Source organism: Cupressus sempervirens, chromosome 2 (genome assembly GCF_028749045.1).
Source record: "Cupressus sempervirens isolate cs-2001-9-10 chromosome 2, ASM2874904v1, whole genome shotgun sequence".
NCBI classification, from domain to species: Eukaryota; Viridiplantae; Streptophyta; class Pinopsida; order Cupressales; family Cupressaceae; genus Cupressus; species Cupressus sempervirens.
In genome coordinates this window covers 337788389-337860477 of record NC_143119.1, presented here as the reverse complement: position 1 = coordinate 337860477, position 72089 = coordinate 337788389, and the positions used below count along the sequence as shown (strand labels likewise).

Here is a 72089-nt window from a genome sequence, read left to right as displayed (position 1 = left end):
TTGAATACATTATTCCTAAGCATGGCCTAGAGCATTATTATTCTATGTCTATTGTGAAGCAGACCAAGAACAGTGCAGGTCAAGGTCAAATTTTTGAGGTATAATTGTGCCTCAGCATAAGATTGTGCCCCGCTATTAGGGTTAAGGTTGACCTCCCTTAAAAAGGAATATTTTTTTTTGGGTTTCTCCATCTTGACATTTCAAGTGTGGAATAGGTTACAGAGATCACCAAAACTATACATAGACACTAGAAATCAGTATTTTCTAGATTTAGCCTACTTTAAGGTTAGTATTTGTCTTTTATTTATTTCAAGATTTAAGCACATACTTTTAAAATAGGAAGACCATAGGACCTCCTTTCTCTCTATTCTTCACTGTATGATACATTTGTGCAATGATCACTTTCTTCTAGTTAATCAACTTGGATCATTCTTTTGAGAATTTGTGTTGAGGAGAGCCCCTATTTTCATCATATTCACTTTGATAGCATAAATAGGGAGAAGAGCCTTGAGAACTTCACTTAAAATTTTAGAGTCATCAATAGTTCTATACGGGTCCATAATAGATGAAGATAATCTCACTATTATTCCTCTAAAGGATACTATGTCTATTTTTAAAATTATCCATTCCATCATGAAAACACTTGAACTTTCAACCTAGGGATATAGGACTTGAAATGGATCAGCACAGTATGTGCACTAAGTTTCTTTTAGAGTCTTAACACCTATGCTGCAAGAACATAAAATGCATGAAAGGAATCTATACTACTAATATAGAATAGTAAACATGCTTCAACTAATAATGTATAATTGCAAAAAACTTTGAAAAAAGAATTCTAAACTAGTTAATAATTCAGATATCCACCATGATCATTTTATACAAGTTCTACAAGAACTTTCACAGTAACAATGTTGTGGGACTAATACAGTAAATCTACCTTAAAATAGGAAATTGAACAGAATGAATCTACTCTACCTAAATCTATTCCACCTCCCAAGTGGGCCCCCTTGGTTGGCTTCAACTAACTAAGAATAGTATAGGTATTCCAAAATCACTCTCTCATTAAAATTCTTCTTTGATTAAATGACTAAATAATTCATGAAGAACATAAAAGAGTAACTACCAAACTAGTAATGTTTTATTTTTATTTTCTCTCTCCCCAAGAACATCCCTTCTTCATTATATATAGAGGATTGGATACTTATTACAAACATAACATAAAAAAAATTATGGACAAACATTGCCTTAAAAGAAGGTGAAACGTCAACCCTGACATAGAACATTGATTAAGCAACAGAATAACAATTTGCAGGAAATATAGCAAGTTAGGTCTTCCTAATTTTTCTAGAACAATAACTCCTCTATAGGAATGGCTTATTTAGGGGAACTAATCTGTGTTTCCTTTACCACAATTGGCCTTCATTTATTGTTCCTTTAATACAGTCATCACCACTCTTTGCCCCACTCCTCTATTTCCTAAAAATTAGAAACATCCAGAACACATATGCACAATAACATTCCTACTCTTATTTAAATATTAGAACATAGCCTAAAATATTTATATGAAATACTACATTCTATGTATAATATCAAGCTTAGTATGTCATAGCCACTATCCATTGCTTCAGTAAGTTCTAGCCATAGCCAGCATAAGCTCACAAGATATTTAAAACAAATGTGTTGGAAATGTTTTTCACAAGGCTCAAAGAGTGAGTTCAAACTATATAAAAACTACATCAAACTTGATACATTAATATGCCTCATCAAGCTCCTCCTACAACTTTGATTGCACTCACAACCTCTTTGATTTCATTTACATAATGTGAAGCATTCTCACCTTATTATATTCTCATGTCATCATATTTTCCTCTAAGACTTATATCTTTAACTCTCCTTACATTGTCATCTCCTCCATGCAAAAGTGTCAATTCATCTCACATCTATTTTTTTCTAGTGCAATCCTTAATATCATAAAACTCAACATCATTGAGTGCAGGAGCTATCTCAATCATCAGGCTATTGTGATTTCATTTCTCATTCACTTGCTCCATGGTCAAAGGACCAAGAGGGGTAGGGTATTCATGTTCCAATCAATGTGTTACATTATCTCCATTTCTAGATAGATGAAACTTCAATCTGTCTTTCCATGATGTTTAGTTCTCTTTGTTTAGTCTTGGTACCTCTCTCTTATACATCTTTTAATCTTTAACTGAAGTTCCCTTAAACTTACTCCTCTAAACACTATTCTTTGATACCAATTGTTAGATAACTCGAGGGGGTGAATAAGCTATGTTCAATTATCCTACAGTCCCTTCAAATAATTTTAATACCAAACAATATTCTTAAACATCATAAAAAATCTCTCAGTGTACCCATTTAACTTCACATTCAACTATTAGCATGAATGTTGATGCTATGGGGGAGCAACGCAGAATAGTGTTATGACTATGTTTGTCATTGATGACAACATAGTAAAACTAATAGAGCAGCAAACTAAGATTTGTGAATTAAGGACACCACACTACATATCTACCTATGTGTAGTTAATAGAAAGTACTACATCATGTATCTGACATGTGGTCAAGTACAAAAACCTAAATTGACATCGTATAGAAGATATCAATGATTTATAGAGAACTGCAGGAAATAGAGTATTAGGGAAATAGTTTCTATTGTATGATCAATATAATACTATATGTTTGGAATGAAGATTTGTGTAGTTAATTGGAGGAAAAATACTAAAAACTAATGATGTCAGCAAGTGCATAGGTACAAAAGCTGCACATGTGAAATTTTGTGAACAACTAAGAGCTGATAGTGTTAATTAAATGTGTATTTCATTTAATTAAATATGGAGCTGACTCAAAATAATGTTAAGCATGTGGAGCTGACTCAAATAATGTTAAATATGTGGAGCAAACTGAAAGGTTTAATAATTTAGTATGGTATAAAGGAAAAGAGTTTTCCAAGTTCTAAAAAAATATATAGAATGATCAAGAAGCAGAGTAGACTTGTGAATTGGTAAGGAGGAAAGTAGAATAATCTGTTATGTGTGTAATTTCCCTTAAGGGTTATAGATGAGTTCCAAATCTATTTGAATGGTCTAAAGGAGAAGAGGTCCAACATACTAGATAATGAAAAAGGAAAGAGATTATTTATTCTGATTGAATAGCACCAAGATCAATTGGACAGTGGATTCGTTGGTTTGATCCTGAAGTTGTTTGGACAGTGGGTTCAACTACCTTCCTCAACTCCTAATAGGGTTGGAATCTCCTAATAAGGATTCAAATTCCCCTAATAGGGACTCTTTGTACTAAGCATTGTAATAGACTCCTAACATGGTCTTTCCTCTAACAAGGAATATTCATATTAGTACATTATTCTATGGGCATCATTCCCACTAGGGTTTTATCTCTGATCAAGGGTTTCCCTAGTCAACATATCTGGTGTATTTGTGTGTGCACATTTATGTTTTCTATTTACTTTGGTTGATAAAGTAAGAATTGAATTGATATTTTTATATAACTGATTCAACCCCTCCCCCCCACTCTCTTAGTTATATTGGTGAACTATTACTTCTAACAATTGGTATCAAAGCCACAAGTCCTTGAAAGAAAGTTTAACAACTTTAGGAGATCCATGGTGAATATGTTTAGAAAAGAAAGCCCTAGATTTGATGATACTAACTATGATAGTTGAAAGGATAAAATGAAGACTCATCTCTTGTGCATGGGACCAAGGTATTGGCTTGTGACTAAGACATCCAAAACCATTGCAGAAGAAGATTAACTTGAAACCTACATTAAAGAATAAAGAGAAGTATTTATGTGCAATATAAGGGAAAGAGAAGAAATATTGTCAGCATTACCTAAAAGTAAGTATAGTCAAATAAAACTATTTAAAACATCTCATGAAATTTGGAAAACTTAAGAAGCCAATTATGAAGGAGATAATCATGCAAAAAGAGTTAGATTGCAAAATTTATATTACGCATTTCAAGATGCTAGAATGATGGAAGATGAATCTATAAGAAGCTATGTTGTGAAAATATCTAAGATTGTTGTAGGAATCACATCTCATGATGGAAAGAAGTTTGATGATGAAGTAATATGGAAGATCTTGAAAGGTCTGACACCGCCCTTCAGTAGAGTAGCATAAATGATTCAGTTGATGATACCTTGCACTACTAATTTCACCAAAGAAACATTGCTCGGTAGATTGGAAGCTATAGAATTTGATCTGAAATAGTCTAGAGAATTAGTAAATGTTGAGATAGTATTCAATGCATTGAACATCAAGCTTGGTTTGGCAAGGAGCACTAAAACACAAGGATACATTACTAGTAGCAGTAGATCTATTGGAGAAAAGATCCAAGAAAGAGTGGCTCTTCTTGTGGAAAGAGAAAAAGATGGTAAGAATATCTTTAAATGTTGGACTTGTAATGAATATGGTCATTATGCATCTAAATGTCCTAAAAGAGAAAGGAAGTTTAAGGGTAGATTCAAATCTAGAAGACCTAGAAATTGTCTATATGCTAGTAAAGAAGAAGAAGAATTAGGATTTGTGGCCATAAAAGAGGCTCATCTTTATAGAGAAATCAAGGAAGAAAGTGCACTAATTTCACAAGTTGAAAAGAAAGATTGGATCATTGATAATGGTTCTTCATATCACATGACTGGTGATATGAAAAAATTTGTCAAATTTAGAAACCATGATGGAGGAATTGTCAGAGTAGGGAATAATGTAGCCTGTCATATTATAGGAATTAGATCTATAACACTTGATGGTAAAATATATACTGATGATGTTTATTTTGTTGATGGACTGAAGCATAACTTGTTGACTGTTGGATAGCTCATGGACAAAGGCTATCAATTGCAATTTGGTAATGATACATGCATTATCAAGAACAAGGAAGGGAAACTACTTAGTACTGGCACAAAAACTAGAGGTAATGTATTTCAGTTAAATTCCACTGAAATAACATGTTGAGTAGCAAAGATTGATATCAGTTGGTTATGGCATAGAAGATTTTATCACATTAATTTTAATAAAATTGTAAAGGTCAGTAACACACTTGTTGTAAGAGATTTTCCCAAGATCTCTAAACCCATTGACACTATTTGCAAGGAATGTATTTTGGCCAAGTAGAAAATGGTCTCATTCCCTAACAAGAAATTTTGTACTTCACAAAAACTAGAATTAGTACATATAGATCTAAGTGGTACTATAAGAACAAAAGAATTCTATGGAGAAAGGTACTTTATGATTTTTGTTGATGATTTCACTAGGATGATGTGGGTAGCTTTTCTTAAAGAGAAATTAGAAGCATTTGATAAATTCAAGATTTTTAGGAACAAATTTTAGAATGAATGTAGACTCAAGATCAAAAGTTTAAGATTAGACAGAGGAGGAGAATTCACATCTAGAGAATTCAATATCTATTGTGAAGAACATGGCATCGGGAGACAATTATCCTCACCCCACACACCTTCGCAGAATGGGATTGCTGAAAGGAGAAACAAATCAATTGTTGAAGTAGCAAGAGCCATGCTATTTGAGAATGATGTACCAATGACCTTTTGGAGAGAAGCAGTCAATATAGTAGTATACGCACTAAATATGGTAAAAATTAGAAAAGGTATGGACAAAACACCCTATTAATTATGGTTTGATCATTCACCATCAGTCAAATACTTCAGGATATTTTGAAGCAAATGTTACATCAAAAGAGATGATGTTATTGGTAAATTTGATCCAAGAAGCAATGAAGATATATTTCTTGGTTATTCATTGAAAAGTAAAGCTTACAAATGTTTTAACTATAGAACGAAAACCATAGTAGAGTGTGCAAATGTTAAAATTGACGAAAAGTTTAGTACCACAAAAAATATAATGGACTATAACTCTGATGGAGATGATTACATTGGAATGGCTAACTATAAGAATTTTCCTTAGGGTAGAATTCACCCAAGACCAAGGAACTCAAACACAAGCACAATAGTAGACCAAATAGAGAGTATGATTAGAATGATGATATATTCATTCAATATGCCATATGAAAGTACACTAGGAGTTCCTATATATGAAGGCCTCTAGAGAGCTTCTATAATGCATAGAAGTTAGCAACATGATAAGTCATACAACTAGGCACATGTCCACCAAATATGGGTTATCCTTCATTAAGAATAGAAATAAGTGTGATGATGAGAGGATAAGCCTACAATGGTGTAGCATGTAAATTTATATTGTAGACAACATGTCCTAAAAGGGAGTGTGAATAGTTGTGTTGTGTACATGACAACTCAATGAATGATGCAAACTCTAGTGTTGTAGAAACCATGTTTTGAATTAGAGTTGCATACTTCTGTGTTGTCAACATGACAACTCATGAGAGTACACAAACTCCTAAGTTTCTCAATTAAATAAATATAAAATAATGCATTAACCTAAGTAAACTTAAGTAAAGTATAAATAGTAAATACTTATTTACACCAATACCCCCCCTTAAGTGCAACTTAGGGGAATGCCCTTAAGCTTATGAAATCTAGGATGCAATGCATGATGGGTCTTAGCTACTAGGCCATGTTAGGTACCCATGTACATAATGAAATGTAATCTCTCATAAAGCAAAGAAAGAGGGAAAACCTCATGGGAAAAACCCTCCCCCAAAAAGAGAGATGAAAAACACATATGATATATGGATGGATGGAGTAATCAAGACCCAACCATTATGACATACATCCAATATATACATAAGATAAAAATGAGAAGGGGAAGAGAGATAGGATAGGCTCCCCTACTAAAGAAGAATGTCTACCAGTGACTACTTCGATGAAGAAGTTGATCCAAGACTATAGAATGGTATTCCTCCCCTAAGAAAGAAACAAGGCCAAGGGTACAAATGAGATACTTCCCATTTGTGAGGAAAGAATCCCATAGGTAAGTGATATCTATGAAACCTACTCAACTAGCTGAAGAACCTATGTCAAAGATCTATTTGTCTCATCAACTAATGAAGAAGCCCTCTATAACTGCTAATCATAAGTATCCACAATCACTTCAACTTATGATGATCGATCATTTAGAGAATGAATAAGAGGGTCAGATGGAGCCCTCATGACAACTAAAGAAGGTATTGCTACATCAAGAAGAAGAGGTAGATCATCAATATTGTCCACCAAATCTATCATTGATGTTAGACCTGGAAGACTGGATGTACCCTATTATGCTGGAACAATCACTATGGCAATATATGCATGTGGACTATATTGATGTGGTGACCTCTCACTGTAACTGTTGATAGAACCCCACATGTCTAAATCTATTGAAGCACTATTGTTGGTGTCACTATTAGGTTTCACATGGTATGATGTACGGAGAGGATTAGAGGACAAGCTTGGCAAACTTTCCTCAAAGTGTACATCCTTCTCCACAAAAATCTTATGTGTCTCTAGATCCAATAGTCTATATGCCTTTCAACTATTTTCATAACCAATGAAAGTACAAGGCCAAGGTGATTGTGCCTTGCATCCCCTAAAAGATATATTTGCCCATGTAGGACAACCAAAGACTCTGAAGTGTGTCACAATAGGTTTTTTTCCACACCATGCCTCAAAGGGAGTCTTGTAATCTAAGATTGGATGAGAAGACCTATCAAGAATGTGAGTGGCACTACTAATTGCTTCAACTTCAAGTGATGGATCTAGAGACTTAGCTTGTATCATGCAACTTGCCATATACTTAAGAGTTTAGATCCTCAATGATGTGACATCTATCTTATGCAAACTAAATGCTGGTAGATTTTGAAGAACAATTCCCTCAAATTTGCAAAAGTCTTTGTTCCCATATCTACTTTCATTATCCATTCTTAGAACTTTGATGGCTTTTCTCAATTTATTTTCAACATGAGTCTTGATGGCTAGAAACTTGTCCAACACTTCATTCTTATGATTAAGAAATTAGACCCAAGTGTACCTTGAAAAGTCAGCAATGAAGGCAAGTATGTAGCGACCTTGGCTGACTAATGTTATTACAAAAGGACCTGGTTATACCATGTGAACCATCTATAGAACAACTAGTGCTCTTGAAGACTTCCCTTTCTGTAACTTCACCTCTGAATACATATCTATTGAATCTATTGAACATTCACCAATGGAAAAGTTGATTTGTGGTCGACCTTTGACCATTCAATATGTGCAAAGTTGTTGAAGGTAGCAGAAGGCAAGATGACCAAACTGCTCATGCCATAATTGCATTTGAGAATTAGATTGTGTTAACAAGGCCTATGAATGAGACTTAGACACAAAGTGAGAGAAAGAATACAACCTTTTTTCATGATTCAGTTTTCCCACTACAACCAAGGAATCATCTTTTAGACTATGTACCTATATTGAGTCAAGAAGGAACTCAACTCTATTTCCATCTCCAAGGTTAGTGATTTGGTAAATCAAGAGGAGATTAGAACTTAGTTTTGGAACATAGAGAATATATTTGAACTCTTCATTTTCCATTTCCATGTTTCCTTTTCCTTTAACTTCCATTTTAGTATCATCTTCCACAAAGATGTATGGTAGCTTTGACCACTTCATTGAAGAGAAATCCTCATTTGAAGAACCCATATTATATGAGGCACCTAAGTTAAGGATCCATTCTATTGAAGAGTTTTTATTTGCCATATGTGCTTTCCCTTTTCCCTTTAAATCTGAAGAAGATCCTTTCCCCTCGTAAGCATTAGGTAGTGGAACATTATGTTTCTTCATGATATTGGTCAACTCATCAATCTTCTTATGATAACACTCATGTCCTTCATGACCCATTTTCTTGCAATAAGCACACTTTTTCTTCTCCTTATTGTTGTTGTCCCCTTTCTTGTTGGAATTTGAGGAAGACTTGCCTTGTTGATTTGATTTTGGTGTTGTCTTTTTTGCATCCTCTAATTTGTTCTTCCATTTCTTATTCTTACCCTTTCCTTTATTTGAAGTTGACCAGTTGAATTTTGAGAACCCTCATAATTGGCCACCAATTCTTTAGACTTAGGTGAATTGAGAATCCTCATTGATATCAACTTCTTTTCTTTTGTATGCAAAAGATCAGCATATTCATCAAAGAGACTTTCTTATAGGCAGACCTTAATGTAGTCTTTGAGGTGTTATGAGAAGAAACAAATGTGGAATACTCTGATGGTAGCTTATTATGAATAAGATAGATCAACCTATCATCTTTCATATGATTCCCACAATCAGTGAGCTTTTTCCTTAGTTCATTCACCTTAATGATGAAATCTTGTATAGAATCAAATGACTTGGGATCTAAGGAGACAAGCTCATCTTCAATTTTGAAAACATCCTCTTCAAACACTTTACCATATAGGTTTTTGAGGGTATCCCAAGCTTCCTTGGATGTAGAATACTTCCTAATTTGATACATGATCTTGTCATCAATCCCCAAACATATATCACCTAGGGCTTTCATATCCATTGCCACCCAAGCTAAAATATTACTTGTTGATACATTATTACCTACTGGTTTAGAAAGGGTACCATTTACGTATTGAGAAACACCATTATGGATTAAATGATACCACATTTTGATGGACCATGTAGCATAGTTATGTGGAGTCAATTTTAGAAACTAAAAATTTCCCATAATGCAGAAAATGAAAGAAAAATGTAGAAAAGAAGGAACACAACACCAAGAACACCCCCCCTTTTTCACTAAATCAAGAAACCCCCCAAAATAGATGCTTTTGGCACTTTATAAGTAGTGTGATTACAATGGCCACTTGTTAATTTTGGCCTTTGTGTACTTCTAATTTTACTTGTTACAACCTCTTGAAAGATTAGAAATATGGAACTTTACAAGTACAACAATTTGAAGTAATATAAAGCAAAGAAAGGCCCTATTGTTGAAAGTGACACTTTTCTCCACACAACCCTACAATCTGACTATAGATCTAGAAAGTAGAGGAAAAATAACACACTTTCAAAAAAATAGAACCTATTTTTATGTATAGATAAGCTCATACAGAGCATTTGAAGTTGCAAAATACAAGATTGGATAGATACAATGGCCAAAAGACAATTTTTGACAAATCCTTGCACCAAAACTAGAAAAGAGCTACACCACTAAAAAATTTAGGAAATTCTACCCAATTTCAAAAAAATCCACACTTGATTCGGAGTCTGGATGACTAAGATATGGCCTCCCAAAGTTAGACTCCATATAAAAAATCAATCTAGAGAGAGGTTGCATTAGTATAAGATACGGTTAAATTTGATGGTCATATAGCCATTGTAGTAGTTTAAATTTGCCCTAGAATGACAGTCACATGACTATCAAATTTAGGCTCATAGATTTGATGAATTCTCAACCTTGTGATGATGTCAGCATGATGGCATCTTATATAGATGGTATGGATGATTACATGTCCACTGAGGTGGTGTATAGTAGCTGATAGTTGGGAAAATGATGTGGATGTCCATGTAGGTGTTGACTGGATGCCAACTTGTCTAATGATGTGTACAGTTTGCTAGCGATCAATGTGTCAGTTATGCTAACTCTACAGGCTTAACTTTGATGCAAGCATGTACAGTCCTTGTGACAGTCAAGAATGTGTTGACATGGACCCTTGGTCGAGGCAACATGTCGAGCAATGTAATTCAACCCTATGTTGCAAGTTTTGACTACCATGTGTACTGATTTGCAGTTGTTGTTGGAACTATGCATTTTGCTGGGAATTTGATGTGAGAGTTGAAAAACTTAAACTATGGCTGAAGAACTTTTCAGGGTGGCTTGTTGCCACTAGGTGTCCTCCCTAGGATTCTTAAATAATATACCACATTCATGGGAGTAGCACTCAGTGAGGGCTTTAAAATGAAAGTCGTAGGTGATGAGTAAACAAAGTAGCTAGGGTATGGTAGATTGTCGTCTACTGATTGTTGAACTATGTCAGATTTAAAGCTAAAAATATTCAAGGCACTAGTTTCTCTATGCACTGGATTTGTAGTCGATGATTGAAGCCCACATGATAAAAATTAGAATATTCCTTGCAATACAAGACCAATATTCCTCCTTATAGGGCCAGGCTGTGACTACCTAGTTCTACAAAAAAAAATTCCCTGCTAGCCCAATTGGGTAGAAAAATCTAAAAATATCCAATTCAAAAATAAATTGCATAGAAAAAATTAAATGCAAATATGAAACAATTAAAATGTGTAGATCAAATAGATCATACCCATTTGCAAATCGGTGTCTTGACACTAGTACATTTGAGGTCATTTTTTGACCATTATTGGTCAAAATTATGACCCAATTTTTGACCAAATCTCGACCAAGTTTGACCAACCCATTGGTCGATAATTTTCTAGTCAAAATTTTGACCAATACATTAGTCGAAACCTATCAAACATTTTGGCACAAGTTCTGCCAAGCATTGGTCAAAAACTGCCAAGTATTGGTCAAAAATTTGACTGGTCAAAAATAGCCAAGCATTGGTCAAAATTTTGAGCAATTCTTGGTAGAAAATTACCAAGAATTGGTCAAAATTTTGACCAATGATTGGTCAAAAATAGCCAAGCATTGGTCAAAATTTTGACCAATGCTTGGTCAAAAAACATTTTTGGCCCACACTTGTTGAGTTCCACTTCAACAATGGCCCTTCTTGTGAAATTGTTGTCTAAAACCTTTCTAATGAGATAATGTGTTATGAGGTCTTCATTAGTGGGATGGAATGTGAATCCAGGAGGCAGTTGTGCATCACCCATATCATGACTGTAAATAAAGTTAAGAGCCTTTATTATTGAATTATCTTCCCTATTTCCCATAGCAAAGGAAAAGAATATGGGTAATAGGGAAGAGAATTCAATAATAGAGGCTCTTAACTTTAGTTATAGTCATGATATGGGTGATGCACAACTGCCTCCTAGATTCACATTCCATCCCACTGATGAAGAGCTCATAACACATTTTCTCATTAGAAAGGTTTTAGAAAAAAATTTCACAAGAAGGGCCCTTGTTAAAGTGGACCCCAACAAGTGTGAACCTCATGGAGGGTTCAATTCCCTCCGTTATTATTCACTATGCGTATAATCCCACACACCCATTTGATCTCAAATGATGATATGTACTAAACGTTGAGTGTCTATGTTGAATGCTCCAAAACCATCCATTTCATGCTTTCAATTGTACACAATGTCTTTCTAGCTTCTTTCTACTTGCACGCCCATTTCATTTCATATGATCATCTAAAAATTGTGTCACTCTAAGCTCTCAACAATTTTCTCTTGATTGATCATCTCATAATTGTTGAATGAGAGCTTTGAGAGATTTTTTCAGACGGTGTAGATGAAGTAGTAGCATTTGCCTTGGGAGACTTGCTTGCAAAATGAAAGCATAGATAAGTCAAATGAACTGCTTGACAGGATGCCTGAATGTAATGTGGCCATCAAAAGCCATGGTTGTTGGATATGCAAAAAATAGATATATTGAGAGAATTAATTTGTTTAAGTTACAACTGCCCTGGTAGACATGCATGCAAAATGTGGAATCATAGGTAAGGCATTTGAACTATTTTATTGATTGCCTCCATGAAATTTCGTCTAATGGAAAGCCAATATTGTAGGGTATGAATATTGATTTGTTGAATATATCTAGATGATGTAGTGACATTCTTGTTACTACAACCAATGCCACATATGTATAAAATTGGGATTCCAATTCTTGTTGAGGTTGTAAATTATGTTGAACATAGTCTCAAGCCATAATAGCTTTCTATCTACCAAAATTAGAAAGAGAATCATACAAACTTGTGCAAGCTCTTTGTATTTTCTTTGATATGATATTCAGGAAAAGGATGAGAAACAAAACTCTAAATAAGCAGGCAAGCTCTCCATGTGCTCTACACCCCACAGGTAAATCTACTCTAATAAAAGAGGCAATCAAAAACTAGTTTACTTTGCATTTGTAACCTTGGCTAGGCTCTTGGAAACATTCTCTCATTGAACCTTTGACAGAAAGGAGAAATAGACAAGCTCATATCCCTCAAGAAGGCTTTCTTAGATAAGAAGATTTTGAGCAGACAAAAATCCTCAATAATAATGTTGCTACAATTTTCTTGTTTAAATCCAAACAAATTTGTATTATCTTGGGCAGAGGAGACTACTATCATTTGTGGTTAAGGATCCTTTAGGTCAGTAGAATCACATGCAAACTAGATGTGACATTGCAGTAAGAAAACTATAATAAGAGCTAGGAGCTTGCCTAGTGACTAGGGCTCGAGACTAGACACTTCATGAAGCATTTGTAGGCATTTGAGTCTTGATGCAAGAGCATCCAAAGGTATAAGGGCAATCTTGTGTCAACCAAAAAACTATACTTAGACTTAGTTTCTATTTCATGTCTTTTGATTTTCAGATACCCATTTGGGTCAAATAAAGGTTCCAACTCTCATAGTTCCACTATTAGTGTTCTAGGATAGAGTATTTGAACACCTTGGGATACGTGTAAATGCCAAAAAAATTAGAAGTATGTAATTGAGCCATCATTTTGGTGAACTAGAAGGTGTAAATTGGTCAAAAGATTTTAATTGTAATTTAGAGCATTCCAGAAAAAGAATCAAGTCGAAAGGCCCCATGATTTGAAAGTTATTGCAATTTTTTTGTTTTTGGAGACCTCCTAAGAATGTTTCAAAGTTAGGTTAGGGGCATTAAATGAACTCAAATAGGGCCAAAAATGGGGGAGGATCAAAGCTCATCCATAAGGCTATAGAGCGCTTTGAGAGCTTTTCGAAAATGTAAACGGTTCATCAATTGGAGCTACAGTTCAAAAGTTATGCCTCCCAAAAGTTCGGTTACCATTTCTAGATTCTTCTAATTTTATTTTGACTTCTAATGCGACTTCTAGAGCCTTCTATTTGGTTGGTGGATGCCAACCAACACTTTCTATAATGTATTCCTAATCCTTAACCCTCTAGGGTCTATTTAAGAATATTCCTAGAATTGTAAAAGGCAGTTCGAAGTGGAGTTTGAGAGGAGGTACTAAAAGGAGAAATTATCTCTAGACTTATACTATTGTAAGCCCTTATGGCATGTTTTGAAGTCTATTTTCTCTATACTGAATGTACTAGCATATATTAATAGTTAATTAAATTTTCCCTTTCCTGTTGTGTCCATTTTGTATTTGGGTCGTGTACCCATCAAGTGGTATCACAGTTGGTTTTCCTGAGTGTGTAGACAGAGCACCGACTGTGAGGCAGTTTGCACCAGGATTTTGTGGTGGTGGCTTTTAATTAAGAAGAGGCCTCCACGAAGAGAGCATGGTGGAAGGGCTAGAGCTATTAATCTTGAGGAGGTTAGAGCCCTCCAAAGGCAGGTACAAGCATTGTAGGAGGAGCTCTGTAGAGGAAAAAATGTTGTTGCAGGCGACAAAAGTGAGGATGACAATGAAGAAGAATAATTGGACCAGAAAGGGAATTCGATGGAAAAGTGTTGAATCACGCAGAGAAAAGGCTTTTTAGGGCCATGACTAAGTTTGGTAAAAGACCTACAATTGATGTGGGTGTATTTTCAGGAAATCTAAAACTAGATGAGTTGATCGATTGGATCAATGAACTGGAAGAATACTTTGAGTATGAGGATATCAAGGATCCAGATAGGGTTAAGTTTGCAAAGGCCAAACTGAAAGGCCATGCCAAAATCTGGTAGCAAGAGGTTCAATTGGAAAGAAACAGAAGAGGAAAGGAGAAGATCACAAGGTGGGATCGTATAGTCGACAAATTAAAGAAGTAATTCATTCTTGTTGACTACGAGCTTGATTTGTTTAAGAAGATGCATGGGTTAAAGCAAGCAAAAAAATTAGTACAAGAATATACAGAGGAGTTTTATTGACTTTTTATTAGAGTAAGGCATGCAGAAGCAAATAAGGAGAAGGTTGCTCATTATATCAGTGGGTTGTGACCTAGCATCCAGAAGGAATTAAGTCTGGTAAGAATGACTAGCATTGAAGAGGCATACCAGTTTTCCCTACAAGTTGAAGAGAAGCTAAATAAGAGGTTTGAAGGGAGACAAAGAGGGCATGGTCAAGGAGGAAGGGGTAGTGGTAGGTCATCTGGTGGCTGAAATGAAACCCAAAAGAAAAGTGAAGATGTGGGTACTAGTAGGAACCAGAGGAATGAGGGTTTCAACCGCTCCCATGATCAAAACTCTGGAAATCAAAGAGGAAGAGGTAGAGGATGTGGACAAGGAAGAGGAGGCTTCTGCGGTACCTTTTTCCATTATAATGAAGAAGGTCATCATGCCTTTGAATGCCCGCAACAACAAGGAAGGATAGATAGGAGAGCTAAGGGTCAAGCTAGGTTTGCTCATGTGGATGAGGATGCACAATTATTACATTCAGAGGATGCAGAAAGAGGAGAGACTTTAGTAATTGAAAGGGCCCTACTAAGTGGTGAGATTGAACCTGAACAAAGGAGGAGTTTATTTAGTACCAGGTGCAACTGTGAGGATAAATGTTGTGATGTGATCATTGATGGTGGTAGCATTAATAACTTGGTATCGAAGGAGATGGTCTCTAAGTTGAAGCTCAAGAGGGAGAAACACCCCCAGCCCTATCGGATTGCTTGGGTGAAAGATGATCATAAGGTCCTGGTAAGTGAAAAATATTTAGTGAAATTCAATATTTGGAGTTATCATGATGAAGTTCTCTGTGATGTTATTCCAATGGATGTTTTCCATCTATTGTTGGGTAGACCGTGGTAGTTTGATAAACATGCAATACATGATGGTCATGCAAACACATACTCTGTAACAAAGGATGGCATTTGCCACAAACTGAAGCCCATGAAAAAGGAAGGTGAAAACGTATGTAGTAGTGCTAGGATTTGTCTTGTTTACGGAAGGAAGTTTTTAGATGGCATGAAATATCAACGTATGTGCTATGCTTTGATTCCTAGGAAAGATAAAGAAGGTAGTAGTGAAATACCACTTGAAGTTTTAGATTTACTAGGTGAGTTTGGAGATATCATCTCTGATAATGTTCCAAAAGGATTGCCACCAGTAAGGAAAATTAGTCATTAGATAGATTTAATTCTAGGAGCTAGTTTGCCTAACAAGGCTACTCATAGGATGACTGATACTAAAATTGAGGAGCTAAATAGACAGGTTCAAGAGCTATTGAGGAAGGGCTTGATTTAGGAGAGCCTAAGTCCATGTGTAGTACCTACAGTACTGACACCAAAGAAGGATGGAGAGTGGAGGATGTGTATAGACTCTCAAGCTATAAATAGGATAACCATGAAGTATCGATTTCCTTTGCCAAGAATAGATGATCTTGTGGACTGCTGGAGTGGAGCTCAGTACTTCACAAAGATAGATCTCAAGAGTGGCTATCATCATATGTGGATACAAGAAGGAGATGAGTGTAAAATAGCCTTCAAGACCAAGGAAGGTCTTTAATAGTGGTTAGTCATGCCCTTTGGATTGACAAATGCCCCAAGCACCTTCATGCAGCTTATGAATGAGGTACTTAAGAAGTTCTTGGGAAAATTTGTTATTGTCTATTTGGATGATATTTTAATTTTCAGCAAGACTTTTGAAGAAAATTTATTGCATATTCATAGTGTCCTTGAAAGGTTAAGGGAAGAGAAACTGTTAATTAATCTGAAGAAGTGTATCTTTGCAAAAAGGGAGTTAGTCTACTAGGGGTTTGTTATATCACCTAAAGGTCTCAAAATAGATCCAGAGAAGGTAAAAGCCATCTTTGAATGGCCTACTCCAAGGTCTGCTAATGAGGTAAGATTGTTCCATGGTCTAGTTAGTTTTTACAAAAAGTTTATTAAGAATTTCAGTGGCATATGTGCACCCTTGACTGACACAATAAGAGGGGATAGAAAATAGTTCAAATGGACTTCGACAGCTATGAGAAGTTTTGAATTGCTAAAGAAGAAGGTGATAGAACAACTTGTATTGGCACTTCTAGATTTTAGAAAGGTGTTCCAAGTGGATTTTGATGCTAGTGGTAGTGCTATTGGGGTTGTATTAAGCCAAGAAGGTAAGCCTATTGCATATTTTAGTGAAAAATTAAATGATGCGAAAAAGAAGTATTATGTTTATGATCAAGAGTTCTATGCAATAGTTAAGGCTTTAAAGAAATGGAGGCATTATTTATTTCCAAAGGAATTTGTTTTATATACTGATCACCAGGCATTACAGTACCTAAATAGCCAAGGTAAATTGAATCAGAGGCATATGAAGTGGGTAGAGTTCTTGCAGAGCTATACATTTGCGTTGAAGCATAGAAGTGGAAAATCTAACAAGGTTGCAGATGCACTAAAAAGGAGATAGTTGTTGCTTATAGTAATGCAGGTTGGAGTAGTTGGGTTTGATGAACTCAAGAATCTATGCCTTGAGGATCCTAATTTTTTTGAAGCATGGAAAGCTTGTAAAGAACCTATTGTTGTAGACAGAACTAAGTGGTTAGACTATCTAATTCAGGATGGTATGTTATTCAAGGGTAGTCAATTATGCATTCCAAGGAGTTCCATGAGGGAAAATCTAATTAAGAAGAAACATAGTGGAGGGATGGCAGGACATTTTGGTCAATATAAAACCATTTCCATTCTTAGAGAACATTATTTTTGGCCTCAAATTTCATAGGATGTGAAGAAGTTTGTACAAAGTTGTTAGATTTATCAAGTTCCCAAGGGATTTAGTCACAATACTGGACTATATCAGCCATTGCCTGTTCCATAAAAGCTATGGGAGGACATAAGTATGGATTTTTTTCTTGGATTGCCAAGGACACAAAGGGGTAATGACTCAATATTTGTGGTGGTTGATAGGTTCTCCAAAATGAAACATTTCATCCCATGCCACAAAACTCATGATGTTGTCCATATTGCAGACTTGTTTTTCAGAGAGGTGGTAAGACTACATGGTCTTCCAAGGAGTATAGTTTCTGATAGAGATACTAAATTTGTAGGGTATTTCTAGAGAAAATTGTGGAACAAGTTGAAAATAGACTTGAAATTTAGTTCCACACATCACCCGTAGATTGACGGCCAAATAGAAGTCTGGGCAATTTGCTAAGATGTTTAGTTGGGGATAAGCCCAAGGGGTGGGATTTGATTCTACCACAAGAAGAGTTTGCTTACAATAACTCTATAAACAGGAGTACTGGTAGATCACCATTCCAAATTGTATATGGAAATAGCCCAAGGACTACACCAGAATTGAGGAAGATAGAGCAAGAGAAGAGGGCAACTATTGAAGCTGAAGAATTTGCTGAACATATCAAGCGTCTACATGAGGAGGTTCAGGCACACATTACCAAGATTAATCAAGAGTATAAAGCTAGGGCTTATCAAAGGAGAAGACATAAGGAATTCCAAGTAGAGGATCTAGTCATGGTACACTTACGGAAAGAAAGATTTCCATCTGATACTTATAACAAGCTAAAAATGAAGAAATTTAGTCCTCGCAAAATTTTGAAGAAACATGACTCAAGAAATGCATATGAGGTGGATTTGCCAGATGGAATTCACATTTCTCCTATTTTCAACATTGCAGACTTAACAGAGTATCATGATGATGGTGCAAATGAGGAGCTGATGTTAGAGCCATGTCCAATTCTTGCTTCTAAGAAGGAGGAGATAGAAGACATTCTAGATCATCATGTGGGTAAGAGTACCACAAAAAGGTAGTATGAAGACTATTTGGTCGAGTGGAAAGGATGATCGATTGAGGACTCAACTTGGATATCAACAGCTAAGGTGTCCCATTTGGGATTTCCTCTACCATTCATAAAGTGACAGGGTCACTTTTCAATCTACCCTGGGTGTCTGATGCAGGAGCATCCAGAGGTATAAGGGCAATCCTATGTCAACCAAAAAAATATACTTAGACTAAGTTTTTATTTCATGTGTTTTCATTTCTAGATACCCATTTGGGTCAAATAAAGGTTCCAACTCTCACAGTTCCACTATCAGTGTTCTAGGATAGAGTATTTGAACACCTTGGGATACATGTAAATATCAAAAAAAATAGGAATATCTAATTGAACCATCATTTTGGTGAACTAGAAGTTATAAATTGGTTGAGAGATTGCAATTTGAATTTAGAGCATTCCAAAAAAAGAATCAAGTCGAAAGGCCCCACGGTTTGAAAGTTATTGCAATTTTTTTAATTTTTGAAGACATCCTAAGAATGCTTCAAAGTTAGGTTAGAGGCATTAAATGACCTTGAATAGGACTAAAAATGGGGGACAAGCTAAGCTTTTCCACAATGCTATAGAGCGATTCAAGAGCTTTTCAAAAATGTAAACGGTTTGTCAATTGGAGCTACAGTTCAAAAGTTACGCCTCTCAGAAGTTCGGTTATCATTTCTAGATTCTTCTAATTTTGTTCCGAATTCTAATGTGACTTCTAGAGCCTTCTATTTGGTTGGTGGATGCCAACTAGCACTTTCTAGAATGTATTCCTAATCCTTAACCCTCTAGGGTCTATTTAGGAACATTTTTGGCATTGTAAAAGGTAGTTCGGAGTGGAATTTGAGAGGAGGTACTAAAAAGAGAAATTATCTCCAGACTTATACTATTTTAAGCCCTTAGGGCATGTTTTGAAGCCTATTTTCTCTGTACTAAATGTACTAGCATATTTTCATAGTTAATAAAATTTTCCCTTTCCTATTGTGTACATTCTATACTTGGGTCGTGTACCCATCAAGTGGTATCAGAGCTGGTTTTCCTGAGTGTGTAGACAGAGCGCTGACTGTGAGGCAGTTTGCACCAGGACTATGTGGTTGTGGGTTTTAATTAAGAAGATTCCTCCATGAAGAGAGCGTGGTGGAAGGGCCAGAGCTATTAATCCTAAGGAGGTTAGAGCCCTCCAAAGGTAGGTACAAGCATTGTAGGAGGAGCTCCATAGAGGAACAAATGTTGTTGTAGGCGACGAAATTGAGGATGACAATGAAGAAGAAGAAATTAGACTAGAAGGGGAATTTGACGGGAAAGTTCTGAATAAGGTAGAAGAAAGGCTTTTTAGGGATATTAATAAGTTTGGGAAAAGACCTACAATTGATGTGGGTGTATTTTCAAAAAATCTGAAACCAGATGAGTTGATCGATTAGATCAATGAACTGGAAGAATACTTTGAGTATGAGGATATCAGGGATCCAGATAGGGTTGAGTTTGCAAAGGCCAAACTGAAAGGCCATGCCAAAATTTGGTAGCAAGAGGTTCAATTGGAAAGAAACAGAAGAGGAAAGGAGAAGATCACAATGTGGGATCGTATGCTGGACAAATTGAATAACCAATTCATTCCTATTGACAACAAGCTTGATTTGTTTAAGAAGATGCATGTGTTAAAGCAAGTAGGAAAATCAGTCCAAGAATATAGAGAGGATTTTTATTGACTTTTGATTAGAGCAAGGCATGCAGAAGCAAATAAGGAGAAGGTTTCTCGTTATATCAATGGTTTGCGACCTAGCATCCAGGAGGAATTAAGTTTGTTAAGAATGACCAGCATTCAAGTGGCATACCAGTTTTCCCTATGAGTTGAAGAGGAGCTAAATAAGAGGTTTGAAGGGAGACAAAGAGGGAATGGTCAAGGAGGAAGGGGTAGTGGTAGGTCATATGGAGGCCAAAATGAAACCCAAAAGAAAAATAAAGATGTGGGTACTAGTATGAACTAGAGGAATGAGGGTTTCAACTGCTCTCATGATCAATACTTTGGAAATTAGAGAGGAAGAGGTCATCATGCTTTTGAATGCCCTCAATGACAACGAAGGATAGATAGGAGAGCTAAGGGTCAAGCTAGGGTTGCTCATGTGGATGAGGATGCACAATTGTCACATTCAGAGGATGCAGAAAGAGGAGAGACTTTAGTAAATGAAAGGGTCCTGCTAAGTGGTGAGATTGAACTCGAAGAAAGGAGGAGTTTATTTCGTACCAGGTGCAAGTGTGAGGATAAATGTTGTGATGTGATCATTGATGGTGATAGCACTAATAACTTGGTATCAGAGGAGATGGTCTCTAAGTTTAAGCTCAAGAGGGAGAAACACCCCCATCCCTATCGGATTGCTTGGGTGAAAGATGATCATAAGGTCCTGGTAAGTGAACAATGTTTAGTGAAATTAAAAATTGGGAGTTACCATGATGAAGTTCTCTGTGATTTTATTCCAATGGATGTTTTCCATCTATTGTTGGGTAGACCGTGACAGTTTGATATGCATGCAGTACATGATGGTCATGCAAACACATACTCTCTAACAAAGGATGGAGTTTGCCACAAATTGAAGCCCATGAAAAAGGAAGGTGAAAAGGTATGTAGCAGTGCTAGGATTTGTCTTGTTGATGGAAGGAAGTTTTTAGATGGCATGAAACATCAATGTATGTGCTATGCTTTGATTCCTAGGAAAGATAAAGAAGCTAGTAGTGAAATGCCACCTGAAGTTTCAGATTTACTAGGTGAGTTTGGAGATATCATCTCTAATAATGTTCTAGAAGGATTGCCACCAGTAAGGCAAATTAGTCATCAGATAGATTTAATTCCAAGAGCTAGTTTGCCTAACAAGGCTGCTCACAGGATGACTCCTACTAAAACTAAGGAGCTAAATAGACAAGTTCAAGAGTTATTAAGGAAGTGCTTGATTCAAGTGAGCCTGAGTCCATGTACAGTACCTATAGTACTTGCACCAAAGAAGGATGGAGAGTGGAGGATGTGTACAGACTCTCGAGCTATAAATAGGATAACATCAAGTATCAGTTTCCTTTTCCAAGAATGGATGATCTTATGGACTGCTTGAGTGGAGCTCAGTACTTCACAAAGATAGATCTCAAGAGTGGGTATCATTAGATATGGATATGAGAAGTAGATGAGTGGAAAATAGCCTTCAAGACCAAGGAGGATCTTTATGAGTGGTTAGTCATGCCCTTTGGATTGAGAAATACCCCAAGCACTTTCATGTGGCTTATGAATGAGGTACTTAAGAAGTTCTTGGAAAAATTTGTTATTGTCTGTTTGGATAATATTTTAATTTTCAGCAAGACTTTGGAAGAACATTTATTGCATATTTTTAGTGTCCTTGAAAGGTTAAGGGAAGAGAAACTGTTAATTAATCTAAAGAAGTGTATCTTTGCAAAAAGGGAGTTAGTCTACTTGGGGTTTGTTATATCACCTAAAGGTCTCAAAATGGATCCATAGAAGGTAAAAGCCATCTTGGAATGGCCTACTCCAAGGTATGCTACTGAGGTAAGATCATTCCATGGTTTTGTTAGTTTTTACAAAAAGTTTATTAAGAATTTCAGTGGCATATGTGCACCCCTGACTGACACAATAAGAGGGGATAGAAAAGAGTTCAAATGGACTGCGGCAACTGTGAGAATTTTTGAATTGTTGAGGAAGAATGTGAGAGAACAACCTATGTTGGCACTTCCAAATTTTAGAAAGGTGTTCCAGGTGGATTGTGATGCTAGTAGCAGAACTATTGGGGCTGTATTAAGCCAAGAAGGTAAGCCTATTGCATATTTTAGTGAAAATTTGAATGATGCAAAAATGAAGTATTTTGTTTATGATCAAGAGTCCTATGCAATAGTTAAGGTCTTAAAGAAATGGAGGCATTATTTATTGGCAATAGAATTTGTTTTATATATTGATCACCAGGCATTACAGTACCTAAATAGCTAAAGTAAATTGAATTAGAGGCATATGAAGTGGGTAGAGTTCTTGCAGAGCTATACATTTGTGTTGAAGCATAGAAGTGGAAAATCTAATAGGGTTGCAGATGCACTAAGTAGGATATAGTTGTTGCTTACAGTAATGTAGGTTGGAGTAGTTGGGTTTGATGAACTCAAGAATTTGTACCCTGAGGATCCTGATTTTGCTAAAGCATGAAAAGCTTGTAAAGAACCTGTTGTTGTAGACAGAACTAAGTGGTTAGACTATATGATTCAGGATGGTATGTTATGCAAGGGCAATCAATTATGCATTCCAAGGAGTTCCATGAGGGAAAATCTGATTAAGGAGAAACACAGTGGAGGGATGGCAGGACATTTTTGTCAAGATAAGACCATTGCCATTCTTAGAGAACATTATTTTTGGCCTCAAATTTCACATGATGTGAAGAAGTTTGTACAGAGTTGTCAGATTTGTCAAGTTGCCAAGGTATTTAGTATGGATTTTGTTCTTGGATTGCCGAGGACACAAAGGGGTAATGACTCAGTATTTTTGGTGGGTTATAGGTTCTCCAAAATGGAACATTTCATCCCATGCCACAAAACTCATGATGTTGTCCATATTGCAGACCTTTTTTCAGAGAGGTGGTAAGACTACATGGCCTTCCAAGGAGTATAGTTTTCGATAGAGATACTAAATTTTTAGGGTATTTTTGGAGAACATTGTGGAAGAAGTTGAGAACAGACTTGAAATTCAGTTCCACACATCACCCGCAGACTGACGGCCAAACAAAAGTGGTAAACAAATGTCTATGCAATTTGTTGAGATGTTTAGTTGGGGATAAGCCCAAGGGGTGGGATTTGATTCTAACACAAGTAGAGTTTTCTTACAATAACTCTATAAACAAGTTTAGATCACCATTCCAAATTGTATATGGAAATAGCCCAAGGACTGCACCAGAATTGAGGAAGATAGAGCAAGGAGAGAGGACAAGTGCTGAAGGTGAAGAATTTTTTGAACATATCGAGTGTCTACATGAGGAGGTTCAGGCACACATTACCAAGATGGATTAAGAGTATAAAGCTAGGGCTGATCAAAGGAGAAGACATACAAAATTCCAAGTAGGGGATCTAGTCATGGTACACTTACGGAAAGAAAGATTTCCATCGGGTACTTACAACAAGCTAAAAATGAAGAAATTTGGTCCCTGCAAAATTTTGAAGAAAAATGACTCAGGAAATGCATATGAGGTGGAGTTGCTAGATGGAATTCACATTTATCCTATTTTCAACATTGTAGACTTAACAGAGTATCATGATGATGGTGCAGATGAGGAGCTGATGTTAGAGCCATGTCTAATTCCTACTTCTAAGAAGGAGGAGATAGAAGACATTCTAGATCATCGTGTCAGTAGGAGTACCAGAAATAGGCAGTATGAAGAGTATTTGGTCAATTGGAAAGGACGACCAATCGAGGACTCAATTTGGATATCAGTAGTTGAGATGTCCCATTTGGGATTTCCTCTAACATTCATAAACTGACAGGGTCACTTTTCAATCTACCTTGGGTGTCTGATGCAAGAGCATCTAGAGGTATAAGGGAAATCTTGTGTCAACAAAAATAATGTACTTAGACTTAGTTTCTATTTCATGTGTTTTCATTTTTGGATACCCATTTGGGTCAAATAAAAGTTCCAACTCTCACAGTTCCACTATCAGTGTTCTAGGATAGAGTATTTGAACACCTTAAATACGAGTAAATGTTGAAAAAATAGGAGTATTTAATTGAGCCATCATTTTGGTGAACTAAAAGGTTTAAATTGGTCAAAATATTTTAATTGTAATTTAGAGAATTCCAGAAAAAGAATCAGGTCGAAAGGCCTCGCAGTTTGAAAGTTATTGCAATTTTTTGGTTTTTGGAGACCTCCTAAGAATGCTTTGAAGATAGGTTAGGGTAATTAAATGACATTGAATAGGGCCAAAAAAGGGGGGACAAGAAAATCTTGTCCATAAGGCTATAGAGCACTTTGAGAGCTTTTCAAAAATGTAAACGGTTCGTCAATCGGAGCTACGGTTCAAAAGTTATGCCTCCCGAAAGTTCAGTTACCGTTTCTGGATTCTTCTAATTTTGTTCTGACTTCTAATGCAACTTCTAGATCCTTCTATTTGGTCATTGGATGCCAACTAGCACTTTCTAGAATTTATTCCTAATCCTTAACCCTCTAGGGTCTATTTAAGAACATTTTTGGCATTATAAAAAGTAGTTCGGAGTGGAGTTCGAGAGGAGGTACTAAAAGGAGAAATTATCTCTAGACTTATATTGTTGTAAGCCCTTAGGGCATGTTTTGTTGTCTATTTTCTCTGTACTAAATGTACTAGCATATTTTCACAGTTAATAAAATTTTCCCTTTCTTGTTGTGTTCATTTTGTACTTGGGTCGTGTTCCCATCAAGTCTGAAGTGTCACCGGCACAAAATCAAACTAAAAAGGAAACTTGGTGAATAAAACTAAATAAAAATAGTCTTCTTGAGTAAATATCAACATTGTATGAATAATACCATTATAGTGCACTATACTTGGTACAAAGATATTGTTGGTTGAGTCACATGACATAATGCCAGTTCCTAGGTACGTCAATATGCCTACCTATCCAATTATATCATTTTCTTACAGATAAAGGACAATCTATTGAAAAAAGAAAAGACCACTTTTTACAAATTCACATAGGTATAAACCCATTCATCTCTGAAGGAAATGCTCTTACTAACATTTCACCCCCAGTAAATTTGTTGTAAGTTCCCAAGTGATGATAGCTATAGCATTAGCGGGGAAATCTCTCACCAATGTAGGCCCCAAGCCAACATATAATCCTCTAAAACCAAGTTCTCTATAAATCTGCCAAACATAGAATTGGGAAATGGTTTCATGTTCATTAATATGAGCACTTGTTGCTTTTAAATTCATCTATTGGTTATCTAAGACTACTTAGTATAATAGATCCTAGACAAAAAGATAGAAGCTAAGTCCCGTGGTATTTGAATATTTAAATTTTAATCTTTTGATTAGAACATTCTATATACCCACTATAAAATAAGCATGCAAACAATTGGTGTTAATATTGTGAATGATAATGTTTTTTTATCCAGAACACAAGAAAACTTGCAAATAAATAAATTAACCCAATTCAATAATCCAACCATCAATCCTAGTAGATATCCTAATTGTTTTCATAAGAATCCAACAGCTTTGTAAAATCCTAGTCAAAATCTTTATTAAAAATTAATTTAAAAACATTTTTTCTAGAGTAGAGTCCATGTAAAAATGAAATTTTATGTCCTACCATCCTGATTGTGTGTATAGGATTTCTACTGGCATTAATATTTGACTTGCTTGAATATGGGTTTTTGCAACATCGAGAGGCAAAATAGTTGACCAAAACTGCAAAGAAAATTACAAGTTTTATTGCAAACATTTGATCTGCAAAAACATAGTTTAAATACTTAAATTGAAATTCCAACATTAAGGTTACATACCTCAATTCGTGCAAGCCCACTAGAGACAACTCCAACTCTTGCTTCTATAAAAACTTTAGAAGAATAGTTGACAAATTGAGAAGATTGGGAATTCATTTGGGGGTTCACCTTATCATGCGTACTAATAAGTGAAAGCATATGATAATGACTCAATTCATAAGTACTGAAGAAAACTATGCTTCTTATAGACTCCTTAAAAAATGAAGTTAGGCCACCACGAAACAAACCTTGTACCTAGAAAATTATGCACCAATGAAACAATCAAAGAGTATCTTGTATAATCAAGGATACCACATGAAGCATTTATATTTCATGTCTACAACTACACACCAAATAGTAACAACTATTTAACAACTTACCCTTTCATTTCTAAGAGTTTGCAATGCACAGTCCAAAGGCCCAACATATATCTGTTGATGCTTTTTCAGTTGCCTGTTGTCATTCTCCTGAACTTGCAATCTACATTTCAAAACAACAAATAGTCAATGGTATGGAGTCTAGAGTTCAATTTATATACATACAATAGATACAAAGTCTAGTTCTTGTTATCTTTATCAACTCTGCTGGGCACAACACAAAACTTATTAATACTCCACCAAAAGCCATAGAAGGAACAAAAATCTAAAGTTTGGGCTTGTCGCTTCTAGGATCTCCTCCCTTTCCAAAGAACCACCATGCCAAATATGATCGCATCAGGACCACAAACATAAACTACACACTACAAAGAGGAAAAAGTACATCAAATAGTCACCAGTATGCCTATGAATATGCCTATGAAGATAAATCAATATGCCTACTTATCCAGGTATATCATTTTCTTATGGATAAAGGACAATCTATTGAAAAAGGAAAAGACCACTTTTTACAAATTCACACAGGTATAAACCCATTCATTGTGGGGAAGTAGAAAGAGAATCTAAAGTACTAGTGATGCAAACATAAGTATCTAGCATCCAATCAGGCAATTCACCTTGAACATCCGTCCAAGTTTCTCAATGCACTCCATAACAAGTTGTTGGTGTGCTAAATCTTTTCTAATCTTCACAATTCTTACAATTGACGCATCAATTGCATAATGTCTATCTTTATCCACATCCTCAATCACCTTTTTTTCCTCATCCACTTAAGAATTGGCCCTGCATCAGAGATTTTGGTGCTTGATCACAAGATTGAGAAGCATGAAGACAAGAACAATGAGACCGCAAGGTTCTCAAGGTTAAACACTCACCACTTGTTGAATAAAGGAAGCATCTTGTAGTCTAGCAACCCACATGAAGTACCCAATTAAGAGGAGCCTACTAGAGAGTTGGTCAGCACATTCTTTTTCATTGTTGAGATATTTTAGAAACCCAGAACCCCAAATAGCAAAAGAAAACAAACAAATTCAAGACCGTTTAAGCTTTACCCAATAATAATATCCCAGGAGTCCAAGAACAACATTTAACTACAAGGGTGGTGACGAGAAGTGTGGGGCAACATCCCTTCAAACCATATAAATTCTTGTACAGTTCACATTTTGAATGCCATAAAAACCTAGAATTAACATTAGAATCCATGGTTTGAATAACATAAAGTCCTAGAATCAATACAAAATCCATGGTTTGATTGCTATGAAAACTTAGGACCAGTACTAAATTTCATGCTTTGAATGCAATAAAGACTCAGAGTAGTCATATAATTTTTTGCAACTCAATAGATTAAATGCATTGCATTAATTACCAGTTGTGATGTAGCAAGATGTGCATGAACCTAAAATGTTCATCATACCAATGGCAATCATCTTTTTATTGCCATCAGTATTGTAGTTCTTGAACAATACAAAAGTTTTGCCAACTGTTATTCCTTCCTACACGGGACTCATTTAAATCAGCTAGAGGTAATAAATTACCAGCCAATGAACATAATTCAATGGATTAGCTCTTATAGTGAGTGTGATGATGCCAATTATTAGTCCTACCTTCACAAGGGTCTTTAAATATTTGGCCTCGAAAACAAATAATTCAGTGGTCAATGGGTTCAAACCACTTTTTAAGTGACCAACCTGTTTCAAGCCACCCACAAAAACATTAGCAAAAGAAACATGCATTTTAGGACCAGAAAGTCATGTTTAGAATAGCAATTAGACATAATATCAAACAAATTGTTCCATACCCATCGTGTTTCAAACTCGCTAAATAACTAGTATCTTTTGGGTAGTGATGCTAAACATGTACAGATCATAATAATAAGTGATTTGATAAGTGATTCATTCTACCATACTTAGACGTGAGTGAATTGAACACATTGTGCAAAAATGAATACAAGACAATATAGAATAGTTGGTGATAGAAACTCATACAATCTTAACCTTATGTTTATCAGCATGTGTAGTGAACACCAGCACACTACTAAGAGTTACATATGTCAGAGAAGTAGCTGCTGATATCCAGAAGAGCTTAGGATTTTTCTTACTCTGTCAAATCAACCCACAAGAATGAAAAAATAGATCAACACCATATCAGACATCAGTCATTCCATGTTATTTCTTCTTGTCATTATGAAGGCTAGGTATTATATGGATAGAAAAATGAAAGAGAATCACAAAGTTATGTTATAATACTGACAATTTGATGAGTGATGAGTAGAAAAGAGAGAAAGCATATTCCAAGCACTATGGTCTCCCACCTCCACTGCACATCAATACAATTACAAGAAGACGATAACAATAAGTTGGCAATATACTTTATTCAAGAACGAATTCTTTACTTTAGATGTATTCAAATCACGAGGTTGCTGATTCATTGCATATAAACATACCTTGTGAGTTTGTCCCCATAATGATCTCATGGTAGATGCTATGTCTATCTCTATAGTAAAATGTTGAAGACCAAGAATGCCTATTAGCTATTGGAGAGAAACAACAATGGCTGCTCCAGCCATGAAACCCATGATAGTTGCATGCAATAGAAATTCTATAATGAATCCCAACCTATAGTAGAATCATAAATGATGTGACACATACTATTAGTGACCAAAACCAGCTGTTTGGCTCCACTGAAAAAGATTCTAGTGTTGTCCGTGAACTTTAAATAGTTATATAAGTTAGTATGACTTTCTCATGCCATCCCAAATAAGAAGAATTACATAACTAAAAATAGAAATATGGGACTTCTTAAAACCATTTAATTACATGAGTTTTTAGTGCATGCCTTCCACTCAATTATGTACAGTCACATGTATCTTCTCTATAAAAGAAGAATCCTATGAAGGAAAAACATTGAGAGGCTTGCATAGTGACATTATTGCATTATTAGACATGTAAATCATCAACCTAAAAATGCCCATGCTTGCTTGAAAAATCCCAGCAAAGAATGTTGCAGTCAGGGCCAAGTGCAAAGCCAGTTGAGGATTTTGTGTTGAGGAGACCTCCTTGGCAACTAATGATCCTATAAGAAGTGACACAATCGCCAATGATCTATAAGATGGTTAATAGCCTCTTCCAAATCACCTAAGAAACTCTAAGATTAGAACAAATGCAAAAGGCAATCTATGTGATACCCTTCCAGAAATGATATATGACAGCCACTCTATAGATTCTATTAGCAAAGAGTTATACCATTTGACATTGCCTCCATTGTTTTGCCCTTGGCTGCTTGGGTAGAATCTCATTGCTCTTCAATTACTTCAACAAAGGGATTTCCCATCTATCAATAACTACATATGTTAATTAAGGAGTTGATGTTAATAGCATCAATCATGTAGAAGCACCAAAAGAAATACTAACTCGGACTCAGAATGTACTATGAAATACATATTTTAGTTTTCAATAGAAAATATTATCAATCGAAACCTTACTTTTTGTGGGGAGTCATTGTTTGGTTCAACAACTCCTTCATTGTCAAGTTCAATGTTTGATTCAACAATCTCATCATCACTGACATTTTCTTCTAGCACTTTTGGTGTAGCACTTGAAGTACCAAATTGTTCATTCAAATCTATATCATCATCACTTTCATCCCCAAAAGTACTTTTTTGGAGCACATTTTATAGAAATTTAGTTTAAAAAACCACAAAGATTTTGGATTCTCATGAATGTTATAATTCAAATCATTATAAAACTCCATAGAAACTGATAAAATTGATTCAACACATGCTTTGTTACAATTCCTACCTGAAACTCCTTGGAATAACACTAGTGAGTTCTCAGGTGAGAATAAAGTTAAATATGGGAACCAATTTTTATTTATAAAACCAACTAATACAGCACAAAATGTACACAAAAGAAAACTTCAAAAACACAAATACTGACAAAGATGTTTGGGACTCAACTTTGGAGTACAAAGGTATGATATTAAGATATTTTATAAACTATAATTCTAATATAAACCTGCTTGCTAAATCATAATATGCTTGTTTGCCTCAAAAACACACAACTGAATCCTAATAGTAAGATCACAATTTGACTTTTTGTGTAAAATATCTCCTACTTATCAAGTTTCAAATATCTTAATCTTTTTCTACTTTACTTCTTCCAGTAATGCATGAGAATTCAATGGGACTTAAATGTTTCAATTTGAAACAAGTACAAATTTCCCGATATCTAAGTGTCCAAGTCATTTACTATAGTCTACACTAATGCAATGTCTTTGTTCCTCATATATTTTGCCTAAGAAATTAATTAAACTAAGTAATTAAATATCAAATTGTCTTGATATTACTGATATTCTTTCATTCCATCCATCCCATATGATGATTATCAGGAGAATTTTCCAATAGAATTTAAAGGTTTTCTTTCAATTTTCAATGTCTATCCTTCTATAAGGGACTTAGTAAATTTGGACAAGGTCCTTTCTAGGTTCAAGTATTTTCACAAAGAGGAACATGAGAAAAATTTGGTCATTGAGGGGGGGTTCCAGATACTGAGTTACTGAGTTTCTTTCATTCCATCCATCCCATATGATGATTATCAGGAGAATTTTCCAATAGAATTTAAAGGTTTTCTTTCAATTTTCAATGTCTATCCTTCTATAAGGGACTTAGTAAATTTGGACAAGGTCCTTTCTAGGTTCAAGTATTTTCACAAAGAGGAACATGAGAAAAATTTGGTCATTGAGGGGGGGTTCCAAATACTTCTACGCTATGAAAATAGTATTAACTATTTAAGTTATTACAAGCTCAACACAGTAACCACAAGTACACTTAGCTAGTTTGCTAAAGTCTTGATTCCCAATTAATGGGTTGCATTAAATGAAAGCATGCTGCAATTGATCTTAATATTAGTGTTGGCAATGATTTTTTGTATTGAAATCATAGATTGGTGAAGCCAATGGCAAGAGCTGTTTATTAATAAATTTTTAACTAAAATCATGTATCACTGAAACCCATGGTAAAAGCATTCAAGTTACTAGATAAAACTTATTCTGTGAGCATGTATATTTGAGTTGTAGAGTTTTTCCACACACTCTTTCTCCATCATCATATATTGACCATATCAACTTCATGCAAAATTTATACTATGGTACTCGGTAAATAACATTCATTCCTTTGCATTTTCTTCATCTTCTGCTTCATTCACATTAACTATGAAAGTTTACTCTTGATCACACCCAAGCTATCAATCACACATGAAATATAGTGTATATGTCTTCTCTCTAAGCTCTGAAGGTGCAGTAAACCCAAGCTTGACTTTAATCTTCCTTTGGAGCAATACCCTCTTAATGGTCAATAGTTGATTGCTTTTTAAATCCCCAATTACTAGCCACCATACTTCTTCCTTTGCTTTGGGATACCTTGGTGCATCAACTAGACCCAACTCATGTCTACCTTCAAGATCTCTTTCTAGAGTGACCTACACTATTACATTCTCTCCAGCCCTCACATCATCACTGTCAACTATGTCATATGCCAAATCAATGTTTGAGAAGTGATTACAAAAATGAGCAATGTCTAACAGCTGTGAATCTGTCATTTGTAACAATTCATGTCTTTCATCATCCTCCATCTCAACTAAATCAAAAATAGTTTCAATGTTTTTCCCTAGATTTTCATGGCACTTCTTAGCAAGTTCCTTGGTGAAATGTGGAAGCTGTAACGGGACAAAATCATGGTCCCAAAGACCTTGCGTAACCATTTGGCTCAATTCCATTGCTGCAAGAGCTAGATTGAACCAACCATTACTAGAAATAACATCCACCATAGCTTGAAGAATCTAGTTAGCAGAACGAAGCTCACTGATCTAGTGTTAGGTTTCCAGCTATGACATGCCTTGAAAAGTGAGCTTACAACAATGCATTTGCCTTTACATGTGGATCGATATATTTTGGTTTGTCAATAGCAAACTTTTGATGATTTATCAATTTTCTTATTGTTTCTTCTTCATTTGGCCGTATGGGAAGCTATGAATACTCTAAGGCAAAAGCAAGAATTTTAAGGTCTTTTAGCTTTGTCTTTGTAGACAATGATGATTTGAAGAGTTCAATGGTCAAAACATGTACAATCAGCTTGCTATGAAATTTTGCAATCTTGATGGTCAAAACATGTACAAAGAACATGAATTGTTTGACTGAAGGCATTCATGAAATTGGTGTCAATGGGTCTCTATAAAAGGAAAAGAAAGGATACCAATTCATTTAACAAAGTCCCAAATATCATACTTCCATCACAATTCAATTATGAAATATAACATGCAACACCATGTCTGATTAGATTGCTTTAAGGAAATATTTGATCAAGAATGAAATGAATGATCGCGCCTAGTGTGCACATTACAAAATACAGATAGTCTTGTGAAATATAAAACTAAAAATAAAATATGCAAATCCACTTGGCTTAAATTGGAACTATCAGCTTACAACTCCAAAATACATCTTCAAAACACTAAATGAAGATTAGAACTATAGGCTATGGTTGGGTAACTTTTACTACAGTGCCAAGTCGCAAATAACAAAAAAATATTGTTACTTTTGGGCTTTCTAAAAAAGGGGTGGGGTATGAAAGTAAGGGTGCTTAAATTGTCTCATAAAGCATGAACAGATAGATTTTAGTTATGGAGACATCCATGCCAAACTATTTTCTTTATTTTTGACTTACCTATCTAGATTGCTAAAACTCAAAGCTCCTAACCCATTATAAATAGTTACCCATTCCTAACTCAGAGCTTGTAACTTGAAGTTCATCCATAAGTTCTAATTCTACCAAATGATGTTAAGACACTAATAAGGCCAAATACATTATAGACAAATTAAGCACTGATTTTTTCTGTGTGAGAAAATACCTAGGATGGATCATGGAAGTAGTTGGACAACCATTGACCCAATACTCATCAAACATAAAGATCCAAAAAGTAAGCTGAATTTAAAAACTAGGATGATAGCAAAACCTATCGATCAAGAGAAAGGTAATTAGTTTTTTGCATCAATGATTTACATGTAAGTTTTAGGAAAAGCTTAAGTGAAGCAGATTAGACATTCATAAATTAGATTTTGAAGTATGTTTCTTGAATAATTACCATACGCGGAAAAGTTAAATTGTTATCAACATGCAAAATGGGCTATAAATGCTTGATGGATTTCAAACTGTAGGATTCAAATTATAGCTAAGGATAATCATCAGTGCATGTGCTATCACTATCATGAATACAGACCATTGACTATATTTTACATTCAAGCTTTTCCTTATGTGAGAAAGCCAATCTACATTATGGATCTACCGATAAAATGTAATAGTAAGAGTTCTAAAGTAACTGACACAATCCCAAATGAACATAAATTTTGCCTTATAGTTGCCATTAATGTTGTTCGGTAAATCAAAATAGTTTTGCTTCCTTCTAAAGATACATACAGCTATCTGAATTTAAAAATAGCCACAATTAAAAACCTACTGATTAAAACTAATTTGATAAATTTAATACTCAACTTATCTACAGTTCATATGAATATTAGGATTTAACTATGTAATTTTAAATGTAGTCAAAAAGTCCCTAGATCTAGAATCTTTAGAGCTAAGGAACAAATTCATTTCTGGAGCACCTCATTTGAATCAATACAATGTTAATTTTAAAAAGAAGTGTAGAATCTAATGCTATAATAAAAGGGTATGTGAATTTCACTATTAAATTGAGAAGTAAGTCTATTGTGCTTCAATTTCTAGGAGTTATGGGAACCCAGTTATTAAATCCATATTATATTGAGGCTGCCTATGATGATGAGGCTGAGACAGAAGAGCTAAAGCTCATAAAGAAGAATAGGAACCTGAAATAGTGAGAGGAGGGACTAACTACAGTATCTTGGCTATACTTTGAAGACCACCCAAGGGACAAGTTCCATACTCTCTCAAAGTTCACAGAGTCTTGTTGGGATAGGGCATCACTGTTCTTATAGACAATGGGGCTAAACATAGCTTTCTTTATTAAGGATTGGTGTCTAAGAGGGGCCTTGCATATTTTGTAAGCCCATAATAATTATGTTTCAATACTAAGCTTTTTTAAGAATATGGTGGTAGCTATCAGTTTTTACATATATGAAATGTGTAACTTTGATTTTACAAATATTACTATCTAAGGGCATCAGGTTGGGAATGTCCTAATCATTTTACAAGCTAGGCACAATGGGAAGGGGACTTTTCATTATCATCCCCATTAGTAAAATAATATTGAAATTTTAGTTATAAATTTATAATGGTCAACTAAGCTATTACAATAGACTTCAGGAATATTCTTTATTCTTTTAGTTGTCATCTTTTCTTAGTTTTCAATCTTATCCTTATTGGGAACACAAAGTTGATAGAAATGCTTTTATTACAATTTCCTTCCACAAGCATTTTCTAGTAATTTTTAAATTTTCAAATCCTCCATACAATATACTACTATAGTTATGCATCTCTTGCTTTTGTGTTTCTCTATGGAGAGAGATTTAATTCTGAGTGACCATGAATAGTAAAATGATAACACTTTTACAGAAAATAGAAATAATATCCAAGCCACTTACCTTGGGATTGTACTCAGTATTCCTAGCTTGAAGAGCTATAGCCTTGAGATCCAATTTGCAATCCAAATTTACAGTTGACACAATGTTTTTGTGTATTTGTTTGTTGAAGGCACGTGCATCTAGCAAGAAAGATACAATTAAATTTTGAAAGAAACACAAGGAAGGGTATCTTTGAAATTAGAGCATTCCACTGATTAATGAAGAAAACAATATGGCCTTATTAAATTAAAAAATATTATCCTCTACATATGTACATAACATTTTACAATGTAAATTGACATAACATTATTCTCTAGGTGATAGTTTGCAACTTATTAGTTAAGGCATTCACAGTGCTATCAGAGTTGTGATCCCGTCAACCAATGAATAATGCAAAAAAGTTTAAGATGTCTGAAAAAACAAAATAGGGTGGATCTTTTTTAGAAGCTGATTGAAATACCAAAGAGCCAACATAAAATGATCAAACTATTTAAAATAATATTGCAGCTTCAAAGTAATGCAAAATTCAAATCTAGTCAGAACATCACAAAAAGAGGGAAGCTCATCTTCAAACAAAAAACAAATTGTTAATCCCATGCCAAAACCTAGCAAACCCAGGTTCTCAAAAAAGGATGAAGAAAAAGCCTAAGACAACCATTAGCATGTGAGTTTGTGTATGCAGCTTGCAAATTAGAACAAGGGTAGGTAAATTTCTAGCATTGCTACAAATTAAATATGCTTCCTGCTTCTCAATAACCCTTCTAATATTCTTTTGTATTTCTACCTACAACAACTAGGTATACACTTCTGATATTCTTTTGTATTGCTGCCTACAACAACTAGGCATATAGTAGTAGAGGTAGACAGTAGTGGTTTTGAGAAATCTTAGAATCTACGAAAATGGTTGTGCTCAAACATTTTGGTTTTTATTTTCCCATTTAGAGAATGTTTATTTCTTTGCTTGAAATGGTTTATATATGAATGTGAATCATTCAAATTTCCTCGGTTAAAAAGATGTTGAGTGAGTGTGTAAATTGGCTTTACACTACCATTCTACCACCATTTTTTATATACAATCGAATATGCAACTTCTTTGCAATCGCATCCATGATTCTTGACCTAACCCTAACATTTCTTAAGGAAAAAATTATAGTACTTTCTAATGTTTTATTTATGAAACCATCTTTTTCATATCTACCTGCTGACCATGGTAATCTAGATGAAACTAAACATTGACAATTTGTGTTACTCCTCTATGTTACCGTATTACTTAATAAACCCATTTCTAGCAAAGATGTCAAATGTATACTTGAAACCAACATATGCAAAATGAAATTTAACCCAAGTGAAATTGATTTTCATGGCATTAAGCTGCATTCATCTAAAAGAATTGGACTCATTGCATTGCCAATTATGAATATATCATGAAAATATCCATTTGTGTCAATAGGCAAGTGTGTTGCAATGGCTTCAAACTTCAATCTGTTTGTCTCTATTGAGGTCTTTTTGGGGAATTTTGTGACAAGAACATTTTTGTATCCATTTTGACTGATTTCTTAGGAAAAGAACAAGACATCAATTTCTGAAATGAATGCCTAAGAATTAAGGTATGAGCATTACAGTATGAGACAAATGTGCTAATTTTTGTGACATGTGCAGACTATTGCAGAACAATGAAATATCAAGTCCACTTCTTGAAGAATTTGTGTAAGGCTCTACTCTTTATCCATATTTTATTTTCCATTTGGGTTCATCTTATGCTAGGTTTTTTTTTAGTATTTAACCCATATGCCCCATTTTTAGAGATTTGTTCGACAACAATCTGACTAGGTCAGTACCCATGACTTATGCTTGAACCATCATGTACGAACAATCTTCCCTCTTATGCTATGTGGGAATTATGTTTCACATTTGAATGCATTTTTGCATTAAAATATAACTAATATTTAGATTGAAGTGTTGATTCTGGGGTTTGGGTGTTTAGAGTTTTCTAGTATCAAAGGAAATCCTCTGCTATTTGGAAGTACTATGCAGAATTGTCTTAGGGAGTCTCCAACACCCATGGATTTTACAGTGAATTCATGAGAAGGTGAGGTTATTTCTACTTCTTCAATCTTTTCAATCTTAATTTGATTTCCTTAGCTAAATAGCTCTTTTATAGGTATGGTACCAGATGGAGACTCTAGAAAACATAAAGTGGCAGTCTCATTCAATTTAAGTCTGGGCCTCTTATATTTAATGGGTTTTGGAGTTTGGATTTTCTTGTGGTGGAGACAAAGACATAATCAACAGGTTTTCTTACTTGGGAAAGATCTTACAAGAGACAAATGCTCACGCCTTAACTTTGGTCCCAATGAATTTTCCTTCAACACTTTGAGGTTATCCATTCCATAACAATCCACCACGTTGGACTAATCCTTCCCACAACCACAAAATTTTTGTTTAGGTTGCCCTTTACCTCTCTTGATAGTCTCAAAGCTTGACTGTGGCACTTGAGAATTTCTTGGGGTAGACTTTAGTTGTGAAATCCTCTGAATTAGTACTAATGAATCTATACAGAGGAAATTCCCATATTTTCTCTTATTAATAAATATAGTGTAAAAAAACTTTTACAAAATCAAACACTTTCTCTCCTAATGCAATAATGTTTGGATTTTCTCTTGTTAAACATGCTAAACAAAACGTTGTGATAGAATCAAAATATTGAGCACTAATTTTAGAGTTTCTTCATCATGAACCCTCAAATATGATTTGATTTAAAAAAATATAGACACTCAATCAGGTAATTTCATGGGAGCCTAGGAGTTCAAGAGAGGAACAAGAATAGAAGCTTCATGAGGCTATGTTGAAAAGGACTAGAGAATGGGACAAATCAAAATGTAAGCTTGATTCTAGAATAGTAGAACTGGAGCAGCTGTTAAATGAGGTAGAAGCAAGAAGTAATGCAGCATCCACATCTCTTCAAGAAAATTCAAAAGCATTATCTAATTTGCAAGAAGCTAGAAACTAAGTTGAGTCTGAGGCTAAAGTTCTTCAAACTAAACTTGAGATGTTACAAAGTGAGAATTTTGGCCTCAAATATAAACTTCATGCACTTAACAAAGAATTGGATATAATAATTGATGAAAGGGATATTAGTAAGAAATCTGCCTAGGCTGCTAGCAAGTAGCAAATAGAAACAGTTAAGAAAGTTACCAAGTTAGAGGCCAAGTGTTAGAGGCTAAGAGGTCTGCTTAAAAAATGATTACCAGGGCCTACTACACTGGCTCAAATGAAACTTGAAGTAGATATTTCTGGAAGGGAGTCTGGGGATATCAAATTGAGGAAGTCACTTAGTAAAGGTGTTGGTTCACCATGTTCTTTAGTAGAGACATTAAATGATAGACACAAAGAACATTCTCAGAAAGCAACTAAATACCATATAGGAAAAGAATCGACAATAGAAGAAGAGAACAAGATGCTAAAAGATGCTCTCTCAAAGAAAAATGATGAGATTAAGGCTTCTAGAGTCATGTGTTCTAGAACAACTGCCAAGCTCTCCACTGTTAAACAATAGTTGGAATCTTTGAGGTGAAGGCAAGGAAAACCTGCACTTGAGTTGCATTTGGAAGGATCAAGAAATGAAAGCACAAGCAATCCACCAAGCTTGTCTTCCATTTCTGAGGACAGGAATGATGGTGACCCTAGTGCAGAGTCATAGGCTTCAACACTGATTGTAGAGTTGGATCATATCAAAATAGAAAAGGTCATTGGCACAGCTAAGAAGCTTAGTGATGTGTCCAAGGTAGATTTGATTGATGATTTCCTTGAGATGGAGAGATTGGCTTCCATGGATTCAACTAGATTGGATCAGGCAAAAGTAGGAAATTTAGATGAAATAACCAACAAGAATGTTTCAGGAAGTTTTGATATTTCATCTAATCAAGAAGATAGAGCTTTCTTAGAAGAAGCTCTTGCACAAAAAGAATCAAAGCTTCAAACTATCAATCAGGAATGCTCTAAGTTGTTTAAAAAAATGAACCTTTTACAAGAAAATCTAATTGTTTTGCAAGCTAGAAACACTTGAAATGAATCTACCCTAGTTAGTCTCAAAGAAAAGCATGATATGATCCTTAATGTTGATGTTGAGGGTGCAAACCTACACAAAATACTAGATGAGGTCAAATATGCCATGTCAATAGATGCTGAAAGTACTAGAGATTCTTACTCACATATCTGGTCTTCTGTGAAAGCTAACTTCACTTCTCATTCTAATATTGGGATTAGAATTAGTTCTATTGATGTAGAGTTTGCAACTACTATTGTCAGTGTCGTTAATTTCTTACAATCTATAGACCAAGACCCTGAAAAGACTCAAAAATTTAAATCATCAGATACTAATAAACTAGTTTTTAGAATTTAGGAGTTTTCTCAGTTAGTGGATTACTTTTTTTAGTGGAAAGAAAACATTACAGAGTTAATTGTTGAACTGATATCTTTGTTATCTCAATTTAGGAAAATGTTTGCTCTTAATTTCAGTGAAATCTTCCAAAATTAAGCCATAGATTTTGGCAACCAATTGCCCAACCTAATGCAGTCTAGTTTTCTTCGTAATTTGATTAGTACTAATAATTTCAAAAGACAAGAAAGTGCTCAGGATCTTTCAGGAGAAGAAAAGGCTAATAGCCTACACTTTCAACTAGTTGGTGGCAATTTATACATAATTAGGAAGCTTAACAGCATTCAAATAGAAAAAACATCTTTGGAATCTGAGTTGAAGGCCCAGGTAATTAGAATTGGAGAGTTAGAAGAGGAGCTTATGTGCTTCAAGAGTGAGAATGAAAATCTAGAAACAGTCTTGGCTATAACCAAGGAGGATCTTGGACACACACAATATCAGATTATTGAGTTAAAAGAGGAGCTCATACGTCTCAAGAGTGAGGATGCTAATCTGGAAGGAGTCATCACTATAACAAAAGAGAAGCTTGATCACATGCAGCATCAAGTTACAGAGTTGGAGGAACAACTTACGCATTTGAAGAGTGACAATGCTAATCTAAAAGGTAGTCCTAGCTACAACTAAAGAGAAACTTGAACACACGAAAAGTCAACTTATTAAATTAGAACAAATGTTGGCAAACTTGCAAATGCAACTTGAATCTACTAAGGAATCAAAGTAGTTATTAGAGAATGAACTAGATGCCATGATTTCACATAAATTAGATATTAAATCTCAATTCAATGCAATAGAAATTGAGATGAAAGGGTTGTCTAAAAAAGTGGATGCTTTGGAGCTAGAGCTTCAGGAGGAGCGCATGCAATGCAAAGATGCCATTACCAAGTGCGAGGTTTTAGAGGAGCAGTTACAAAATTTTGTGAAATGCTTCAATCCTATTTCAAATATACTAGATTGATGTATATTTTAGTTTCCTAAGATATGTTGAGTTCTATCTGGTTTTTTTTATAACTTCTTCAGCATGCATCTATTCAGTTTTAGACCTAGGGTTTTTGAACTAATGTGAAGATGTTTAATTGGATACCAGGAAGGAACATTTTTTTGAGTATTCCTAAAGTTTTGTATCAAAGGAATAAATTAGAAAGAGACTGGTATTAACCAGCCTGCTTGGAACCCCTCATATTTAATCTATTTCTTTTCTTTTTTGCTAAATATACAAATCAAAAGTGTGCATATATTGCTAATTTGTACTTGCTTTCTATTTATTCTCCATGCTAACCAATGTAAAGTTCATGGTTGAATTACACTAATTTTTTCTATTTTATCATCACAGTGAGATTTAAACTATAAGATTTAGCATTAAGATTTGCTTGGCATGAAGCCATGTTTTCCTATCTTGTTTATGTAGAAGCAGATTCCATGATAATAAATGTCCAAGAATGTATCATGAATAATTGACATGACTTAAATATAGGTAAGTCTACCAGATCTTCACAATCCATGTTAAATGTTGATTTGTTTCTAGGATAAATTGTGTGATAGTTTTTAGCATCAACATTTCGGATCATACTACATGATCCATCATCAGGATACGAGAGAGTAACATTGATAGATCATGTAGGATGATCCAAAATATTGATGTTAAAAACTATCACAAAATTGATCCAAGAAAAAAATTAACATTTGAGTATAGTTGCCTCAAAATGAGGCAAAACTATCCAAAAGGGACTATATACACTGAGAAAAATATGGTAGTTTTTGGATATGGATATCTAATACAAATAGCTTTCTCTCCTTTTAATATAGAGAGATAGATCTATAAGGGAAACCACATGCTTCAATTAAGCATGAAGGACTCCACACACTTAAATTAACTTGAAGGATTTGGATGTTGGTGATTTCATTTAGTTCATGGTTATCTTGGAGATTAAAAATTAAAAATCATTTATAGACTACTGAAGAAATGAGCACGACTATGCATACTGATTTGAATAGAGACCCTTTTGGCTCAGAAAGAGGTTCCTGATCCTTCATCCTTTTTTTCTTCTTAAGAATGTTTTTGGTTAGAGTAAATTAGATGTGCAAATGCATTTTTAATCATAGCTTTTTCCTATCGCTTATTCTACCAAAATGTTTCCTTGGAACAGTATTTTCTGATGAGCCGCAAGAAAATTCCAGGTGCCATATAGCCATTACTAATCAAATTATTAGGATACAATAAATTCATCCCATATTAGTGGCTTAAACAAGCATTTTTGAAATGATTTGTATTAGAATATATGGTAATTCCTGAAACAACTACATTTGGAGAGTGTCTGAAAATGCAGGCAACTGCACATAAGTTGAAATCCTAGTAAAAGGAGAATGGAGAAATACCAATTTGGCCCTAGCCGAGCAATGTCACAAATTTAGACCTCTTCTCCAATCTGTCATTGTCTACTTCTTGTGCGATTTTTAGCCAACAATGAAACCATTATAAAAAAGGGCATTGCGGTGCATGACTCGGCCAAACAAAATAGAAAGCAATGACTCGTGGCTTGTTGCCTAGCTACAAACCAACTTACACTTCACCTAGGTGCTCACTCATGTGGTAAGCAGGTCTGTGGCAAGCCCTTGCTGGTAGAAAAGCTCAAGAAATCCCAGTAGTTGGCATAAATCGGTGCATGAGGAAATAGATTACCTATGAATGAATGAAATTTTTTCTTTTTAACCTATGAATGAATGAAACCTTCTTCTTTTTTGTTATAACATTGAGTTGGTCGAAATTCAACTTAAGAATACATAGGTTGGTCAAAATTTCAACCAAATCAACCACAAAATTTTTATTTTTGACCAACATGGGAATGAAAAGAAAAAAAAAAAGGAATTACAACTTTGGTCGAAAATTTTGGTAGAAAAACAAGTGCAAATGTACTAGTGTGAGGTGCTATTTTGTAAAAAAAAATTGCCTCACGATCAACTTTAGCCTAGCATAGGCAAATTTATAGTCAATCTTCATTGAATCAACATTCTAGACACAATGGAAAGGTCAAATCTAGCTCTAGATGCTCCCAATTTTTGTAGATACTCTAGATTTAGGTTGAGGTGCTAAAGCATGAATAGTCTCAAATGGCTATGTGTAGAGAATCTCCCCAAATTTTGATACCATGTAAGAATTTTCCTTAACACAGAATTCACCCAAGACAAAGGAACTCAAACACAAGCACAACAATAGACCAAAGAGAGAGTATGATCAGAATGATGATATATTCATTCAATATTCCATATGAAAGAACACTAGGAGTTCTTGTATACAAAGGCCTCTAGAGAGCCTCTAGAATGCATAGAAGTCAGCAACATGATAAGTCATACAACTAGGCACATGTCCAATAGATATGGGTTATCCTCTATTGAGCACAGAAGTAAGTGCAATGATGAGAGGATAAGTGTACAATGGTGTAGCATGCAAATTTATGTTGTAGACAACATGTACTAAAAGGGAGTGTGAATAACTATGTTGTCTACATGACAACTTAGTGAATGATGCAAACTCTAGTGTTGTAGACACCATGTGCTGAATTAGAGTTGCATACTTCTGGGTTGTCAATATGACAACTCATGAGAGTACACAAACTCCTAAGTGTCTCACCTAAATAAATAATAAAATAATGCATTAACCTAAGTAAACTTAAGTAAAGTGTAAATAGTAAATACTTATTTACACCAATACTAATAGAGGTAATGAGTTATTTTTCAAGACTAACAATGACATGCAGAATAATGTGCAAATTGAAGATGTGAGAGAAGAATAGAATATAGTGCCTAAGATAAGAGTTAAAGCAAAAACTCCTACCCCAAATAGAAACTTGATAGGAAATCATCGTGCTGATCAGATATTAGGAAGTAAAGAAAAGGGTGTGATGACAAGGAGCAGAATTAATGAAGAATTGGATCTAATATCTCATGTAGCACCAAGAAGTGTAGATGAAGCAATCAAAGATGATCATTGGATAAAAGAAATGGAGGAAAAACTCCAATAGATAATCAAGAATTCCAAATGGGAATTGGTTCCTAGACCAAAGGACAAAAATGTGATTGGCACTAAATGGGTATTCAGAAATAAAATGAATGAGTAGGGAGAAGTAATAAGAAACAAGGCAAGACTTGTATGCAAGGGATACTCTTAGCAAGAAGGAATTGATTATGAGGAGACATATGCACCTATAGCAAGGATGGAAGCAATCAAAATGTTCCTAGCATATGCAACAAACAAGAACTTTAAGGTATATTGGATGGAAATCAAAATTCCTAAATGGAGAACTTGAAGAAGAGGTTTACATTGAACAACCAAGGGGTTTTCCTTTAACAGAAGAAAAGTACATGGTTTGCAAATTATAGAAAGCATTGTATGAATTAAAGCAAGAACCAAGAACATGGTATGCAAGGTTAGACAAATATCTAGCAAAGCCTGGATTTGCTAAAGGAATAGCAGATAGTAACCTATACTTGAAGGAAATAGAAGATGGTTTACTAATAATCATTATATTTGTTGATGACATTATTTTTAGTAGAAATGATGAAGTCAGTAACAAATTCTTAGAAGACATGAAGAATGATTTTGAAATGAGCATGATAGGTGAAATGAAATTTTCCTTGGGACTACAAATTGTTTAAAACAAAGAAGCTATCTTTATTTCTCAAACCAAGTACTTAAATGATTTACTAAAAAGATCTGGCTTAGAAAATTGCAAGCTTGTTGGAACTCCTATGGTAAATGGTCATAAGTTATCAAGCAAAGACAAGATGCCTATTGTTGAACAAAAGAAGTATAAATCTATGGTTGGTGAATTACAGTATCTAACTTATAGTAGACTAGACATAGCTAATGCAGTTGGAATTGTGGCAAGATTTCAAGCTGATCCTAAGGAGTATCACAATGCAACAGTAAAAAGAATATTCAGATATTTGAAAGGAACATCAAATTATGGTATTTGGTATAACAAAAATAATGACTTTACCCTTTGCACTTATATAGATGTTGATTGGGCAGGAGATAAGGATGATAGCAAGAGCACTAGTGGAGGAGCATTTTTCCTTGGAGGAATATTAGTTTTTTGGCTCAGCACAAAGCAAGATTGTACCTCTCAAAGTACTACAAAAGTAGAGTATGTTGTAGCAGAAAATAACTGTAATCAAGTCATATGGATGAAGCAGATGTTGAAGGATATTGGGATAACATTCATAGAAACTATTATCATTTATTGCTATAACACAAGTATAGTCAACATGTCTAAGAATCCTATTTTTCACTCTAAAACTAAGCACATAGCAATAAAGTATCATGTACTAAAAGAGAAATTTGTAGAGAAAGAAATCAGATTGGAATACATTATCACCAAGGAATAGATTGCAGACATTTTCACAAAGGCCTTACCAAAGGATACATTTGAATACCTAAGAGGTATGCTTGGGGTTATGCACCTACCTAGCTCAGAGTAGGACATGCAGAAGTACATTTTTCCAAGGCACACAACACCGTTGTTAGAATAGACTAAATGTTGATGCTTCTCCAATGGGGGAGTATATGTGATGAACAGAGTCAATCAAGGACTCTTGGAATAGGTAACTGTTATACAACAATAACTTTAGATACTTGTAGTTTTTATAAAAGAATTGTAGAGAAATAGACCAACTTGTGGTCATGCTAATAGGTTGATTTTTGTACTACCTTTGACATTTATGTCAATGCAAGAGAGTGAGTGATATGAAAAACATTAAAATGGGAGAGATAACAAACATTAGAATAGAGTGGTTACATTAAAGAGAACTTGCATTATGGGAAAGCAATAAGCAAGATTTGATTTATTGGTATTCTTGGAACTAGATGTTTTTCATCTATGTTTCCATCAATGCCAAAGGGGGAGATTTCTAGCATGAATGTTGATGCTATGGGGTAGCAGTGCAAAATAGTGTTATGACTATGTTTTTCATTGATGACAACATAGTAAAACTAATAGAGCAGTAGACTAAGATTTGTGAATTAAGGACACCACATTGCATATCTACCTATTTGCAGTTAATAGAAGGTACTATAACTTGTATTTGACATGTGGTCAAGTGCATAGAACCTAAATCAACATCATACAAAAGATATCAGTGATTTATAGAGAACCACATGAAATATAGCATTAGGGAAACAGTTTTTGTTGTATGATCAATATAATACTATATGTTTGGAATGAAGAGTGGTGACATGAAGAAATAAAAGTTTTATTAACCCTTTTTGTGAACATTTGTCTATAACATACTGAACTTTATCATCCTTTAGTGTAAATTTTTTTAACTTTTGATCTTCATGAATGTTTGATATGGGTAGATCTTCCTGCAGCTGAAGAGATTGCAAAAATTGTTAGTTGAATAATTAATGCCTTTTCTTTATAAACTAATAAATGAAAATAAATGTTTGCAGAAATTCTTGTGTGTATTAAATGTTGATCGCAGGATACAAGCTGAGTAGGAGTTAAACAAACTACAAAGGAATAGCACTAAGGCATTAATGACATTAAGAAGAAACGTTATGACACCGTTGCAGCTAGAAGACTTGGCGGCAAAGTCAGAAGGGACCTTTTTTAATGAATAACAAAGAGGGACCTAATAAAATGGCTAAGAAAGGAAGCAAGCATCAAGGCAATTAGTTAAACATGCAATGCACGATACCTGGATTCTTGGAAATCTTCTATATTTGTGGGGAATTTAAGGGATAATTAATGTCTTTCAAATTGCATTTTTGTAGTCTTAACTTGTAACTGACTTTCCTTCATGAGGAAATTGTAGTTTAGGAGTTTGTTGTTCTTCCCTATAAATAAGACCTCATCTATATCTATGATATAGATAGTGAATAGACAGACAGAGTTGATAGACATCTTATCATTTTTCCAAGTTATTGTAATACTGCATATTGAATAAATACATGCATTTGCTAAGTTTCTACATTTTTATCTGAGTTTTTCTTTCCTTCATTCTTTCATGGGGGCCCATGTGAAAGGTGGAGTTTTATTTAGTAAGTAGAAGTTAGACTCAGTTTTCTAAGTTAGAGTTAGAATTGTTGTTCCTGCAGCCATTGGAAATAGAACCAGTCATTGTTCCTACAGCAATAGGTGCATAGATGTATGGCTAAATACTTAGAATTTCCCTCCAAGTATTTGATATTTGTCTTTCCCTTGGATAAAATAGATTTCCTCAATGGTTATTGCATCCAAAGTAGTAGTGACTTTTAGTGAAAACTAGAGCATATACTTTGTAGACATCATCTCAAGTTCATGCTCCCGGATTGACATTTAATAAAAATCAGTATAGTAATTTGGTGGTAAGGGATGTCCAATCCTACAACTAAAAGGGTGTTATATTGGTTAGACATATTTTTGGCACCATTTTCGAGGATGGTGTTAGTCTAATATTTACTATTGAGTCATTTAGTTTCATTTTCAGCATTCTTGCATGCATAGAAGAAGAGATCACCTTGGAAGATTTCTTCCCAACTTCAATTAGGAAGATCCTTTTTATCCTGACTTTGAAGAAACAGAAGAGAGAGAAGAAGAATTGTTTGAGAACGTATTTGCAGAAGTACCAAAACAAGTACAATCACCAACCACATCTGAAGAATCTTTTCATTTGAATAATCTTTTTGCTGAGCCAGAATATCAAGATAATCCATTAGCTCTAGTCATTTATCAGCCACCACTAGGACATCTACAAATGGCAATAGCTTAGCCTACCTTTCCTTTTCCAATTCCTCCTCAGCAGGGTAATCAAAATTTGAAAAATATACCCTCAGCTACCCTACCTAAATTCTATGGCCTTATTACTAAAGATCCAAAAACTTTTCTCTTTGAGTTCAACATCCTTTGTCGAAGTTATGACAACACAACTGATGTCCATAAGCTAAAATTATTTCCATCAACTCTAAAAGAAGCCACTTTGAGATGGTTCATGAGTTTAGGTGCCAATGTTGTGACAGATTGGCCAACTATGAGTAATTTTTTCCTTAATAAATATAAGGAATATTGCAGAGGCCATGATTTGAAAGGAGATGACATTTTTAAAATGTCACAAAAGCAGGATGAGACTTTGGAGGACTATGTTGCCCAGTTCATGTTTAACCTATAGCACAACACACAACATCAGCTGAATGAGGAGTCTCAAAAACATCTCTTTCTAAAAGGAGTACATGATAGGAGTATGGAAGCTTTAGAATTAATGGCTAGAGGTGACATTACATAGAAGAGGTGGGCTGAAATCTAGAATATTTGTTTGAACTATTCCAGAGCAACAACAAAAAAAGGATGAGGTTTGAGGGATTTACTCCAAAAGACTCCTGGGGTAGGAGTATCTAAGATAGAATTGTCAAACCTCTTGTCAAATTTCAAGCAAGACACCATTAATGATGTTGCTACACAATTGGATACCATGCAAGCATGTAGGAAGAAGGAAGATGTTGATAGTATGTTGGTAGAATATTGCCCCCATTGTAGAGAAAAGAAATGCAACTGGCGATGTAAGCCTATTGCTAGCTTGGAATCACAGCATGTTCCTACTGAGTTCAAGGCAATTGATGAAGATGGGGAAGTCTTTTATGTTGCTCAACGAAGGCCATGGGCTCCAAGATTAGGTATTCCTCAAGACCCACTCCATAATTACAGTAGTAATAGTCAATGGCAACAATAGTATGCTAATTATAATCATTGGCAGCAACCTTACCAAAGTTGGCAACAGCCTAACCAAGGTTGGCCATAGACCAACCAAGGGTGGCAGTAGCCCAACCAAGGATGGCAGCAGCCTAACCAAGGTTGGCACCAACCTCAGTAGGGTTGGCAGCAAACCCAAAATTGGTAGCAGCACCAGTAGAAGTCAGCTTTGACTCAACCTCCTCAACAACAAGCCTTAATGCCTCCTACAGCCAATATAGCCCCTCCAAAATAGCCAAAGTTACCTTTACAACTTGTACCTAACCCTAATAGTGCAAAACCTTCAGCCCAGCAACAAAGTTATTCGATCACCCTAAATGATATTTTTCTAAGATCTGGAACAATGCTTGCCTCACCTCAGCAACCCATTATAATAGAAATAGATGATAGAAATGCTGAGTCAGTTCAAGACCCTGCCACCACTATTTCTCCTGCAGCCAAAACACTACCATTTCCTAGTAGGTTAACAAAGAAAATACTACCAAGTGAAAATCAAGCTGCACTAGATTTGCTTGAGCAACTTAAGCAAATGACGGTAAAAATTCCCTTACTTGATGCAATCAAGGAAGTACCTATATATTCAAAAGCCATCAAAGAAGCCTATGTTAAAAAACTAGGAAGGAAAAAGAAAGACCCAAAGACTATCCATGTCCTTGGATAGCTTTCTGATCTTATGCTTGATAACTGCAAAATGCCTAAGTATGCAGACCCTAGTAGCCTAGTAGTAACCCTCACCATTCAAGGGGTACAAGTGCAAAATGTCTTAATAGACCTAGGAGTGTCCATCAATGTAATAACCAAGGAAGTAGTGTCCAAATTAAGCATCATTGGTCTTAGGCAGACCCCAACAATCTTGCAACTAGCAGATAGTTCTACCATCATTCTTGATGGTATGCTAGAAGATGTCACTATCATATTACATTCATGGGAGTATCCAGTTGATTTTGTTGTACTCTCTCCAAAAACAAGTACTAGGGGCTACCCTATCATTTTAGGATGACCATGGTTAGCAACAGAAGATGCTTATATTGCATGTCGATCAGGGTAAATAACTATTTCAGATGGAACAAACACTAAAAATTTGACCTTGTATTCTCCTACTTAGCCTTTGCTGCAGGATGATCAAGTTGTCTGGCCAAATATGGATGACTTTGATATGGACATAGATTCTATTCAACAATTGATGATGATCTCACAGGACTCATTTGTAAACATTAAAGAAGAAGATGATGTCAGTTCTTCTATCATAATGAATGCGTATGGAACACAACCTGTGACATCTTCTACACAAGAGTATGTCTTAGAAAGCATTCTGCCTTTATCTGATGAAATGCATTATTCCAAGTCTGCAAAGCTTATGCATTCACTCCTGCCACATGAGATAGATTCACAACCAATTGTGAAAATTTCAATGGCTGAAAAAGTAGTCAAAACAACAATCATTCCAGGAAGAGAATTAAATATAAGCAAGTCCTTATCTTAGGCACAACATCATGATACCCTATAGCTGTTACAAAAGCATTAGGATGCTTTTTCTTGGGAGTATATAGATATGAAAGGTTTGGATCCTGCACTCTGTACCCATAGAATTTATATCAGTCTAGATTATAAACCTGTGTGACAACCTCAGCGTAGGATAAACCTAGAATTAAGGGATATTGTCAAAAATGAATTGCAAAAGTTACTCAATGCTGGCTTCATATATCCTATTTCCTATAGCCAATGGGTGTCACCAGTGGTTATTGTTCCCAAAAAGGGGGGAAAATGGTCAGTCTACATAGATTATAGAGAACTTAACTCGACTACCAAAAAGGATCATTTTCCATTGCCCTTTGTTGATCAAGTCCTTGATAATCTTGTAGGAAAAAAATACTTTTCATTCTTAGACAGGTTCATTGGTTACAATCAAATCCAGATAGCACTAGAAGATCAGGATAAGACAACATTCACATGTCTATGGGGAACATTTGCTTATTCTGTCCTACCATTTGGTTTGTGCAATGCACCCGCAACTTTCCAAAGAGTTGTTATTAGCATTTTTTCTGACATATCTGTAGATTGTTTGGAAGTATATATGGATGACTTCACCACATATGCGCCAACATTTGAAGAAGCCAAGGAAAACTTGGACAAGGTTTTACAAAGATGCAAAGACTACAATTTGTCTTTAAACAGTAAAAAGTGTTTTATGATTATGAAAGAAGTGGTCTTGGGACACTTTATTTCTCCTAAAGGAATTGAAGTAGATCCAGCAAAAATAGAAGTCATACATACATTAGCTGTACCAACCAAATTGAAAGAAGTCAAGAGTTTTTTAGGACATGCAGGATATTATCTACATTTTATCAAAGATTTCAGTCAAATTGCAGCACCCTTATACAAATTCCTTCAAAAAGATGCAGAATTTGTATGGGATTTAGAGTCTACAAAAGCTTTCTTGCATCTTAAGGAAGTCCTCTCAATACCACCAATGCTTCAAGGACCAAATTGGGAGTTACCTTTTTATATACACACAAATGCTTCAAATCATGCCATTGGAGTAGTACTTGGCCAAAAGATAGATTCAATAGAACATGCAATTTACTATATCAACAAAAATCTTCAAGGAGCCGAGTATAATTATACAGTGACAAAGAAAGAACTGCTTGCTATAATTTATGCTATGAATAAGTTTAGACATTACATTATAGAATACCAAATATTTGTACATACAGATCACTCTGCTATCAAATATCTAATGAACAAACCAGCAATCTCTAGACGATTGGCTCGATGGTTGTTACTAATGTAGGAATTTGACATCACCATTATTGACAAACCAGGTAAAGCAAATGTTGTAGCTGATTTTTTGTCTCGTCTTCAAACACCTAATGATCCTACAACCATAGAAGATATTTTTCTTGATGAACATCTCTTCCTTATGTCAACACAAAACCCTTGGTATGCTGACATTGCCAACTATCTAACTACTGGCAAAACTCCTTTACACTTTTCTGCAAAAGAAAAATGATTGCTGGCATAAAAGAGTTTTAATTTCTCATGGATCTCAGGATTCGTGTTTTATACTAGACCAGATTAGGTAACATGATGATGTCTCAGAGAAGATGAAACATATGATGTTCTTCGTGCTTGTCATGGCGAGCCCTATTGTGGACACTTTTCTAACAAATGGACTGCATTAAAGATTTTGAATACAGGTTATTATTGGCCTACACTTCACAAAGATGCGGCTTAGTATACAAAAAAATGTGATAAATGTCCAAGAATGGATAGACCGACAAAAATAGGTGAAATGCCCCTGTAGCCATAGATAGTAGTAGAACCATTTGATAAATGGGGAATTGATTTTGTTGGCCCTATTGAACCACCATCAGAAGGGAAAAGTTACATATTGGTTTGCACTGATTATGTTACTAAGTGGGCTGAAGCAAAACCCATGAAGTGTCCCCATGACAATAATGTTGCAAAGTTTCTGTATGAATGTATCTTTACCAAATTTGGTGTTCCAAGAGAATTACAATCAGATCAAGGGACTCAGTTCACATCTAACCTAATAGAAACACTAATGGAGGAATATAAAATTCAGCATGGCAAATCATCTCCATATCATCCACAAGCCAATGGACAGGTAGAAGTAACAAATAGAGAGTTGGAACATATTCTCACTAAAATAGTGTCTTTGCATCATAGAGATTGGGCAGCTAAACTTCTTGAAGCCTTATGGGCATATAGAACAACATGGAAATCCACTACTGGGTTTATGCCTTTCCAACTCCTATATGGGAAGACAGTTGTTATGCCTATTGAATTTGAACATAAAACTCTGTGGATAGTTTTGGAACTTGATATTACCCTTCTTGCAACACAATAGGATGGCATTCTACATCTCAATGAGTTGGATCAATGGTGAAAATCAGCTCTTCATAACACAGAATTAATTCAAAGTCAAAGAAAGCAATGGCATGACAAATTCATTAAAGACAGAGAATTCTCTGTTAGTGATTGGGCACTCCTGTATGATTCGCGATATCAGCATCACCAAGGAAAATTTCAAACTTGATGGCTTGGTCCCTATGAAATCATTACAATTTTTAACAATGGAGTAGTTCAACTATCAACAATTGATCTGGTTAAATTCAAACACCTGGTTAATGGGCATCGCCTGCAGTTATATCATAAACCAGCAAACAGGGAAGAATTTCTTCAATAGTTCACCATAATAGAAACATCTCTTCCTATAGCCACTTCATCTGAGGCTCCCACTCAGATGCCTGTGGCCCCTTGAATTTATTTTCAAGGCCTTCATAATAAAAAAATTTTGCCCTCATGCAAAAATTCATTCATTTTCCACCTCATTCCATCCCATCTTCTTGTATTTCCATCATCATTCCATCTCACTTTCTTTCTCTAATAAGGCACTTCTCGGTTCATCCTTCCTATCGTACCTCAGGTCAGTCACAGTCGACCCCCTTTGCATTTATTTACTTTATTATTTATTTAGGAAAGCGTGATATTTCAATTTTTGGAATTTGCAATCTTTATGGTCTAGTGGGACCCAGTCTCTGCTAGGTTGGGGGGAGGGGAAATCGAAATCATGAATGCATACTCAAGAAAATCTTAAATTAGCATATAGGATGTATGGGGAAGGCTCATTTCAGTAATGAGCTGGCAACCCTTTGTACTTCTGAAATGTGTGAAATAATATTAAATCATGATTTCGCATAACTCCTAATTAATATGGCGTATGTTTTTGAGCACGATCTTCATTCCCATTATGGTTTGGTGATTAAAATATCGTCATGAAGTATTGAAGGATGTGATGTTTGGAAAGTATTGAAGTATTGCAATTTCCCTCTGTAGAAATCCCTGTAGCTATCACTGCCCATACTCTCAAAATCATTTTCAATGAATTTGCTTGTACTGGCATATTTTTTTTTCAAAAATATGGGTGGAGAACATCAGCGGCATGAAATAGCAAATCACAGAGTCTTACTGGAAAACCTAGCAACATGTAGTTTGTTTTAGCAACGAGGATGGTTGGCTTATTGTCTTAGTTTGAAGCAGTTTGATCAAGAAATTGCACTCCAATTTCATAATACATTAAGGGATGGATATGCAACTGTTAAGGGCATTTAGGTGGAATTCACCGAAGAAATGGTGGAAAAAGTTTCTAGGTTACCCACAACACCTACTCCGAAACATAAAAATAATCCTGAGGAAATTCTCACAAAACTGAACAGTCCTATTAATGTTGATAGTGACACAGAGTCCTCAAAGGAAATAGTGTCAGAATTTGAACAACCAGCAAGGGAAACTGATAATCTACCATCAAAAGAATATCCATCTGTTGCACAAGAAATGGTTCAGGAAATTTTTGAAACATTTCAAGATAAAATGACTATTGCACCCTATCCTGTAGCCATTGCCCCTTTAGAAAAAGTTGATAACACTTTTGCCTGTCAAAATAAAAGCTTTTTTAAATGTCAAAATTCTCAAGATGATAGCACTAATTACCACCATCATCCTAAGCACCGCCTTGAAGATTATAGACCTATTGTCCATCGTCATACACCACCAGATATTTTCACTCCATTAATAGTTAGCTTTAGTTTGTACCAACAGTTTCAATGGGAAAAATCAAATTGGGATTTAGAGAAGAAGCAAATGCTTAGAACTATTAGGGAACAAGCACAAAAAATTGAAGAAAAGGATAATGAAATTAAGATCCTACAGCAACGTGTCACAAAGATCACAGAGCTCATTCTAGAGCTTGTAAATTGCAGGTCCCCATCTCCAGTTTACACATTGTTCCTAAAAGAGAAAATGATTAATTTTTAGTTCTCTCAAATTACTCAGGGGTTGAACCCTTCCTTACATACTCCTCAAGAATTTTATGCAACATTCAATTTAGCTCCAATGACTCTACAGAATCTCCTCTATGAATTATATGTTCATAATATTGTTGTACTAGATGATAAAGATTGGAATTCATTGTTATATGTGGGAGATGTATAGTTTAAGGCCATTATGTCATGGATGCAGAATGAGATCAGTCAAGAGAACCAAGCTGCTCCCTATAGGGAAAAAGAAATGTTTGAACCATTGCACATTCGGCCAGAAATACAAAACACTTATAGAGTATTCTTTGATTGGCTTTTCGTTAACAATAATCAAAGTGTTGCTGCCAAAATCCACCCTGTCTGCGAACAAGTATTTCTGGATTGGGAGCAGCATCGTTCTGCAAATGCCCCTGATGCTATACAACCTTCTCTTCAAAGATGGATTTGACTGCCAGAAGACTTGAAAACCAGCGAGTTGCACTCTCCCCAAAATTTGGAATTAGCCATCAACAAGATGCCCAGGTACCTGACGTTGGGAAGAAATCAAAAAAATTATTGGGTACCTCTTCGTTTCCAACCACCAATACTTTTACATCCTATGCTTGGAAAATATGATTTTTTTGTTGAATATAACATGACTGCTAAAGAACAAAAATAGGAAAGGTTGAAAAAAAATCATGGATATTTCAATTACAGAGCTCATGAATCAGGGGAGAAAATCGCTAATGACCTCAGACTGCGGATGAGGATCAGAAACCTATAGATGCTGAAGGGACCAACCTTAGGATGGTTGGGGTGAAAAATGATGACATGAAGAAATAGAAGTTTTATTAGCCCTTTTTGTAAACATTTGTCTATAACATACTAAACTTTATCATCCTTTAGTGTAAATTTTTTTAACTTTTGATGTATAAAGTATGGACATAGGGCATAAAATGATAATCAGAATTATACTTAAAAAGGGGTTCATTTTGTGGTAAAAATATTTCTTCATGAATGTTCGATATGGGTAGATCTTCTTGCAGTTGAAGAGATTTCAAAAATTATTAATTGAATAATTAATTCCTTTTCTTTATAAACTAATAAATGAAAATAAATGTTTGCGAGAAGTCTTGTGTGTATTAAATGTTGATCGCAGGATACAAGCTGAGCAAGAGTTAAACAAACTATGAAGAAATAGCACTAAGGCATTAATGACATTAAGAAGAAGCGTTATGACACCGTTGTAGCTAGAAGACTTGGCGGCAAAGTCAAAAGGGGCCTGTTTTAATGAATAACAAAGCGGGACCTGATAAAATGGTTGAGCAAGGAAGCAAGCATCAAGGCAATCAGTTAAACATGCAATGCACGATACCTAGATTCCTAGAAATTTGTTTGAAGACAGATAAAAGAGAAAATCTAGCATTTGCTATGATCTATATTTGTGGGGAATTTAAGGGATAATTAATGTCTTTCAGATTGCATGTTTGTAGTCTTAAGTTGTAACTAACTTTCCTTCATGAGAAAGTCATAGTTTTAGGAGTTTTTTGTTCTTCCCTATAAATAAGACCTCGTCTGTATCTATGATATAGATAGTGAATAGACAGATAGAGTTGATAGACATCTTATCATTTTTCCAAGTTATTGTAATACTGCATATTGAATGAATACATGCCTTTGGTGAGTTTCTACATTTTTATCTGAGTTTTTCTTTCCTTCATTCTTCCATGGGGGCCCATGCAAAAGGTGGAGTTTTCTTTAGTAAGTAGAAGTTAGACTCAGTTTTCTAAGTTAGAGTTAGAATTGCTCTTCTTGCAGCCACTGGAAACAAAACCAGTCATTGTTCCTACAGCAGTAGGTGCATAGATGTATGGCTAAATACTTAGAATTTCCTTCCAATTATTTGATAGTTTTCTTTCCCTTAGATAAAATAGATTTCCTCAATGGTTATTGCATTCAAAGTAGTAGTGACTTTTAGTGAAAACTAGAGCATATACTTTGCAGACATCATCTCAAGTTTATGCTCCTAGATTGACATTTAATAAAAATCAGTATAGTACTTTGGTGGTAAGGGATGTCCAATCCTACAACTAAAAGGGTGTTATATTGGTTAGACAAAGAGTTGCATAGTTAACTAGAGGAAGAATAGTAACAATTGATGATGTTAGAAAGTGTATAGGTACAAAAGCTACACGTATGAAAGTTTATGAACAAATAAGAGCTAACAGCGTTAATTAAATGTGTATTTCATTTAATTAAATATGGAGCCAACTCAAAATAATGTTAACTATGTGGAGCTAACTCAAATATTGTTAAGTATGTGGGGGTTAATAATTCAATATGGTATTAAAGAAAAGTGTTTTCTAAGTTCTAAAAAAATATAAAGTATGATCAAGAAGCAAAGTAGACTTGCAAATTGCTAAGGAGGAAAGTAGAGTAATCTGCTATGTGTGTAAGTGACCTTAAGGGTTACTGATGAGTTCTAGTTTTGTTTGAATTATATCAAGGAGAAGAGGTCCAAAGTACTAGATAGAGAAAAAGGAAAGAGATTGTTTATTCTAACTGAATAGCACCAAGATCAATTAGACAGTGGGTTCGTTGGTCTGATCCTAAAGTTGTTTGGACAGTGGCTTCAACTACCTTCCTCAACTCCTAATAGGTTTGGAATCTCCTAATAAGGATTCAAAGTCTCCTAACATGGACTTTTTGTACTAAGCATTGTAACAGACTCCTAACAGGGTCTTTCCTCTAATAAGGAATATTCATATTAGTACATTATTCTATGAGCATCATTCCCACTAGGGCTTTCCCTCTAATCAAGGGTCTCCCTAGTCAACATATCTGGTGTATTTGAGTGTGCACATTTATATTTTCTATTTACTTTGGTTGATAAAGTAAGAATTGAACTGATATTGTTATATAATTGATTTACCCCCCACTTAGTTATATTGGTGAATTATTACTTCTAACATCAACTCTACTCCAAACTATTCCTTCACTATTTTTTTAACTAATCAACACTAATAAAACTTAATTATTTTAGATTAATATGTAAAAAGGTTTTGAGGGGACCTGAAACCCCTTACAAAAAGAAAATAAATATGAGAAGGATCACCAATTTTTACAAGGACCTAAAACCTAAAGTTCATGGAAAAGCATCAAAAAAACCAGGTTTTATAGGGACCTAAAACCAAAAAAGTTTTAAATAAAGTACTAACCCAAGTTTTACAAGGACCTATAACCTAGATTTAAAACTATTAAAAGATAGAAAATAAAAAATAAAAAAATAGGAAACTACAACCAACAACCGGACTAGAGACCAGACACCTATAAACTAGACCAACAACTAAATTATCTCTTAAATGACCTTAGCTAATTCCTTATTAGCCTCTTCTGTAATCTAAAGGATATCTTCCATAGAAAAACTAGGAGCCTCAATAGCTACCTTCTTTGTACTCTGCCTCATTCTTTTTCTTGGCCCACCAAGAATCTTGGCCACCACAACATCAGGAGACATGATCTCCTCATTACTCTTTTACCCTAAACTAGTAGTTGCAACACATAAGCTGGAAGTTGCCATCTGCAATTTTTTCCCACTACCTTAGACTAGTTTTCAAAGTTCCATTTCATACTCTTCATGTTTCTAAATTATGTTTTCAAGTTGATTTTTTAGTTGGTTTCTCTTAATTCTTTCCTCTTCCAGTTCTTTCTACATGTCACCCATTTTCTTCTTTAGAATAGTTATTTCATTATACAGCCAAGAGTCCACTTGGAGGGAAGCATCCACTTTCAACTTGGCTTTATGAAGGAAAGATAGCTTGACCAAGTTAGTTTCATCTCTGGTCTCATCACTCAATGTTTTACTAGAATCATTGATAATTTCCTAGTCTTCCTTGAGATGGAGCTAATTCTAAGAATATCTACCCTTTTGTTCCATTATCTCCTTCTGATTATCTTTATTTAGTCACTGATGTTTAATTATAAGGGCTTTTCCTTCATCATTCTTTTTAGTTTATATCCTTTAGAAACTTTACATTAGAAATGTCATTTTTTGTGGGTGTAGACTAATCACTCTGATTCCCCTCATTCTTCTCTAATGCTTTAGAGATAGTTTTTGACTCCACATTCATATCTTTACTACTCTCCCCCTCATGCTTAACTATAGAAATACCCCTACTTCTAGAGTATCCATCCAAATTGGAGCTCAAGTCTCTTGTTTATGTATTATCCTCTTCATCTCTAGTTTTCTCAGACTCCATATTTTCCTCAATAATTTTCTTCTTTTTCTTGCTCTTAATCTTCTTCTTATAACCTTTGCTATCACTAAAACCCTCCTCAATTTTAACCTTAATTTTCTTAGCACTCATATTTTTATGAGGCTCACTACCAAGTGATTTACACTTCTTCTCTGTAATAGGAGAGGGTTTTACTACATTATTTTTATAGTATTTTTTAATTAATAAAATAATCCCATCATAGAGCACTAATCTAGATTCCTTCTTCATATAGGCCTAAAGACTATAAATCATAAAGAACTTCAAATAAAAAGGGAAAGACATCTTATCTTTATACCAAAAATGGTTTTAAAATATGACATGAAATTTATCTACCCTTTTAGATCTTCCATCAAGAGTGAAGTATTCACAAATGTAGGACAAGGCATCTTTCCATATAGCCTTAAGTTGGTCAAGTTCATAGAAATCCCCATTCTTCACCATCCTTTTCTCCTCATCATCATTTTTTGTAAATTTCTTGAATATTGCATTCAAAATATTTGTTTCATTTTTGAATTTAGCTACCCCATAGGAAAATCGGTGATCTTCGCAATGAATTCCTCTATCAAGTTCACTATAGCTCCATGCATAGTAACCATTTCTTTAGTCCAATTCCTAAAGAATTACTTAGTGATATGCGGCTTGTAGCCATGTAACCTCTTGATATACTATGTCACTTTTCTCTTGGATAGTATTTCCCACACTACAGATTTTGCCTTCCACTCCTTGTAGGTTGTGAGCTCTTGTTTCCTCAACTCTCCACCCATCGCAAAACTTGTTCTTTCATTTTTCTGAGAAATGGTAACATTAACTAAGAACAAGGTATGTTTAATCTCAAGAAAATGCTTCACCCTTAAAAATTTCCAAGTACTTTTAATGATGAAACAATAGTACCTCCTTGAGATACACAAACAATCCACAATAGAACCATCACTTATCATAATAAATTGCCCAATCTTATGTAAATTTTTCTTTAGTAGCATTAGTCATATCATTATTAATAATCACCACTAGCTCACTCTCCTTACTGAGGTAATCATGCCAATTCATCTTTGTGTTCTTATAAACCACTTTATTCACAATCCAGACAACAACTTTATTGCCTTGATGGAAGATGTGGGTTATCATAACTTTGTCAATTTTTTTAATAAGATATTTAATTTACATAATGCTACTATCAACACTCCACATAGTCATACTCTTGTTATTTAACATATTGATAATAGTAAGAGAATCCTCTTCCAACCATAAATTCCTATAACCAGACTCCACCGCTAGCCTTATAGTATATAGAGTTGTAGTAGCCTCAGCTTTATGACTAGTAGAATGACCAATAGGAATAGCAATGGAATCCACCACTATACTATAATGGTCTCTCAAAACTCCAACACACCTCACTCTTCTAGGATTCCCTTTGGTTGAACCATCAAAATTTTCTATCAACCAAACAAAAGGAGGAGATCTCTATTTCACATATTATCTCTAGTAATCCTATTTAGCATTAGTTCCTATACAATTCATTGGATTTCTAATTTGATCTTCATCACTATTTTTGTTCTGAGATTAAAAATTATCTTTAATGGCTCTGATCATAATTTGACCCTTGACCCACTCAGGAGTTTCCTTATTTTTGAAAATTCTATGGTTCATTTCTTTCCAAATACCCCAACAAAGATGGAGAAGAGAGATATAGTGCCTCTCCCATTTTATTTTTGTAAGTCATCCTAATGGATGCAACCTTGTTGATCTTTTTGAGTGAATTGATCATGTTTGAGACCATGAGTGGTCTATACCCTTAAGGTGATTGGATTTATGTTACTGTGCTCATTGCTTGGATTATGGTTATGGCTTATTTATGAGATTATGATGTGTTAGATGGTTATATTGAGGTTTGTTTAATGGTTATAAGGACCAATGTGGTATCGTGATGTGGTTCTATGATTACCCTGAGATGTGTGTAGAGATTGCACTATGTACTATTAGCTACTACACTAGACTAGGTTCCTATATTAGTGCTTAATCATGTATATGACTATGTTTTCTTATGTGTTTAAAGTGCCTTTTCATTTTATTCAAAAAATCATTATTAAATGCTTAAATAATTAGATATGAATTCTCTATGTTGGACTCTTTGGTTATGTGCTTTGGATAATTATCTTGTTATATTTTGATCTAAGAGATACTTATTACTCATGTTATTGTTACATGTTGAGATGACTTGAGGGTTGGATGTTATACTTTGATTTCTAGTATCGTAGATGTTAGACCACTATGTTTTTCAGTTGATCATATTTGCATGATGATTTCATTTTGAGATGACAATACACTTTATGATACTATTTGGTTATCTGGTATTTGGGCATATCTCTTATTTGGTTATATGTGGATTTAATGCTATGGTGATTTACTTCATTCTTTCTTTATGTGAATGTAAGTGATGTAAATGGATTATTTTAGTATATTTGAATATATTGTTAAATTAGGTATTTAATGTATTTATTGGCTCAGCTATGTTATTATATGAAATTACAGTTGATCATGTGTTTTAGTGTGCAAGATTTATATCCCTAGCAGTGGCACATGGAGTTAGTGACTCAGTTGTCCATATTTACCAATGTCATCCCTATATGGTCAATGTATCTTATTTAATTTTTTAATTAAACCTTTTGGTGATTTAATAAAATTTGAACTCATTTGCATTATGTGATTAGACCCGTGAACATGTCTATGCATTTAGAGGTTTGCATTGTCACTAAATTGTTAAAGTTTCTGTGATTTTGGTTTTTGGGTGTTTGGGCTTTATTTTAATTAATTTTAATTTTGGGTAGCTTTTTCATACATGAATTAAAATTTCTTAGAATAGCCTATTTTCTTTTGGGTTGATTCAAGGTTTTACTAAGTTATCTAGTTACTTACCCTAATTGAATATTCACTTGAAAACTAAATAAGTATCCAAAAAAGAATTTAATTCCAGACTTCTCACTTTTGAATTAGAAAGTTTGAGTGTAAAACCAAAAATGATCTTCATGAGGAATTACTAATTTTTTCATTCTAGGAGCTATGGGAGTGGGATCGTCACAAGATCGGTCTCCTTGGATCCAGCTCGAGGAGACCTTGGAATGCCATTATTTTTAGCTACTTCTATGCGACTTTTATTTTATGGTCCAAATTTCCACAATCCATTATATTGTACTGATATTTTTCTAGATTTGATTGTGTTAAGATTTTTACCATCAAAAATTTTGAATCACACTACATGATCCATCATTAGGATGAAGAGCAAGAGATGCAAAAAACAATAGGTTTTTTCCTTTTGGCTGCAAGGTAGGGCTCTCCCATTTTATTTTTTTAGCTCCATTTCTACTTCTATTTTTTATAGTCATTTGTTAGGAGGCTAGGAACTAGTGTTCCCCTTTGTTTCTGATTGTTCATTATGCCTAGTTGGTTGAGTATGAATGTTTTTCCTATTGTCAAGATGAAGGTTTGGGGTTTCACATACTTATGCTGGCCATTTTTGCATACAATTTCAAACCTAAAGTTTATTGGATTTTTGTAGCTTTTGTGCCCAAATACCAAATGGGTTTTATTTTCAAAGTTTAACAGTTTTGGGGTTTTTACCTCATTTTGTGTGGTACCCTATTTTCTTGAGTTTTCTTCGCATGATGTTGGTCATGGACCTAGATCATCCATTAGGATACCAGTTAGATCATTGTTGCATCTTTATGTTTGTATTGGGATGTATGTTGCATCTGTACTCCTAGCATTGTGTTTGATTGAGTGATTTTATACTTGGTGTTATTGTTTCTATTGGACCCTTATTTTTATTTTGTGGACACTAGGATTTGTGTTGAATCTATACTCCAAGATTGATGTTAGTTGAGTGAGTTCATGATATTTGGTCTTGTTGCATCACTGGGATTCATGTAGAATCCATAATCCTAAAGTGAGGCCAGTTGAGTGAGTTCATGATATATGGTTTTAGTGTTCTTTGGGATTCACGTAGAATCTATGGTGCACCCACTCATGAGCACATGTGTGTGTGTTCATTGGGTGAATTATGAGGCCCAAGCTCCTAGTGGTACTATAGTAGAGTTATGTCTTTTGGGGTTGGGTTGGGAATATGCATGTCTATCAGTGCTCATTGTTGGATGTGTATGGGTAGGGTAGGGTAACTTCATGGAGGGTATTCTACCATAATTTTTGTGACATTTCCCAAGTTGACAAGTAGAAGGCTTAATTAAGTGATAACTAAATAAAATATTGGGTGGTAACAAAACCTAAAGATAATAAAAATGTGTGAGCACCTAATTAAGTTCAAGGACATAGTGTGTGAGTGTTCCATTGGGAAGAAAGACAAGCACTCCATTAGCTTGTGCTACTTGATGCCAAGCTATTTCTCCTCTAGGTGAGTCCCTACATAGTAACCCATCGAGTGTCTAACTAGGACCTATTATACTTCCATTATCTCATGGTCTTGGTTTATGTCTTCATTACTATCTAGTGTGAGTGTTAGCCATGGACATCTATTTTATGTGTGTTGTGGTTGGATCATTATCTCTATTAGCACAATGGGAGTGCACCTATAGGTTTCATGTACTTGGGAGGCATAGCTACCTTCATCACTACTGGGGACTACTCTATAGAGATGGTCTATTATTCCAGTGCAACTATTGCTTCATGTTTCACTTGGTATATTTGTGATTCTAGAGTATGTTTCCCCATGATTTATGCTTTCATTGGAATGGTTGGATATCATGTTTAGATTATGTTAGTTTATTTGATACATTCCCTTATTATGATGTTTAGAATATGATTGGATGATGTGATTTTCTTAGTTGGATTATCTATTTCTTATTGGATTAATATGTTAGATTTATGTTCTTATGTTTTTTATTACACTTTAGTAGTGACATTCTCATCAGACAACTTTGACTATCTAGTTGATAGTTCGAGATGTTATATGTGGGGGATGGCTAGGACCTTCGAGGTCTTATGATGCTATTATGGTTGGGAGGGACTACACACAATTTTTGGTTGTGTTGGTACTTTTGTATTTATGTTTTTCCTTCTTATGATGTTTGGTTTATGAACCATGTTTGTACTTTGAGATGTTGCTTTCCACATGTTCCTTCATATGTTGTTATGGATCTGATGGATAGTTTATTTTACTCCCTATTGCATGGTGTTGTGTATTCCTTGTGTTTGAGTGTCCAAGCCTCAATTTATGGATCTGGTACTCCCCAATGTGGAGGAATTGCCTTTTTCACTTTTGATCCTTTGTTTTTCTAGTGTGTTGTAATGGTTCCTCATGTGAGATTGTGGGATTTTTTGTAGGGCCTTGCATTTCCTTGCATGGCTCCTAACACTTATTTGTGCAAACCTCAGTACCAGTGTAGTGCTTTTGGATGTTGAACCTAGCACTTCCTCATGTGAGATGGTGTTTCCTTGAATGGTTTAGTGTACTTTCCTGCACAAAGAGGTACTTCCTCATGCAAGACTATCAGTTGTAAATTCTTGCACAAAAATTTAGTGGTCACCTCTACTATTTTCAAAGAATGCAATTTAGACTTTTGAGTACCCTTTAAGAATGCTAGTGGTTGCATGCTTTGACAAACTGGAGATTTTGTGTTCTGATGTCATCTTTATTTTTCATTCTTTAGTTTGTTCATGTCAGTTAGGTAGTGGTGTTTGGAGATCTGTTGGTTGTTTGGATTGTTTGTGAAGCATTATGTTTTGATCTTTGTGATCCTTATATAATGGTGTCATGTGCAATCATACTTGTAAGATAAAATATCTTAAATTGTATTAAATCCTTTTTCCAAGGATCTTTGAGTGGGGCATTACATATAGTATCAGAGCCCATGTTCAAACATTGGGATCTTTGTGTATATGTTTCCCATATTGTTAATATTGTGTTGTGTGAGTGCGAGCATCTTGGTGAGAGCTTGTGAGTGTTGTTTCTTTGGTATATACTGTGATGGACTTGCTCATCCCATAGATGCAACTAGAGTAGTGTGAGGAGAAGGAAATGAGTGTTTCCTTATTTTGTAGATGGAATTGATGTGCCTTTTTTGGTTGGTTGTGTGTGTGACACTATTGGATGGAACCACTGATTGGTGTCCATGTGTTGGCTTTGAATGCCACCTTTTGTTCTCCTTGTGGAGTAGGTTGCATTGTTTCCTTGTTTTCTCATATTTGTAAGTAAATAAATGAATCTTATTTCTTTTCTTTTTTTATGTCAATATATTAATGAAATGGTTCCTTTCATTTAGAAATGATTGTTTATTCTGAATTATTGTGAAGGAGTAGGTTTTGCATTAGATCCTTTTGGTTAATGACTTAAGTCCCTAATCTGATTGTTTCATAAGCTTTTGAAAACTATATTAAAATTGATGGATATCTTATTGTTGCATTGCATGGAAAATAATTAAGGAAATTAATGTAGTATGCATATGTATAAGGTTATTGATGGTATACTACTTGATGTATGTGGATGTGTTGTCTAACGTTGCTAGGATGATGTATACCTTAGCATTGTATGGTGATTTATCCCTCTTGTGACTATTATCATTCATCACATGTAACGTGATTTGGTTGATCCATTATTTTGTTTGGTTGGAGGTATTTTCCTAATGTTGTTGCACTGACATTGGTTTCAATATCTTTCCTTTCTTGGAATAGTCATCAAATTTCTCTATCACACTTTTTGTGATATTTGTCACATTTGACTTATTGTTGAAATGTGCACTTTTTGAGATTTATTGTTAGACTTGACAATTCCCCCATTTGGGCTGTTGATTTTGTCTCACGGTGACTATTCTACATGTTTTTATTGTTGCAAAGTCTTGTGTTGTGACTTTATAATGTTCATCTCAAACTTCTAGTAGTACATACAAGGGATAATATCATAGAGAACATACTAGTGCTTTTATGATAGAGGTAAATATTTTATTATTATTGGATGGTTTATATGATGAGTAAATGTAATGTTGTTCCTAAAAGAAATTTCAAAAGATATGTATTTATTTTATGATAAGTAACTCTTGAACTCTTGCTTTGAAAAGATTTTAGTTTCATTGTGTGTTAATTCTTGTGTTATGACTAACTAATGATATTATAAAAGAAAAGTAATATTTGTTTCCATAATTAAATTTTCTTTCTTGTCATGGTATATGTCATTTTAGGCACATGTGCTCTTTAGTTATTTTGGACATTTCATTCATTGCTTATCTTGGTTATCAAGACTATTTGATCTTGCCTTTAATGTTTTATATTGATTGGTGATTCAAATTCTTAAACCTTAGGACACTCTAAGCTCCATAATTTTGTGGGCCTTTCTGAGATCTTTTTGACACTTTTAGAATAGAGTCAATCAAAGGCCAGTCGTGAAAGTTATGGTCTCTACAGTGAAGGCAATTCTTGTGTTGTTCTAAAATTCCATGTGAGAAACAAGTGATCATGCATTTTCTCATCTGGTTCTTTGCATTATCTTGCCTAGTTTGGTGATAAACCTCATGTCAGAGTGTGCTAATGCAGAATTTCATTAGGGAAACCATGAGCACTCTTTCAAACTTCAGAAGATGCAAATTGATGTTCTGAGTACCCTTTATTGAGTAGAGGCCAATTCAATCATGACATATCATATTTATGGTTGTTGGAGAAGTTTAACCCTTCATGTTATTCTTAAAGGAGGAGTTAAAAAGCCTTCATAATCTACCAGGTACTTGTTGGGATTAGTTCTTGGGTTTGTGTGTTTCTTATAACACCATCCCACCTTTATGAGATGAAGTGTGGACTGTGAGTGTTCCTTGCTTGAGGTTGGTGTTTCCTTGTTGTTTGAGTGTGATCCTCCTTTTGGATGTTAACTATGGTGCATCTTTGTACCCTTTTCTCTCTTGAGAGAGTAGGCTAACTTGGTTATCCCACTAGCTTAGTTTGTGTTGAATGAGTATTGTGATCGTTGGTGGATTGTGAGTTCCCTAATGCATCTTGAGATTATTAGTGTAGAGGTTGAGAGAGAATCCTTCTTAGTCCTAATACTCAATATTTTATTTCTCCCTAATCTTATATCTTCAAGTTTTTCTCAATCAGTTTTCTCATTGATAGTTGAATTGAGGATGGAGATTGAGGTTGGGTATTTTGAGATTGAGATGGAGATTGAGATTGAGATTGAGATTGAGATGGAGATTGAGATTGAGATGGAGATTGTATTTTGCTAGAGGGACATGGTATCATTTGGAACATGTTACCATCTTATGAGTTGGTATGAAGTTTTTACATGATTTTTTACACTAATGAAATTCTTTGCAACCTTGAGGAAAGGTGATAACATGTCTAGTTGGGTTATGTAACTGGAGTTACCAATGATAGTTGAGTTTTTGTATCATAGAGACTAAGTGCTCCTACACTCAGTGGTTAGTTGTGAGGAGCATCCTTATTTTTTTTGTGTGTGCACTTTCATTGTAAACTATCATCCTCTATGTTCAAAGGGTGAGTTTATGTTGATTCAAGGATGCTCATGTGAGGCATGATAGTATTCTTGGGAATTTTGGGATGATTATTACCCATGATTCCAACTCTTGTTAGAAGTGTGTAGCATTTTGACCTTGTCTTATGGTCACTTGATAGGTACATGTGGTAGTTGGGAACGTATGGAAGAGGTAGAATGGCTTTTTCCTTCCTTGTATTGTTGACTTTATGGCTAGATGGGTTTTCCTAGTGCATAGAAAGTTCCTTGTTGAAGGACCTCATGTGAGTGTGACAGATATTTTCTTGCAGTTAACCTATCTGGGGGTTGATGAGATGGTTTGAGAATGTTGGAATGATTTGGGTTTGAATTGTGGAGAGGTTTTTGATTCACTCCTATTGCTCGGTTTTGATTTTGCACTTGGTGTGTATGTTTTCTATTCTTGGATTGTAGGCTTCCAAGAGTAAGCCTATTCTTTAGGGGGGTGATGTAGTGCCTATCCCATTTTATTTCTATAAGTTGATGCAACCTTGTTGATCTTTCTATGTGAAGTGATCATGTTTGGGACCATGAGTGATCTATACCCTTGAGGTGATTGGATTATGTTATTGTACTCATTGCTTGGATTATGCTTATGGCTGATTTATGAGATTATGATGTGTTAGATGGTTTCATTTAGGTTTGTGTCAGTGGTTATTAGGATTAATGTTGTTTCATGATTACCCTGAGATGTGTTCAAATATTGGATTGTTTTCTATTACCCACTACACTAGACTAGGTTCTTGTAGCAATGGTTAGTCATGTATATGACTTTGTTTTCTTATGTGTTTTAAGTGCCTTTTCATGTTGTTTAAATAACCATTAGTAAATGTTTAGATAATTAGAAATGAATTGTCTGTGTTGGACAATTTTTTTATGTGCTTCAAATATTTATCTTTTTATATTTTGATCTAAGACATAAAATATTACTCATGTTATTATTACATGTTCAGATGATCTGAGGGTCAAATGTTATACTTTGATTTCCAATATCATAGATGTTAGATCACTATGTTGTTTAGTTGATCATATTTTCATAAAGATGCCATTTTGAGATGACAATACACTTGATGATGATATTTGGTTATCTAGTATTTGGAGATATCTCTAATTTCGTTATATGGTGATTTAATGCTATGGTGATTTACTTCAATCTTGCTTTCATATGATTTATGAGAATATGAGTGATGTAAATGGATTATTTCAATATATTTTAATAAATGGTTAAATTAGGTATTTAATGCATTTATTGATTCGGCTATCTTATTATATGAAATTATACTTGATCATGTGTTTTAGTGTAGAGGATTTATATACCTGGTAGTGGCACATGGCGTTAGTGTTTTAGCTATTCATATATGCAAATGTCATCTCTATATGGTCAATGTATCTTTTTTAATGTTTTAATTAAACCTTCTAGTGATTTAATAAATATAAACTCATTTACATTATATGATTTCACCTATGAACATGTCTATGCATTTAGAGGTTTGCATTGTTGTGAAATTGTTAAGGACTCTATGATTTTGGTTTTTGGGTTTTCAGGATTTATTTTAATTAATTTTAATTTCTAGCAGCTTTTCCATAGATGAATTCCAATTACTTGGAATAGCCTATTTTTGTTTGGCAATATTCAAGGTTTAACTAATTTACTTGGTTACTTATCCTAATCAATTATTCACTCGAAAAGTGAATAAGTATCCAAAAAGGAATTTAATTCTGGACTTCTCACTTTTGGATTAGAAAGTTTGAGAGTAAAGGCCAACATTCTATTAATGAGGAATTTTATTTTATTTTTCATTGTGGGAACTATAGACTTGGGATCATTGTGAGAGTGTTCTCGTTGGATCCAGCTCGGGGAGACCTTGGATTGCCATGATTTTTGGCTACTTTTGTAGGATTTCTATTTTATTGTTCAAATTCCCATTTTTCCCTTTGGGATATGAGGTAGGGCTCTCTAATTTTATTTTTTCATCTTTGTTTCTACTTCTACTTTTGGTAGTCATTTGTTAGGAGTTTGAGACCTAGAGTTTCCCTACTTTTTTTTTATTGTTGGTTATGTTCGATTTGTTAGGTATGAATATTTTCCCCAATTTCAAGATGTGGGTTTGGGGTTTAACACCATTATTCTGGCTATTTTTGCATATAATGTTTGAACCTAAATTTTATTGTATTCTCATGGTGTTTATGCCCTAATACCAAATGGGTTTTATTTTTGAAGTTTTCCAATTTTAGGGTTTTTGCCTCATTTTTCATGTCACCCTATTTTCTTAGGTTTTCTTGGCTTGATATTGGTCATGGACATGTATCATCCATTGGGATACCAATTAGATCATTTTTTCATCTTTATGTTTGTATTTGAATGTGTGTTATATCGTTTCTCCCAATGTTATGTTTGGTTGAGTGATTTTATACCTGGTGTTATTGTTTGTATTGGACCCTTATTATTATTTTATGGACACTAGGATTTGTGTAGAATCCATACTCTTGGATTGATGCCAATTGAGTGACTTCATGATGTTTGATCTTGTTGCATCATTTGGATTCATGTCCAATCCATACTCCTAGATTGAGGTCAGTTCAGTGAGTTCATGATGTATGGGTTTAGTGTTCTTTGGGATTCATGTAGAATCCATTCTCTTGACTTTGATTTTGGTTGAGTTTATTTTTATTGTGTTCTCATCTAGCCCTCGTGTTTAGATATTTGTGTTGGAGGTGTGCCCACTCATGTGCACATGTGTGTGGATTTATTGGGTGACTTGCAAGCCCTAAACTCCCAGTGGTACTATGGTTGAGTTATGTCTTTTGGGGTTGGGTTGGGAATATACATGCCTATCGATGCTTATCTTTGGATGAGTATGGGTAAGGTAGGGTAGCTTCATGTAGGGGCTTCTACCACAATTTTTTGGTGACTTTTCCCCAGTTGATGGGTAGAAGGCTTAATTAAGTGATAACTAAATAAAATATGGGTGGTAACAAAAGCTAAAGATAATTAAAATGTGTGAGCACTTGATTAAGCTTGAGGATATAGTGCATGAGCCTTCCATTGGAAAGAGAGATTAGCATCCCACTAGCTTGGGCTAGTTGATTCCAAGCTATTTTTCCTCTAGGTGAGTCCCTACATAGTAACCCATTAAGTGTCTGACTAGGACCCATTGTACTTGCATTGTCTCATGATCTTGGTTTCAGTCTTCATTACTATCTGGTGTGAGTGTTAGCCATGGACATCTATTTTATGCGTGTTGTAGTTGGATTATTATCTCCATCATCATAGAAGGAGTGGACCTATAGGTTTCACATGGTTAGGAGGCGTAGCTACCTTCACCACTACTGGGGACTAGTGTGCAAAGATGATCTATTGTTCTAGTGTGACCATTGCTTGACGTTTCACTTGGTATATTTAGGATTTAGGATTATTCTTCCTTGTGATTTATGCTTTCATTGGAATGCTTGGATATCATGTTTAGATGATGTTAGTTTATTTTATGCATTCCCTTATTATAATGTTTAGCATATAATTAGATGATGTTATTTTCTTAGTTGGATTATATATTTCTTATTGGATAAGCATGTTAGATTTTAGTTCTTGTGATGTTATTACACTTTAGTAGTGGTGTACTCATAAGATAGGTCCAACTATCTAGTTGGAAATTTTAGATGTTATACACGGGGGATGGCTAGGACCTTTGAGGTTGCATGATACTATTATGGTTGGGAGGAATTGTCCATGAGTTTTGGTTGTGTTGGTGCTTTATTTTTTATGTTTTTCCTTCTTATGATGTTTGGTTTATGAACCATGTTTGTACATTGTGATGTTTCTTTTTTCATGTTCATTCATATGCTATTATGTATTAGGTCAATAGTTTATTCTACTCCTTATTGCATGGTGTTTTGTATTTCTTGTGTTTGAGTGTCCAAGTCTGAATTTGTGAATTTGGTACTCCCCAGTGTGGAGGAATTGTATTTTCACCTTTTATCATGTATTTTTATGGTGTGTTGTTATTGTTCCTCATGTGAGATTTTACTTCCTTTCATGAGATCGTAGAAGTTTTTTGCAGGGCCTTACATTTCCTCATATGGCTCTTTGTACTTCTTTGCATGAACCTCAACACTAGTGCAATGCTTTTGGCTGGTGAACCTGGCACTTCCTCCCGAGATGGTGTTTCCTCGCATGGTTTAGAGTACTTTCTCACACGAAGAGGTACTTCCTCATGAAAAATTGTTAGTTGTAAATGCTCTCATGCAAAAAATAGTGGACATCTCTACTATTTTTTAGAGAATGTAATTTAGACTTTTGAGTACCCTTTAGGAATGCTAGTGGTTCCATGCTTTAATAGATCAAAAAATTTGTGTTCTGATGTTGTCTTTGGTTTTCATTCTTTAGTTTGGTCATGTGTGCTAGGTAGTGGCATTTAGAGATCTTTTGTTTCTATGATTGTTGGTGAAGTCTTTCATTGAAATCTTTGTGATCCCTATATGATGTTGTCATGTGCATTTAGAATTGTAAAAAAATATATATCTTGGCTTGTATTGAATCATTGTTCCAGGAATCTTTGGGCAAGGCATTACAAGAGATCTTCCAAAGAAATTTAATTTCTACTCCATTAATAGGAAAAATCTAATTCTTAAATAATTTATCAATATTATCAGGTTGAACTGACCAAGTATTCCAATATTGAATGAGGTATTCCTAGACATTCTAGCTATATCTGCAATTCAAAAAAGGTGATTCCTATATTCCAAATCCAAATTACAAAGACATCATCTATTAACCTAATAAATACCTCTTTTTTATAGATTATCTGGGGTTAAAATTTTATTTTGAAGCAAAGTCCAAAAGAATATATTAATTTTAGGGATGAGACCCTTAGTCCAAGCTTTAGCCCACCAAGGGTAATTGACCTTATCCTTAGTTTTAAACACAAAAGAGACCTTGAAGAATCCACTATATTCAATCCCCCACTTAGTTAAATCCTCCTAATTAGGATAAAGGTGTTGAAAACAATTGGTTAATTGTGTATTGAATTTGATGTTACACAAAATGTCATATGTTTACCAGACAATGGATGTCGAGCTCACTCGATCAATGAAGAAAGTTTCCTGTGTTTTTTCAACATTCTATTGTTTGCCAAGTTGAGAAGGTAGTGACTACCAAGTTCACTTGGGCGTCAGAGAGAAGTTCACAAAATTTT

At 34.8% G+C, this 72089-nt stretch overlaps 2 pseudogenes; one reads left to right on the top strand and one right to left on the bottom strand.

Moving 5' to 3' along the window:
* Window positions 1-25428: 25428 nt before the first annotated feature.
* LOC149572510 (mitochondrial arginine transporter BAC1-like) lies at window positions 25429-32373 on the bottom strand (annotated as a pseudogene).
* A 4930-nt stretch (window positions 32374-37303) lies between these two features.
* LOC149572509 (filament-like plant protein 5) lies at window positions 37304-40533 on the top strand (annotated as a pseudogene).
* Window positions 40534-72089: the final 31556 nt, after the last annotated feature.